Raw genomic sequence first — 72089 nt, 5'->3', positions numbered from 1 at the left:
TTATGCAATGTTCAAACATGAGGAAGGAAATCAAAACATTACAAACTTGTCCTATTTCATATGAAAACTAATGGCAAGATATGTGCTTAAATCGTTAAGCGATTTAAAATAAAGTCCTACAGTGTTAGAAAATGAGAGCGAAAACCAAGATTTTACAAACTTCATCTTATTTAATATGACAAACTAATCGCAAGATATGTGCTCATATCCTTAAGCGTTTTAAAATAGTGTCGTGTAATGTTGGAATATGAGAGCGGTAACCAAGATTTTAAGAACTCCCTCTTATTTCATGTGACAAATTCATCCCAAGATGTGTGCTAACATCCTTAAGCGATTAAAACATTAAGGGGTGAGAATGAAGAACAGAGAATTTTTATAACGAGGTGAAACAAACACGACAGGCCTTCTCCTGCAGAGCGAACATCGGCGAATATCGAACTTTCCCATACTCGACAAACTTGAACAGAATATAACGCCTGTAATGCACGAGCTAGTTTAAAGTATGAAGGGACGGGAGAATAAGACAGCAAATATGTTCATAATATTGGTGAACAAACTTGATAGGCCTCCTCCTGCAAAGCGAACATCGGCAAATATCGAACTTCGCCATACTCGACAAAGTGAACCGAACATAGTGTCTGTCGTACATAACGATAATGTATAGTATGACAATGAAATTATTTATTTAATAGGTTGGGTAGTATGTTATAATTATGTATAATATTATGAAAATGAAAATATTTATTTAATGTGTTGCATATTATTATTTTATTAACAGAGTGGATAGTATGAGTTGTAATTATGTATAGTATGAAAATGTAATTTTTTTCTTTTATTAACAAGTAGGGTACTGTAAGTTTATTATGTGTACATAAAAATGGAATAATCTTATTTATTCTCAGGTTGGATATTGCAAGCTAGAACAAATTATCTGTACTACGAAAATGAAATCAAATATTTTATTAATTAACAGGTTGAATGTTATAAGTTATAATGATATGTAGTATGAAAATTAAATCACTTGTTTTTATGAACTTACACAATTTAGTTCATATTAAGTGTTCATGTTATAATACTTTAATCATCCGTATAGCCACACATTTATTGTTACTGAGCAACTTTGATTTATTTGATATTGTGTCAAGAACGTAATTAGAGCTACTTTGTGTAGGTATATAATTGGTATAATACAAAATGTCATAATATTCTTAAAACAAAATGTGATTTACCTATACCTATGTACTTATATTTCTGTCGATGTTTGATGATAATTTTGTACTAAAAATTACCTGTCCTTACATCTTTATAAACTACACAATATTTGTTCTAAAATACTTACGTAGCTAAAAGCATGAATGGATGGGAGGGGAGGCTAGGAGAGGCCAGATAGCTTGAAAGGGCAGATTCGAGCGAGCTGGATAGATCTGCTGCTTCAAAGCAGACTTCGTTTCTTCTCACGCTCGACAAACTTGAACCGAACATAGCGCTTGAAATGCACGACGCTAGCTAGTACCTATATCAGTTGAGATGGAAGATGAAACTTTGTACACAGACTGTCATAAGTGTGAGAATTATGTGAAAAATGAAATGATATTCGTGGAAGCTACCAGGCATTGATTTTTTAACAGCTAAAAATGCCATTTCACGACTTTTTTTAATTTTTGCCTACTTCTGAGCATGTTATTTCCATGTCTGGTTAGCTGTATTAGGTCAATTTTTTTATCCTGTAATACATGTGTGTGTGTGTATGTATATATATATATATATTTTTTTTTTTTTCATTGCACTGAAAATAAAAAATAGACTTTATATTCGTACACGGAAAATAAATTTCTAAAAATTCAATATTTTTACAACATTTTGAAAAAGTTTCTTCCCATATGTCTAATAGGAAGTTTTAGAAAAAAGTTTTTTTTTCAGTAATGAATTACAACACTTAGCGATAAAATATATAAAGAAATGCAATTTTTGATGACTCAATTGTCGTTAAAATATATTATATATTAGTAAAAAAATGTGGGTTTTAGAAGTTTGGACAGCCTTAGTACCTAAACGATTTCCAGTGAATGCTTTTCCTGCGAGATTTACAAGTTCTTTAATGTGAATTAAATTTCTGAGAAAAAAATGGGCCAATTTGGTGGTGTTGCTACAACACCCTTCGGTTGAGTTGATATGAAATGACCGTCATACCTTCCAATGTGAATTATAGTTGTAATATTTTTGATAGAAATGTTGGTTATGGGTCTCATCTGGTAACTTTCCAGCTGTAACGACGTTTTCGGGAACAAGTACACAATATCGAAGCGGCGAATTTACTCGGCAATAAAAACGAAATTTCTCTCCTCTCCTCTCCTCTCCTCTCCTCTCCTCTCCTCTCCTCTCCTCTCCTCTCCTCTCCTCTCCTCTCCTCTCCTCTCCTCTCCTCTCCTCTCTATTTTATAGATTATATCCTCTATCATTCACAATGTCATTTATTTCATACATTACTTATATTTAACCTACAATACATATTGTATTTTTTAAATTACTTACCTTTCCTAAGGGCTAAGGGTATTCGATCCTCAAACCTCCAACTTGACACACTAGTCATAGCAGTACTAGTAGCTGTAGTAGCTTCAATAGCTTAACCACTATGCTACAAAGTCAAGTTGAAAGAACAATCTCTAAGGGTGCTATTCATAGACATTTCGCAGCACGCGTCACGAGCGTACTAAGCTAGCCCCTGCTATCCACTGGTTACTTGTACAGAATTCAAATCATATCCTATCGCTAACACTGATTTATGAATACGAAAAACGCTGATCATCCACCGGAAACCCACGCTAAAAATGTCTATGAATACGGCCCTTAATCTCCAACATAAATACACCTTCATTAATAGAAACCCCACGCTAGATGGCATCAACAACGATGTTAATTCAGAGTATTGACAACACGGTTTAAGCAGACGTTCCCTTAACACGACACAGTTAACCAGCATTGAGTGAAATCAACAGTAAACAGTGAGCAGTGAACGTACTTCAATTTTACGAACGATATCCGTATAGGTTAATGTTAATAGTTTTTTATTACTTCGAAACATCACATTGACAATTCAAAAGTACGAATGAAGACGCGAATTAGATACAAGGTGAGCACTAAAATGACATATTATCTAGCATTAAAATTACAATATATAGTATATATTTGTGTGTCAATGCTTTCTCTACCCGCAAAGACGATATTCATTGCATTTATGATACAGCCGGGAACTTAGAGCGGGGGCAAGCCTCCGCTACCCTCAAGATACCTTCGCCATAACCCTTCTATATTATTCCTGAACCGTCAAAAACCAACATAATGCATAACAAACCTAGATAAAAGTATCAGAGTTAACAGTAATGCCTACGAGATGTAAGAGTAGTTCAAAAGTGGCATATGTGAACAGCTGGCGTCTTCTACGCAATTACCACACGCCCGCTCCGGTATTGTATGTGCACTTAAGCCCGTTTTCGTGAAACGGATTGAATTTTGTACGGTGGGGTCACAAAGTGCGAATTTTATTTTATTTTATGTTTTCGAGTGTCGCGTGGCTACAAAACTTTGAGAAACACTAAGTTAAGTAAATGACAAATACTAGAATAAACTATTGTGTTATATTTTATAGTCCGTATTATTTATAATTTGTTGTGCAATTTTGTCTAGTACACACATTTCTGAAAAATAGTAGTAGTAATCATTTACGTAGATTATATTCCATTAGTATTGATGTATGATTATTAATATAGGCTATTCATAAATTTATCTCCAAAGTTCAAGATGAATTTTCAGATAAAGAAGTTATAGATTCCATTCAATTGCTAATTAAAGCAATCAGAGAAGTATTTTCGGACATTTCAAAACACTTTTCTCTTAAGTCAACAAAGAACACATACAAAGTGGGGCAAAAGTCGTTTGATCGAAATTTGAAAATAAGTGTTTCATCAGACTATGTTATGTATGAGATTTAATGTTTGTAGTAGGCCATGATTTTGCGTGAGCCATGGATATTGTTGTACAAATTGTAAGTTGTGTAATTTTGAAGTTGGAAAATAACTTAACAGACTAGTTTGTGTTCTCTTTGTGTGCTTATTAGTTCTCAAAACATGTTATGATGCACCACTTCACTACGATCTACAAGTAAAAAATTTCCTGAATACTTATTTTCGAGAATAAATTAGTCGGCGTGGAACGATAGAATGGCCACTTAGGCCATGTGACCTAATACCATGTGGTTTTTTCTTGTGGAGAATAGTAGATGACAAGGTGTACGCACAGAGACCACAATATTTTATGTCGTTTTATTTAAATCGCAAATTTTGGTCAAGCGACTTTTGCCTTAATTCAGGCCTGCAGAACTCGTAAGTAGGGGAAATATGACGTCAGCCTCACTCCACTTCTATTGGGGATGATCGACTTCCGCGTAGAGTTATTTACCTTCTCTTGTCGTCAAAGGTCCATCAGTGACGGCATGTAATTTTGAAAAAGGATTGTAATAAATTCATTGTTTTTATAATGCGTTATCTCGTTTCAAGTTTTACAATTATCCTAGATTTCCTGTCGGTAGTTTCTTTGAGATTTCTTTGCACCTGTTTTAGATTTTCGAAAATTTTCCTCCTATCATCACCTACGGAAACATAAATTTGTAGCATTTAAGTAATGAACCTTGAAAGTCACTATTAATTTCAATTCAAAATGAACACAACGAGTGACGTCCTTAATTTTACAGTATATAAGTAAATAATCAATATACAGTTCGTAATAATGAACTTACCCGAAAGTTTGTGGATTCCATAATTCTTAATATGGACTTTGTTGAAATGTGGTTTAATATTGAAATGACGAGTAGAAATAAAGTGGATGGGACACAGTAAACAAGCAATTCTTTCGTCTTCAGCAACCAAATAATAATATTCCCATTTCCTTTGGAAGTAGTATTCCTTCACGGGTTTAGATTTTGCCATGTTCCATTTCTCTTTAAACTGCAGTACGCGTATTATTTGTTTGTTTGTTTACTTATTTACTTATTTATTTACTTACTTATTTACTTACTTTCTTACTTATTTATTTACTCATGTATTTATTTATTTATTTGGCTGGAGTGCGTTACAATGTTAAATAACAGCACTGACATCCGGTCATATAGCTATCACTCACTTATCAACGTACAATTTATTTATCGTCCTATTACTAGTAAAACCAGTTAATGCCAGTAATACAAGTTTTGTAAAAACAGGAATTAAACCTTTATTAATGTACGAAAAATCCTAATAAATTCTTCAAATAAAGTAATTGGTTTGTTGCCTGCAAGCAACATTTCGGACTTATTTCATTTTAGTAGAATACAGAGCACGGACAGACATGTCGGGGACTGTACTTAACTTATTTTACACAAAAAGTGGATTTAATCGGCTTTACTAGTAATAGGACGATATATACATAGGTAGACCTTCTTACATTATATGCATACATACATTTTAAAATTTATTTTACATGTCTTTTAATTTATTTATTTCCCTCATTCATTTTTCTCTTACTTTCTAAAGGTATGTTCCTAAGGATTTTCTTATCTGTTCATTTGTAATTCTTGATAGCGTATTGTATACCTGCCGCCGCGAATGAATGTTAATGCAGCCAAGCGTAACTAGAACGTCATGACCGCACTGGTAGAAAAGGTGGGTGGGGTAAGAAAGGGGAGTATAGCAGTCGCTCTCAGGAGCTACAGTTCTGCAGGCCTGCCTTAAACTGTATTTTTAACACAAAATATCTGTAATTTTATTATATTACTCTTCTCACTTGTCATTGGAAACGCATTTCGTTTATTTTGAGAACTGATATTTTTAGATACTCGATAGTTGTTACAGTAAAAGTGTTAGTCAAATATATGTCAATGTTCTTAATCATTAGAATATAAGCTACTCACAAAATATTCATATTCTGTTTTTATAGAAACCATTTGGATAAATGTTAATATGCAGAGTGTAATCATTGTGATTTAAAACTAAGTGATCGCGATCAATTCATTTGACACAGCTTCACTTAAAGTAATGTTTTTTTTTAATTGCAAGAAAGTACGTATCATTAACGTAACTCTGTTTATTGAGTAATTATACTATTAAATTCGTCATAGGAAGCTAAGATGTTTTATGTAAGAAATATTATTTCATGTGAGGTCGTGATGCGAGTTTTGATATATTTTGGGCCAAGCAATATTTTTCTTGTTTATATCCTTGGAAATTATAAGAACGTAGATTTAACGCCAACCGCATAGTTGCGTCAGAAAGAACCAGTCCCTGTCCAGACTTCATCGTGGAACCTTCAGGAGTACCTTGAAATTACTTTCTTGATATACGAGTTTATTCACACTGGTGGAAATCACGTGGACGCGAAGAGCAAATACGAGCTCGCATAGGCGTAGGAGTAGGAAGGCTGGGTCTCGGTATATGGAAGATTGCATTGATAATTTGTAGGAACCGAATCGAGGTGAAATATCTCCTCAGGATGTGCTACATTTTATCGGCTTAATAGCCTTGTTCTCGAAATGACTCTTTCTCAGATTGGCTACTCAGTGCTTCATGTACAATGCTAATGGTATCGTTGCAAGTGATACATTGACGGTAGCTTTTCACTGTCATCGATTCTAATTTTGCGTAGTAATTTGCCTAGTAACAAGTCTAGTTCTGAGTAAACCTCATAGGCCAGATTTTTACGTAGCATGACGCTGCAGGAAATTGGTTTCGAGATTTGTGCATAAATACTTTATTTTCAGCATCACTCATACCGAAACTTTCCATGTATTTTACACTAGCCGTACCCGTGCGCTCCGCTGCACCCGTTAGAAATAAATATAAAGTAATTACATAATTAAAATAGGACATTTGATCCAGGGAACATTCGTGTTTGATATAAGGATAAATCGTTTATTAGGTTACTTAATTTAAATTGTATTTGCATAATTAAAATGCGATAATTCTGATCCAGAGACCACTCATTTGGTCATAAAAATTATTTTAGGAAATACAGGAAACGAATGTACAGAATAGCCTATCAAGTTTTCTGTGCATAAGAAGCTATTTTAATCTTACCTGTCCTCGATTCACTCAGAAGTTACTGTAATAACATTACAGAATTATGTCCATCTAGAGAAACTATACTTTCCAATGGTAAATTAATAATTAATTATACAAATCGGTTAATTTAGCTTCCGATAACACTTCATATAAACACAGAAACATTATCTGTAGGCTATCTTTCATAGCTTTCGATTGTTGCTGTCCAAGGCCCCTTACAAATGAAGTCATTTGTTTTTTAATTCGTTACACGGCCTTAGATGGCAGTTATTTTAATTTTAAAACTCATTTATCTCATTAAATATCAGTCCTATCAAAATTTTTCAAGGAATAAAACTTATCGGAAATTATTTTTAAAGAAACTTTTGTTATGTAAAATTTTTCACAAAAATCAATAATAAGCGAGATATTTCGATTTATTTAATTCAGGCCCCCTTATAACCTCCTTTTTAAATAATGTATTTTGAATGCCACATAGCCTAAAATCTAAGTTACAACGAACTTAATTTATATTCCACTTTTCATCGAAATCCGTTCAGCCATTATCGCGTGAAAAGGTAACAAACATACAGACAGACAAACAAAAATTAAAAAAAAAAGCGATTTTCGGTTTCAGGGTGATTAATTATATATGTTAGGACCAATTATTTTTGGAAAATCGAAAATTACCAGAAAAATTTCGGCTACAGATTTATTATTAGCAGGGAACGGATTTATATGGACTAAAAATATATGAAATATGTAAATATATATGTAGTTATTTTTACCAAAATATGGAATTAAATATGGATTTTTACCAAAATATGGAATTAAATATGGACTTAAAATTATAAAAAAATGACTATGTACGTTAAATATTGGTACATTTTAATCAAACTAAACAAAAAATATAATGGACGTACCTTATCTTCCAATGTAGTTTCAACAAAACACAATTTTTATTGTCTGTTACCATAACAATAGGTTACAAACATTTCTTTCAAGTGCTGAAAAGTGAATCTTCTTCTATTGTCTCTGAGGATAGATTTATACTGACTAAAAGAGCGTTCGACGTCACAAGAAGTAACTGGTACATAATTCAATTTCACAATGTCTGCTGGGGATAAGTCCAAGTTAATCTTCACTGTTGATTCACCACTCATCACAGCAACAACCTTTTGTAGTTCTTCATATCCAGGGTTTTTTGAAAGTACAGTGTCCACCTTAGCTCTTACTGCATCTGCAACTTTACCTCTACCACGATTCAGTTGTTCCACAGTACTATTTATAATTTCAAAACTTTCAGATAGTGAAAGGTGCCTATTTTGGAGACTTTTGAGCGTTTTTATGATGCATGAAAATGTATGCTGAATGTGAGCTAAGTCATTCTTCACACTTATGTCACAGGTAACTGTTTTCGCAGTATCAATTGAGACTGCATCTTCAGAGTCCAATGCAAGGAGAACATTGTTAATAGAGTCTATATGTTCGGCATAATATTCAACTGCTTCTAGCCATGTACCCCATCTAGTTAAAATTGGCTTTGGTGGCAATGGAATTTCAGGGTACATTTCTTTCAACACGTTAACTCTACTGGGAGCTTTGAGAAATACTTTTTTCACTGATGAAATCAACAAATCTACTTTAGGGAAATTGTCTCTGACCACTTCTGCCACACGATGAAATGCATGCGCCACACAAGTAAAATGAGTCAATTTAGGATATACAACAGATAATGCTTGTCCAGCTTTGACCATATAAGGGGCAGCATCGCTAATAAAGAATAACACATTATCGTACATAATACCCTTTGGCCACAGGATACCCATAGCTTCGTTGAACAGTTTAACTATAGTTTTGTTATTGCACTTTTCTAGAACATCACAATGTAAAAGAATTCGTTCAGAATATTGTTCACTTAACAAACCGATAACTACATTACCAACAAGTCTACCTTCTTTGTCGGGAGTCTCATCAATGGAAACCCAAATTGAACTATCTTTAATTTCATCTCTTATCTTCTGTATTGTCTCATCGTAGATGGATGGAGCATACGTCTTCCTAAGTGTTGACTCATCCGGGATTGTATGTTGAGTATATTTTTCAAGGAATTCCCTGAAGACCTTATTCTTTAGTTTGTAGAGAGGAATATCAGCAGAGATGAGAGAACGGCACAGGTCGATGTTAAACTCAGATCTTACATTCGATGTTGTTGGTTGTGTTAAAAACAATTGTCTCTGCTTGGAATTTAGTTGTTTGTTGGCCTGATGTTTACTAGTTGTAATGTGTTGTTGCACCAGGAACTTTTGTGTAGATGATACTGCACACTGACACAAATTACAAAATAATATTTTATTGTCAGTTGATAAACCATCTTCTTTAAATTCTGAAATGTAACTTGTTAGTTTTGATTTTAAATTGACTGAATGACGTACTTTTGGCATATTTACCGTCTTTATAGTATGATTTACAAAACTGAACCTATGTGTACTCTGACTGGCATTTAACTGTTGAGCTGCACAACTGAAGTCTGTTAAAAATTTTAAATTAAATTAATACAGTTTTGTAACTTACTTTCCCATTGTTGATAGGACTGCTAATTTTCAAATAACTCTGATGTTAAAGGGATTACTGAACATGTGTTTAAATCTCTATTGTTGAAATGTATTTTTAAAAGTTAATGGAATTTTGTTTTGTTTTATTGTTAAACCTAATATAATATGGACTGTTTTATATGAAATATGGAAAATATATGGAAATTAACGAAAATATGTACTAAACTCTAAAATATGGAAAAATATGGAAAATAAAAGTAGGATTTTTCAATCCTACACATTGTGAAACATAAAGATAATGCAAAATATAAATTATATTAGCTTTATAAGTAAATATGTATTTACATATAAATCCTTTCCCTGATTATTAGTATAGATTCCATATGTCTGCGTAACTGTTACAGCCATTGTTGCTAAACTGCTAGCTCGATTCTCTTCATATTAAACATATACATGAAATACAATATTATGTATTCGAATAAGAATATGAGATTATACAGTGCATACAGTTTATCTTTCCACGCTTGCATATGTGTGCATCTGCGCTGTGCACTGCCGCGTCCGCTCTACATAAGCGAGCGTGGAAAGATGAAATGTATGCACTTTGTTATGCAATCCTTATGATAAAGTTTCACAAAACGGTGATTTATTCAAATTTGGTTCTAATGATTTTATCTTGAATTTCTGTTACAATGGAGATAGTCCCAACAAGTTTTAGTTTTAAATAATTTTATGTTAAAGCACCATGTTGGGTTTCCCAATATTCTCTATTTTATCTTTATTTCTTCAACAAGTATCTGACGAAAAGTTGCAGTGATTGAAAGGTCTTTTACCTCACAAAGGAAATTGTTTCACCCATATCATAAAATGTCCAGGATTTGTTAGATTGACAGGTATTTGAATGATAACATCCAATTGTCAATGAGTGTCATGTGTCTATGAAGTTTCGTAGAAATTGAACATTTATTCTATATGTCCATCATTTATAACTGTCATCATCAGATAAGTAACAGCAATTTTTAGACTCAATATTATCCCTATTCCGACAGAATTGTTACGAACATAGGATGTCATATTAGCGGCGCGTACGTAGGCATATAGCCTATAGCTCATTTTGGTGCATATAAATGTGTTTATCTTACAATAGACATAGGCTACCGGTATGCCACCAGAGATAGCTGGAATCAAAATAAAGATTTGCTGCTCAGCACCATTCAATTTTCCTATGTTAATCATAAATGAAGACAATACAACTGAGTTCACTTTTATTGCCATCAATTCCATTCATAAAGTCGTCAGTCATTATACAGGACTTTATGAGTTCTATGGTAGTGAATTGCTAGGTAGTCAATGGAGTAGGTATATTTTCTTTTCTTACTGGCTCTTTGTTAATGGTGATAAATTTCATTCATTAAATAGTAGTTGTAGTTTATGACTATTGGACTCTTCTACAGCGATGCATTGAAATTAGTTCTTTCAAATTAAATTAAAATCCGACGGATTTATATTCCAAGTTCTCTGTGTAAATCGACTATTGTACAAATATATTGACTACTGGCGTGTTGTTTGCTTACCGTTCCCTTTTTATTACTAAGTTTTTCGCCTTTTCCTTTTCTATCACACAAACAAAACCGCAAACACTGTTGGAAATTTGAATACTGTCTGAGAGGACACACGACAGCAACAGAGAGGCAGATGAATAAAATAACACCACACCATGAAAGTCTCCATAACGATTCAGACGCTTCTGCCACCGGAAGGGGAAACTTAAAAAAAAATGTATGTATGCACAGTGTTCTGCCCAAGAGCAGGTCTTTAACTGCAAACCCAGCATTTCCCTTTCTTTCTTTCCTCTTAATCTCCCCATATAATACTTTAATGCTGTCTATCAACTGATATCTTTTACCCCGAACTCTTGTCCCGTTCACCATTCCTTAAGCATCGCAAATTAACAAATTAGGCCTACACCAAAATAATTAAAACAAAAAAAGTAAAAATTAAAATAAAATAAATAAAAAGCCAATCACCGCACTCACACACCTACTGGCACTTATGCCAGAAATAGTGTCATATACAGTATGTAAATATATTTTTATTATTATTTATGTACAATGGCTGGAGAGGGCATCCTGCGCGTATAAGACCCTAAAACGGCCTCTGGCTCAACGCGAGTAAAGTCAATAAACATCAACAACATCCTTTTCTATTTCACTTATTCTATACTTTCTAGGATATTATTTTCTGGTAGGGTGATTGTTCATATAGTTCTGTTTATTCACTCTAATATGATCTTTTCAACTCTTTCTTTGGTCACTTTCGGTTTCTAATTGTGGATATATCTTCAGTATTAAGTTCGATTTTATCCTTCTTCTCTCTCTCTATTTTGTGTTGACAGTCTTAAAAATTTCTTGCCTCCGGCATGAATGTAACTTTTTTTTTTTAATTAAGGATTCAGGATTTATTTTCTAGATTTACTGTTGATCAAATTAAAGTGTGTTGGTTTTCCACGCCGGAGTCACAGGCAAAAGCCATGGCGAACCCTAAGCGGAATTTGTTGTGGACGATGTTTAAAGCAGGATGTAAGGGTATACTAACGTTTCATATCCACATTATTCACCATTCTGGCACAATATAGATCCACTTCCACGTAGATCTTTGAGAAGACAGCAAAATGATATACTTACAGGTTCGGTGCTTTGCTCCTGGTGGAAAACATTTGGTTCAATTTGATGAGTCAAGCGTCCGATATTGAATATAAATATGACTCCCTTTCGTACAGAAGTAGCGGTATAGACGTAAAGTTGTACCATTTATTTTAATGCCTTTCTTGAGAACTATTTGTGAATGTTAACAGGCTTGTTATTACAAAGCACATTGTCATTATGCTTTATAATCTCAAACTACCTATAAATATACGACGGGTGTTAAATTTTTTCTGGCCATTTCTCTTGTTTCGAATCTCTCTCTTCGTTTTCCCTTCTGATGCCGTGCTTTCGAACCATGACGCGCATCTACCCCAAAATGTTACGAGGTTTTGATAGTGTCAGTTCCTGTTGCGGCAAAATAGAACTTTTGTTGGCTAGATTTATTTGCTCGTATTTGTTTCGTCTCAATTAGTTATTATGTTGATTTTACGTTGTTCATATTCAACAGGCCTATATATTTGTGAGAACGGAGAGGTGTAGATTTAACTTTTTCCGTTACTGATAATTAAATAGTTAACAACAACGTACTCAAAAATTGGCTCTGTCTTCGTCTTCAGGTGAACAAAAAAATGTGGTGGGAAGGGATTACTACCCGTAGGGTCGTTGTAAACAGCTAAATCTCTTTGGATGTTTCTATCTGCAGACGAAAATAGAACCAGTCTTAGAAATTTTGTAATTTCATATTTCATTACCGGCAATGGAAAAAGTTCAGTCTACACCGCTTTTAAACATTTAACTGTTGTTTTCTCCTTTCTTTACGTCAGTATTTTATAGTTACTGATTTCTTGATGAAATATCGGAAAGACTGACACAATGATTAATACGTACAGTACATTAAATTTCACCTCGATATCGAATGAAGTAATTAATACAATTAATAATTCAACTATTTGTGCAACACTAAATAACAGATATAATATTAATTTAGAGATTCACTGTTTGGAGACATGAAATGCAAGGTGGGTCAAAAGTCGCTTTCCCCAAACACTTCCTAACATTTAATTACATTCAATTTACATTTGACTACACATTCCTTTACAGATTTTGTTCAACATGGAGACATGACATCGAAAAAACAGTTGACGCACAGACATGGTTGTCAACCCATACTTCGGCTATTACACCAGCTATTCGTTTATTCAAGTTATGACAACTGTAAGTTATATGTGTACAAATATGAAATCTAAGAATGAATGTTGGGAAAAGCGACTTTTGATCCACCTTGTATATTAATATATTATAAATATTAATATATTAGTAATCTCCCACGCCATAGCGTCGTGGCCTAAAGCATCATGCCTAGGACTCGCATTATGGAATGCGCGCTGGTTCTGTTCCTCATCGGAAAGGAATTTTCTCACGTAAGTTTGGCCAGTGTATGGGATCGGTGCTCACCCAGCATCGTGTTGAATTTGGAGAGCTACGATGGGTAGCGAAATTCGATTCCACGAACCGTCTGTAACGACTGGGGAGGTGAGAGTCATCGTGATATTCAAACGATACCTCCGTTCTGGTTGTATGATCGTTTACCTCTACTGAGGCATATGGACTAGTGGCCAGCAGCCGGCTGGTCACCCATGGTGCTTTTTATGCATTGGTAATATTAACAGTAAAATATGTACCGATTCTCATTTATGAAGTGTGTACTGTTACCCATAACAACTCTAAATAAATAAACGACGTAGTAACAAATTGAGCATCTGTTTATACAGTATATATATATATATATATATATATATATATATATATATATGTATTTATATATACATGTTACGCCGTCGTTAATTGCAATGGTAATATTTGTTAGTATTTTTGCTTTATTTAAAACATATCTGAATTAGTACGACGTTTCAAATGATGGATATAGCTTCTTGAATCCTATCTGATCGAGATAGACAGTTATAACAAACACCCTGAATTGCGCTTTTTTTTAAACTTGATAATGAAGATAGATAAAGAAATTCAGACGTTTTGCTATTTGATATATTATTCTCTATTAAGCACTTTGGAATCCTTTGTAACAATGTCTTTAGAAGAAAATACATTAATTGCAATAAAAAATAATAATCCACATATTTTAATAAAATGTCAGAAAATCTATTCGAACTTTTAATACAATGGTCTTATTAGGCTAAGGCTCAATTCTATCCATATTGCCTTATTTTAGAAACATATAAACTATACAAGAAATTGTATTTCAACTAAATGACCATTTAACTTGAAACGGACAGTACAGTTGTACCCGGAATCAGTTAATATACGTAACCGTAGTGTTAAAATCGTGGAACGATAAGGCTATCCGAAATGGGATCCGCCCTGTCATATGGATCGAGTGTATAAAACACATTATTACTGCCCATTATGAGAGTAAAGTAATTAAACGAAGGTAGATTAAATTCTTCTTACCCACAGTTAAATGAGGTTTCACATATAACTTCCGCATCTGGTATCATGAAAGTTGTTAGAAATTGTATGGTTCAAGTAAGTTCGTTTAGTAATTTACGGTATAATTTAGAGTAAATTCACAAAATCTAAAAAGAAAAGGTATTAACCATTTGCAAAGTAATAATATTGGTACCTAGGTATTATTCAATACTATATTATACAGAGTATTTCTAAGTCATCGGTACCAGAATGATATAAAAAGGACATGATATAAAAAGGATTCTAGTTAGAGTATTTTTTAAGTTATTCGAGACAGAGAAAATAGCCTACGTGTTGAATTTTTTATAAGATCTTATAACATCGAAGTGAAGTGTATCTTAATAAGTGCAAGGAGTATTTTCGTAAGCTGTTTCATCATTTAAGAACTTTACGGAATAGTATAGATACGAAATATAGATATTTCGTACGCAATATTAATTGTCTGCCTCAGTTAACAATTCTTAGTCATAGCAACTTGTGAAGGTAGATAATTCTTCAGTGATCTCAGCAGCCAGTCCTTCCTTAATCTGCATTGGATTTTCCTAAAAAACGATGTCATGTACTGATTTCTCCTGATGTTTGGGATTCAAGAATGTTTTAAATGTCAAATCAGATAATGGGTATCCTATATCAAAATATTCATCTCAGGGCTATCTGTCAGCTGTATAAATTTTACCTGACGCAAACTTTGTGGTTGCTGTTCCTTTTATTGAAACATACAAACACGTGAGGAAATTTTGTCCATCCCTTTTTTACATCTTAATCTTAACTGAATTTTCACTTTTAATTTTTCATTCACGAAAATTCTCCTAGATTAGAGCGTAAATTATTTCTAATAAAATATAGAATAGTTAAGGAAAAGTTAAGAAAAACTTACTCGTCTAATGTAATGCAATAACATAAAAGTGATACAAATTCTTTATAAATTGATTCTACTTCAAAACGGAAAGCTTGTTTACTTTCATCATATTAGCAGTATTCTCATACTAACCTGAAAATATTTTAATTATTTTCATACAATTAGATAGACCTATAATACTAATATCAATGCAATTGGCTAGTACGGCCTATTTACACGACAGTTATAGATGAACGCAAAGATGAGAATTTATTTACATAGGCCTTTTTTCAGCCCTTATGAGGAAGCGTCACTGATAATGATGGATAATTGTTGGACTAACACAGAGAACTGAAGTATCCGGAAAAAGCCCCTGTAGGCCTATTGCCTGGCACATGGGTTTGCCGAACACAAGTTATCAATCCAGGGTGGATCGACCGAGATTTGAACCCGGGCTCCTTGGGTTATAGAAACAAAAATAAAAAAGGAAGGGAAGAATAAAACCTAATTTACAAAATCGAAAATTTAATGAACAGTGACTACGAAATAAAGGAATACCGGTACTGTTGCGCTTACAGATTTTCGTAAAAAACGAAGGTGAAAGTGTTTTCGGTGAATGTTACTTATGTCCCGCCCACTATAGGAGACATAGGCCAGTTTTACACTAATCCTAAACATTTAGTATAACTTGTTGCTTGTGTAGGCAGTCTTTTACATTAGATTTGCGAAAATTGGTTTATAGCGCAACATTGCAGTGATAAAAGTGTGAAATATTCGGGTGAAACGAGCGTTGAGCGACTTCCGCCGATTTTGGAATAGACACCGACGCACTTGAACTGCCAACATAGAAAACAAAAATTCACACTCAATCACTTTCACCTTCATCTTGACGGGATAATAAAAGCCTAAACTAACCTAATCTAACCTAAGTGTTTCGATGTCTATTCCAAAATCGGCGGAAGTCGCTCAACGCTCGTTTAACCAATATTCGTTCAGTGGCGGGTGGATACTCTACATTGACCGTGTTTTCTTAGTTGATAATAGAAATCTCATTATTTTGTTAGAAGTGAAATATAAAAGTAACTAATTTATAACAGTGGCCTCTCTTTTTAGGTTCTTTGAACAATCTTTCTCACAAGTCAGCCCATTTTCCTCTACTTTGATTCCTACTTTTTCTTTTACAAGATGTTCTACAAAACGAGTACAGTATCAATTGAGACGTTGATCCATAGAAATATCCGTCCGCAAAACATAACAGCCGACAATTTTGTCTTGATTCAGGGTTCTTTCAGACGCCACAAATTTACAGCACTGGTCATATGATTTTCCTTTCGTTCAAAAGCAAGCCTTGCTAAAGATTTTTAACGTCTCTTAAAATGTCCGTCATCCATGGGCGAGATTGAACTCGCAAATTTCGTACAGCGTACACTTTGGGAACATGCTTGTGACATACAGGGTGTAAACGATATAAACTGCCAAAATTATATTCACAGTAGGCTTACATATCGGTCTATTGAGCAAAATGTCTAGTGAAATTTAATTATTTCTTATAATTTTGATTTTAATTTGTAAAATGCCATGTTTTAAGATAGATAGTAGTCTAATAGATCTTGCGCTCAACACATACCACTGCAGAACGGAGTAACAATGACTGCTTTAGCGTACGTATCGGGAAAAGTAAATAATATCTGTCTATTCTCATTTTCAAAAAAGTTAGACTCACAAAACACATATTTCTGGGGAAACCTAGAAAATTACAGAAAAACTTCATTTGACTTTTTTCTTCACTTATTTATGCTCTACCACCAGTATTTTTTGGCAGTTTATATCGTTTACACCCTATATTTCCTGTGAAATTACACAGGTCTATACAGAGTGTTTGAGGTTTAATGTTTGATATTTCAGAGACTATGCCTAATATAATTTAGTATTTAGTTAAACCAATACACCTGTACCAAAAATTGAAAACGAAAATGATTAGAATTTCCTACGGTTCCTAGTATTATACCTCCAACTACCGTACTACCACGATTTAAGTTCTAGAATCCACAATAATCTACAGATAGAGACATTATCAAAATACTGTGCTCTGCTTGGCTGTGTTTTGGAGAGAGTATAGTATTTGGAATCCTTAAGAATGCACAATTGATCTTATTTTTTGGTATTACGATGCTGCAGGAAAACGATTTATAGATTTAGCAACCGAAAAAATTATTTTAGCCATGCCTCCGTATGTTTGTGTCTGTTTATAAACAGCGGTTCCCCCAAAACTATTGAAGGAGTAGGCTATAGTTCATACTCAGTATCTACAAGTCAGTTTGTGTGGATATGTTACACTTGAAATAATGCAAAAATTTTACACAAATATTAATGGACCTGTCACACATATGCAATACTGGACCTTATATTTTTACGTAGGGGAGAGTCGGGTAGTATCAGACATCGGGTAGTATCGGACAGTGCGTTTCTTTCATCTACCACCATATGGTAGTACCTGAATCACATGGTTACGTTTCTCTATGCGACATCACAGAAACGTAACCATGTCAATCAGGTACTATCATCGTGTGGTAGATGAAAGAAACTCACTGTCCGATATTACCCGATGTCCGATACTACCCGACTCTCCCCTATACGGTGCCACTATTAACGATCATTACAAATAACAATTCTTTGCAGTGCACTTTATCAAACTACCCTACCCTATTATAACAATCGCACTTGTCATCTGATAAAACTTTTGCAATTTTGCATAATGAATTGAACCATCGTTTTTTTTATTACTGTGTGATGTAGAAATGTAATTGATAATATGAAATATTTTACATATGCGGCCTTCGTTTCAGCCGATGTTGAACGCAGTTTTCCGCATACAAGGTTATACTATCCGACACTCTGCGGTCATTTTCATTTGAAACTCTGAAAATGAATGTTGTTTATTGCGGCAGGAACCGAAACTAAGCGAACAACATGCAAGAAAAGTAAGATACGGAATTGATGTGATAAATAAATTGTTACATTTAAATATACAAAAAGCAAAATTGTACACCATTTACGTTTTCGGCATCCCAAAACTGTAATGCAAAACTCTAAATATATATAAAAAAAAAAACATCTTTTCAGACTTATGTTTTACAACATTTGTGACAATTTAAGTATGCTTTCCAACAATTATTCTCAACCTCACCAGCATTTTAGACCTTTCCGATATTAATCCTTATTATACAATAATTTTGTCTTGATTTTATAATGCGCAATAATCATATATAAAACACGGAACGTGCTTGCTTAGGGCGTGTGTCAAATTCTTTTCCGCTGCCTGTACTTGAAACACGTCGATTACATTCTGTCCGGGGCGTCGTATGTTCACCTCAAACTAATACAGTACAAATATATCGATGTCACGGCCCTAGTGATTACTGCTCAAAATTGCTTTAGCAATTAATGGTTTCATAGTTTACCGTCTTACAAATAATAGACCTATGGTAAATAAAATAGTATTGATAGTATGTATTTAAAAAAATATTTCGCCATAGTTAAATGTTAATTCGAAAATTGCATATGGAAGTTTTATAGCTTTTTAATTTTAACGAATTTCTTAGAAAAATGTATGTAACCCTGCCCATTACAGAATGAAATAAAAAGGAAAGTACGAGTAGGTCTATAGGCCTATTTATATAAGTTATAAAACTAATAATTATCTTAAAATTAAGTGTTTTCTGTTTAGCCCTGAGATTACACCTGTATGATAGATAGCCACACATCAGGGACGTTTAGACTGGGTTAGCTGATAGGATCAATGTGCGATTTCTAATATGGAGACAACATTTTTCTCTCGGTTTTATTTAGACTCTGAATTTATGATTGTGGTATTTTTTCAAGTATGCAAATATTATGCAACAGTAACAAATATAAATGATACTTGGAAGGAAATTAAACATAAAATAAATATGGGAAATGCCTGTTCGGTTAAGAGGCTTATATCATCCAGTCTGCTGTCAAAAAATCTGAAAGTTAGAATTTATAAAACAGTTATATTACCGGTTCTTCTGTATGGTTGTGAAACTTGGACTCACACTTTGAGAGAGGAACAGAGATTATAAGGGTGTATGAGAATAAGGTTCTTAGGACAATATTTGGGGCTAAGAGGGATGAAGTTACAGGAGAATGGAGAAAGTTACACAACGCAGAACTGCACGCATTGTATTCTTCACCTGACATAATTAGGAACATTAAATCCAGACGTTTGAGATAGGCAGGGCATGTAGCACGTATGGGCGAATCCAGAAATGCATATAGATATTAGTTGGGAGGTCGGAGAGAAAAAGACCTTTGGGGAGGCCGAGACGTAGATGGGAGGATAATATTAAGTGTTTGAGGAAGGTGGGATATGATGATAGAGACTGGATTAATCTTGCTCAAGATAGGGACCAATGGCGGTCTTATGTGAGGGCGGCAGTGAACCTCCGGGTTCCTTAAAAGCCAGTAAGTAAGTAAGTAAGTATGCAAATATTATGACTGAAGGGACTATGTCAAGTGTTTCGGATCTTCTATTTCATTTTATATGTTACTAAAATGAATCATGTATAAAAAAGTCGTATTTTAGTTGCTATGAGGAAGGATGTTGTAGTCAGTTGTTTCCGTTATCCCAAACGCCTCACAACTGGAACAGCGTGGAAGCATATCTTGTGTTTATTCCAGTGAACAATTGTGATATTGAAGCGACTGTACTCTTTCTCCTTAGTAATAAAGTGAAAACTAGCATCACGCATGTTGGTAATGCTGTTTAATGCGGTTCACAACAAATAATATCCTGTGGATCGTCGTGGAGGAAATCTGAGAGAACGGAGTTGACGTGTTTGAATCTGATGCTTAGTGCTATATGTTCAGTTTTGCTTGGTTGATTTCATCTGCAATTCTATACTGTGTTTAGATGGGTATTAATGCAGGAATTTGCGTCCATAAAACGAGTATTGCCCTTCCATGTTGTGCTGGAACCTCGGTAGGCAGAGTCTGGCTCCTTTGACCATTGCTTATTTGCCTCTCAGCTTCAGTTCGGGATTCGTATAGTCAATAAATACTTTGCTTTTCTCTTTATGTGTTTCTTCTAGCTTTGATCGCCGGTTATTGCCACTCACTCTTCAAGTTGTGCATGCTCAGGGACAAATTGGATATATTAACGTAATGTTTTACTTCTTTTTTGCGGCACGAAAGCATTGTAGCTTTCTGTGTTGGCGTCTTGTATAGTGTATGCCCTCCAGCTTAACAGCTCTCCCCTGCGGTGTAGTCCTCGGGGTCTTTTAACAATTTGCACAGTGGGATTAACATTCATGTTGAGAATTACTTAGAACTAATAAATGGATCCTCGCTTTTCACGAGCTTCTGTGTTAGGTACAAAAGATTTACGGTCTTTACACGAAGGTAAAGGAAAGTCTTGCTTATTCATATATGATTTCTGAAGTTGCATAAAGCCCCTTTAGCTCACATGCATAGTGTGTTCTGTATTTTAATACCTTTATTCATACAAGCTTCTTAGTTTTAGAATAGTCGTATGTATTAACGTTTCAACACACAGTATTAAACAGAATGCTGTGTTATCAGTCCGTTCGCCTGTGCACAGTCCTTTTTATAATATTGTTATACCACTTTTGTTTATGTCATCCATTATTTGGCCACCGGCGTAGCTCAGTCGGTTAAAGCGCTTGCCTGCCGGTCTGAAGTTGCGCTCGGGCTGATTACCTGGTTGGGTTTTTTTCGAGGTTTTCCCCAACCGTAAGGTGAATGCCAGGTAATCTATGGCGAATCCTCGGCCTCATCTCGACAAATACCATCTCGCTATCACCAATCTCATCGACGCTAAATAACCCCGTAGTTGATACAGCGTCGTTAAATGACCAACTAAAAAAATCCACTATTTGATTGCCACGGACCGGAGTGACGCTAGCTTGTGTTAATATACACTGCACGGATATTGTGGGAGCTAAAGGCGTGAGATTCGATTATCAAGTACAGTTATTTTTCGTCCTATGACATGAAAGCCTTTGTTTGTTTTTATAACTGCTGTGGAATGAAATGGAATTTTCGGGAGTGGGGCACTATGACCCAGTACTGCGACCTTTTATGATCTATTGCGCTAACCCTCAAGCTAGGCGCATTCCAAACCCACACCGGCTGACTACACTAAGGTTCGCTGAGTACCCAGGTTTCGAGCAGACAAGCCCCTCGTCCTTAGGCCAGCCCCTTTCGTGCGTCGGCGTTCGGGGAATCCTATGGAATGATGAAGGAAGGGAGAAATGTTGACGGAATGACGTAGATGTCTAATATGGGGAAACGGGAGAACCCCGAAAAAACTCCATCTGTGACCTTGTCCGCCACAAGTGGCACTCCTTCAGTGTAGCATTTATAGCTATAAATTAACCGGAGCCGGTTTCTATTTCTGCTTCGACAAATGAAGTTTATTTTCTTGTCGGAAGGACTGGATGTGTGTACTTTGTTGTATGTATAGTATGTCTTGTGCTATCTTCAGTTGAGGTCTTAAGCCAGGCTACAGCACATCCGGGAAATTTTGCTACTTCTGCTTGTCTTATTCAATAGTTTCCAAATTCTGTCGACTCGTGAATTCTTTCACAAAGATCTGAAATGAGCAAACACCACATAAATATCCATGAAAATAATTTTATCCATAACCGTTATCTAAACTGGCCTTTATTTCATCGTCGTTAGCAACCTAAACAATGGCTTTATTCACAGCACTGAATTAAAAGTTTTTAATTCACTGTTGTGAATAATTAAAAACTTTTCCATGATAACCAACACATTAGCAACCATAATAATAATTTATGTGACAAAAGACTTAAGTAATACTTTATTCATGAGTGAATAAAATCTATTAAGTCTCGTGCTACATATTTTTTAACTACTAATATTTCTGTGAAAATAATTTTTAATTGAAATTAAATATTAGGCTAATTTATTATTGTTTGATTCAAAGCCAACTGTTGTCCATGGTTAGTTCAACTAAATATTATGTACATTTGGCTACAATTTAAAGAATAGTAATGAAGACAAGAATGTCAGTCGCATTGGATATAGAATAAATGAATTAAAAATTTTTTGTTCTTCGGAAGCAAAATGTCGTTTAAAGAAGTTTTTTTGCCGGATGAAGTCCTTAATGTCTCCAAAGCGGCTGTGTCCACGTTAGTTCCGCAGAAATCTGCATCTATTTATCAGAAAGAATATAAGTTATTTTGTGAGTGGCGAGAAAGTGGGAATGTGAAAGACGTTAACGAAGAAATCACATTGGCGTTCCTTTCATAAATACTGAAAAAAATATAAAGGCTCTTGCTTGTGATCTAGTTAGTTTATTGTGTGTTTAGTCTTGTAATTGTTTTACATTTTAAATGGATTTCTAGGAGTAAATAAAATATCAGCAGTGAATAAAGCAAATTGTATTCACTCTTGCATTGAAGTCATTGTTTAGGTTGCTAGGAGCGACTAAAGAAAACTCTCTTTACATATAAATAGTGGAAAAAAATATATAAATTCATTCATTTGTAACTTTTTCACAAACAGCACATTACAAAGAAAAGGCATACAATTTAAAATTAAATTTAGATACCAGTGTTGTATAGCATACGATTTTATGCATTCGTGGAAATTATCATCCTCGGCTTCACCTCGGGCGCTAAACTTTCTACTCGCGCATAAAATCTAATTTTACTCTCTTATACTATAAATTACTATTATACTCAATTTTTTTTAATGAAATTTAGTTAATAATTGCAATCAAAAGATTTAGTTCTCTTCAAATTTCAAATGACATAAGTTACAATAGGTAGGCCTGCTATAGATACTTTGGGATAACTCACCAAAAATAATATAAGAACACTTAAAATATTTAAATTACGTAAGCATAAGTTCAAATGATATACATATTTCTAATTAAAACTGAAATTAAAAAAACAGAATGCGAGTAAAATTTTCTTATTTTTGTTGTCATAGTAGTAATGTTTTAAATTTAGAGTAGTACCGTAAAGTGGGGATATTTCGGACGCAGGGGTAACATCAGACGGTAATTCAATTTATCATATTTTATGTTGGTAACACCAGTTCTTAGCATCTTTTCCGCGCTTTTTGCTATGTTCGTATCGCTTGTATGTTTCTTCACATTTTTAAAGAATCATTGGTGAACTGGTGTTACCAACATAAAATATGATAAATTGAATTACCGTCTGATGTTACCCCTGCGTCCGAAATATACCCACTTTACGGTACTGGAAATTATGAGTACTTTGATATTGGTGAAATACTTTCTGTAGCCACAAAATTTCATATGGGTTTATGTTACTGTAACTTCAGTGAGAAGGATGAGCGTACTTTGGATGTTACAGAGCTTTAATTTCAGGAACCACAAAAGATAATGTCTCAAATTACTTTCGGCACAAAGTCTTTCTCTGTATTTGTTTTTTAAATATGCGTATGGAAAAAAATAATTCTCGCACAAACACGTGTGAAGGAAATGGTGACAAAACCGTAATGGTTTTATTCGCTGACACTGGAAGTTCTTTAAATTTAACTATAAATCAATTAACGACACATTTATATTTATTCTGTGATTCAAAATCAATGGAAATTTTAAGGAGTTACTCTTCTGCATTCACGTTTAAGTGGAGGATCCCAAAATTGTCTCTTCCCAGGGATTGCGAATTCAATTGTTATTATTTGACGTAACACGGAAGTATTGTGTGAAAGTTTTTCCAGGTCCCATGAAATGTTTTACCATGTCCTCAACATTTTCGTCCGAGAAGAAAAATACTAGTACAAACGTATCTTTTCAGAGATAAAATATTAATGTTTATATGATATAAGACCTATCGGATGGTTTAATACAATACAGTGGCAGCTCCTGCATATTTCTTAAGAGGAGGAAAGAAATTAACAGCACTAAATGACACCTTCTTGAATGAAACGTGCTACAAATTAGCCTACATGCATACATGTAAGACCAGGTAGTGTTGGGGTTGGCCTTCCCTTCTGTATAGCAATAATCTGTTCTTGTAAACTGAGTTTCCTAAATTGTCCAAAATATAAATGATTTCACTTCCATTCATTATTGAATAATTGCACAAATTAACAATTACAAGGAAATTCACAACCTCGTAGCATTTTTCGAGCACACTACAGCATCACATGTGTTGGAAGAGACTAGCTACTAACTCGTAACCGGAACTGTTTTACGGAAATGGGAATGGGAAATAATCTGAGGAAAGCGAGAACAATGCATCTAGCCACGTGGTCTGTGTTGCCACATGTACAGCTGTCAAAAGAAAAAGTGGCCGCTCTCCTGAAACAAAGTTCCCTTCGGGTATCTTCGCTATAATTCGGAGACAGGCGATGTTACATGTTGTTGGACCACGTTGCCTGATATCTACAGTTATAATTGAAGTATTCTCTCTGTGATTCGATAGCGTAATGGTAGCGTTCAGGCCTCTTATTCATGAGGTCCTGCGTTCGACTACAACCTCGTGCTTTTTATGTTCTTTTTTGTTATGTTTTTGAGAGAGACAAACTATACATAATGGCTCCTTTCTCTTTTACGATTATTTTAGTAATTAACATCAGGTTCATTAATATATTATGCCATGACTTTATCATTATGATATTGTGGCTGCAAATGGAAAGAAAAAAGATTTTATTCTCAATAAAAATATCTTTCGTGGCATAAACAAAACAAATTTACTGGCGTCGGCATTAAAACATTCAAACAATTAAGCGTTCAAAAAACAAAACAAAAAGCCACAATTCAATATTTAGTCTATCTTCCTCTTATCTCGATCATCTTGCAGTCGAGTGGGCATGGAATCGACTAGTCTTTGCAACTAGCGACTGTTCTTAGACACGATATTCCAGGCATTCTGAACATACCCACATACATAAGTGTTCTGTCCATGGGCAGGTCTTTCATTGCAAACCCAGCAATCTCCAACCTTTCCTATTTTCTGCCTTCCTCTTAGTCTCCGCATATGATCCACATTTCCTAATGTCGTCTATTATTCTTTTCAACCAGAGACCCAACAAATTCCTTTTTCTCTTTCTAATCAGTTTCAGCATCATTCTTTCTTCACTCACTTTTTCAAACACAATTTTATTTCTTATTCTGTCTGTCCACTTCACACGCACCGTTCTTCACCACATCCACATTTCAAATGCTTAAATTCGTTTCTCTTCATTTCGTCGTAATGTCCATGTTCCTTCCCCATACAATGCCACACTCCACACAAAGCACTTCACTAGTCTCTTCCTTAGTTCTTTTTCCAGAGGTCCGCAGAAGATCCTTCTTCTATTAAAAGCTTCCTTTGTTCATGTTTGCAGTTTTTCTTGGGAAGGATAGGCCTAAATGCGGTAACATCCCGTTGCTTTCCGCACACCACTATCTCTTTCGCATCTTATTAAATTCCAGGGGACCCAAGCGTGGAGATGAGGAGAGTGGATTTGACTAATTGGGCCCTCCGGACTTCACCGAAAGTCACGGCAAGGGCTAAATATTAATTCTATCAGGATGTTTGACCCGATCAGAGACCGGGAAATCTCAATTAGCCTTTGCCCCCCGCATCCTGGACTAGCTTCTACGTATCATCAGAAAATCTTAGAGTGTGATTGGGCCAATTTTTCCAAAAATGTTTCCACACTTTTGCCCTCGTAGCACAGCGGACGAACGTCGGAATTTAGATGTCAACGTCTCAGGTTCAATTCCTCGTTACTCCTTTTCATTTTATTGTGGTTCGAGATAGTGTAATGTAATAATACAAAAAGAAAAACTAATAGGAATATTATGCAACTGGATTTTTCCAAACCTAATATTAAATTTAAGTTATTTATATCGCTAAAGAACGATTACAATATAAATAACTTGAATATTATTTATACAGTATCACTAAAGAACGATAACAGAATATAAATGATAAATATCGGTTTGTTTAATTAATATAAGATATTATATAATACTTATTTAATTATCTAAATAAAATAACCTATTTTACAAAGAAAGATGTTTATTTGTGTTATAATAATTACTTACATAAAATACAGATTATTTATATTGCGAAAGAACAATAACAATATAAATAACTTGAATATTATTTTATAATGCTAATGAAGGAAAACAGAATATAAATGATAACTTGAATATTATCTATATCGCTAAAGAACGCTAGCAATATAAAAAACGAGAATATTATTCATATCGGAATTTCACAGATTTATTACAGATGTATTTAAGAAATTGTAGAAGAATAGTAATTAGTAACAGTGTCCTATTTATTCTTCTTGGAGCCAAATTTGTAACTTTTAAAAGTGTGGTTACTATGTTGAAGTGTATGTGTTGTAACGGATGCTTGATTTGTTATGTATGTGAGTCAGTTATGTGATGCTTGATGTCGTCGCAATGTCGTAATTATAGTTTGATTGTGTTTGTGTGACTATTGTGTATTAATTTATGATGTATGGTACGGAAAGCTGGATATTTGTGTTATAGAAGTGTTACGTATGTGTGTTGTTAATGTTTTTGTATGTTTCAAATTGATACCTGATATTTATTTTGCAATCGCAATGCCTAATTTACGGTTTGTTTATGTTTTGTTTACATCGCGTAAGCTAATTTAATTTTCTTTTCTATTTCTCTTTATGCTTATCTTTTTTGTGTATGAAACTATAGCCCTAACATACATATGTAAAATAGGGCTAACCACCATTGGAGATACAATAATAATAATTGTTATTCATATCGTTATAAAACGATAACAGAATACAAATGATGACTTGAATTTTATTCATATCTCTAAAGAACGATAACTAATTTTAAATAACGTGATATCCATAAAGAACGATAACTGAATATAAATGATAATTTGAATATCATTTACATTGCTAAAGAACGATTAAAAAATAAAATGAAAACTTGAAGTAGGCCCGAACCCACAACCTTTGAATCATTAAACAAGCACTCTACCTCTAGCCTACGAGGCGCAAACATGGAACACTTTCATAGTTCGGGAACTGCTTGTACAAGCACATGCATCGTGTAACATCGCCGCGACCCGAAGTGGACTTTGAAAATATTCGCTGTTCACGAGTGCGGCCACTTTTTGTTTTTTGACAGCTGTACGTTTTACAAGTTCAGTATCACATACTTTTGAAGAATGTCAGTGCTTGTAAAGTCATACTATCATTATTGTTCAAAACTGCCGGTGGCCGATTAATTTTTTATGTTAAAAATGATGTAGTTTGAAGTACCTACTTTCAGTTCAAATATATTTGTACAAAACTGACAACTTGACTGTGCCCTGTCTAGTAAACAATGAATAGAAGTGAATTTGAGGGGCCATTACGTAAAACTACTTCCTCTTTGTTTTACATAAACCCGACTTTAACTTTCAAATATCCACGAAAGTTTCAAACCATGAATAGTAGCCTATATAAAGTGCAATGAATAATATTTTTGATTTATAATTAAAAAAAGTTTACATGGTGTCTTTCATAGCGCTGCGTTAAAACTGTTTTTGTTGTGTCTCCTCCTAGAGGTGTTATAGTCTGGTTGAATACAGCATCGTTAGATGGCAGCGGTAGCGAGCTTGCTGCATAATCAGTCGGTTTCTATTTCCCGCTCGTAACTGATTCAGAGGAGGATCTCCTCCCTCACCGTTCATTTACTTGCTTTAAAACTCTGCTTCTTTCTCTGGCCGCTAGTGCGCTGTTGTCTATGTGTGTTAACTGCAGTAGAGGAGGAATGGAGTGCCTTTCCTCTACACAGACAATCTCGCATGTTTCTCACAGTTTTCTACAGCACATGAGCGCGCGTTGTTTAAAACTCTATCAACCGAGCTTTTCTTATAGCTGTGAACTTAAAAATTATCGAATCTTCCTCATATTTCAAGGCACGTATTTTATTTGGTATTTACTTTCAAAAGAAGAAAAATGTAAGGAGGACGTTCCTCCCTTCCCTCCCCCGAGGAACCGCCACTGATACAATATTAACTTTTGAGAAACATGTATAATTTATTAGCACTGAGAGTTTTGATACCCTTTCACCGTTGTCGAACTTGACAATTTTATTTAATAACATTAATATTATTGAAATTGAATTCTCTTGTTCTGAAGATCTTTTCCGCTTTGATATAAGAAATGGCAGCGTAGATAATCGAATACCTATATTTCCTGTTCTGGTATATTATCCATTTCTCGTACACACTAATTTTTCATGGATTGGTACTCCAAAGACATTTATTGTTTTAGATATCTTCATATTGGAACTTTTTATAAATAAAAGTAAAATATATTGTTCAGAAAAATATTCCTATTTGCAAGATATTTTGTGGTTTACACAAGATTACCTTATAATTATCTTACAGTATTATATTTTAACTTTTATGTCGTTGTGGAGATTTCATTTAGAGAAACGAGGAGAAATGAAAATAATATATGCATGATATGTATTTTCCCTTCATAACTATCACAGCCAACCAACATTTTCTCTTTCGTCGGTCTCGGTAGCGTACTTTGTATAGCGCTGGCCTTCTATGCTCGAGGTAGCGGGTTCGATCTCGGCCCAGGTCGATGGCATTTAAGTGTGTTTAAATGCGACACGCTCATGTTAGTAGATTTACTAGCATATGAAAGAACTTCTGCAGGACAAAATTCCGGCACACCGGCGACGCTGATATAACCTCTGCAGTTGCGAGCGTCGTTAAATAAACCATAATTTTTTCTCTTTCTTTTATCTGTGTTTCCATAGAAAACTATTTGGTTTTTCCAATATATTCACTTTGCTGCTTTATTTCCTTTTAGTGTGATATCGGTGTAATTGAAACTTTATCTTTGTTGTTTCATATGTCAATTTAAGGAGTTCAAGCCCAAGAATGATTGCAGTCTACATTTTTTACTGTTTTCAGTATTGTAAAAATTATATACATTATTCATCTTATGTATGTTGATGTGGATTATATTATTATTATTATTATTATTATTATTATTATTATTATTATTATTATTATTATTATTGCTGTTGCTTGTATTTGTGTTTGCATATTCGACGCATAAAATTACTATTTATACAAGATAGTTTAATGTTGCAAGCAAACTCTCAGACCTCTGTTGAAGATGAAAAAATTCCCGTCATAAATATATTATTTGGCAACGTTGACGTCTACAAACAGGGATCAATTCCTGTTGGTCCCACTGTAGCCCATTCGTCTTCGAAAACTTTTAAGTTATAAGATATCCTTTCTCTGATGAAATAAAAGAAGTTTAAAGCCTTGGAATGAAGTTTTTCATCTCTTGTATTATTGCGTTTTACAAACATCGCATCGATTAGTAGGGAAAATGCAAATTGCCTTGGTTTCGGAAACTCTGAAATCGAGATTGATATCTTTCCTGCTTGAGGTAAAAATGCTATCGGCTGAAGAACCTTCACAAAGGAAGTATCCTCTTTATTAATGGTTATTTATTTAAACATGTGGGACGTGCGCCAATGGAAGAGAGGCGAATGCTTCGACAGTAAATTTGAACAATAATTGGAATTTAGTATTTGTTTTCTCTGGGGCTATGGCCAAGCCGAGAACTGGCGTGTATTTAGTTGCGTGTTTTTCCGAATACGTAGAAGCAGTTGTAATCTGGTATCATCTATACAACCACACTTGGGACCCCAGTTCATATTCTTGTTACAAGTAGGCAGTTTGCGATACAAAAAACCTTGATAAGTACATTTCCACTGTATTCAAGTCGGACTCGTTTCTAATTTCAGAAGTTACAATACATATTTATTTGTGGATCTGGAAATGTATTTCTGTCGTCGATAAATGTGCAGTTAGCTATAGTTTTCATAATAACTAAATCTTGATTTTTATTACAGAAATAATGTTCGTTTACGGGAAGCCTTCTTGTGTGATGTGCTGGACACTGGAAGGTGGTTTGTTTAGATTTAATTGAAAACTATTGTTTGCGAAAAAAAAAAAATATATATATATATATATATTGTGCGAGATCGTGCGTATTTGCTTGTTTTCCGCACAGAACCAATACGCGGTAAGTGTGAAATACCACATTCAGTATTCCCAACGTAACACACATAACAATTTCCCTCTTCTTACCGCTTAAGCGCAACATTCATTTTACTGCTTTAGGCTTTTAACATATTATGTTTAGAGACGTTTAACATAGTAATAATTATAAATTGGAAACTTACCACTGCAATTTCTCCTAAATTGCACTGTTAATTATTGTTTTTAAATATTTGCAAAAATTAAGTAAAGTCTACTACTCCACGAAACTTATTGCATTCCTGATGCAAGTAACATTAAGGAAGCCGTGAAAAAATCAACAAGATTCCAGATGCCGATGTTATTACTGCAATATGTTATATAAATAATATTGTTAAAATATTAAAATGAAAAATAAATAATCTTACCGTTTGTTTTAAGTTCGCATTTATAGACTGGGGAAAAAAAGGCAGACGTATATCACGGCCTGCTGGAGTATAGTAAACACAGAAAACATTTTATAGCAACAATGTTGAAGAAAGATATTTTGGTTTTCCGAAGTTGCCTCATTAAACAGAAACCAACATGGAGATTTCATTGCAACTAATTAGAAATTCGTCTTTCAGGTATGTAATAAACGACCTTCGCACAAAATAATGTACGATACACGAGCGGTATGTTTTCTTTCAATTCTCGGAAATTAAAAAAGCTCAACTACGTTTCGCTTTTTCAGTCTTTTACTCGAACATGAAAACTTCAACATACCGCTCTTGTAACGTATATTACTATTACATGTTGTAGCCGTCACAAGCAACTAAATACAAGTGGATCTAGTCGTTTCCTTCCGCTTCACTATTAAAGTACTTCTTTTGCCTTTCTCTTTACAACGAAGAAATTGGCAGGTTCAGACTTAGAAACTTCACCCTCAATGGGAAGATTCAAATCTAAGGCCGGCAGCAGACTCATGACAAGTACCAATGTGTGTAAACACCGTCACATCGAACGGTCCGTGACAAAACCGTCCTGTCCGAGACAATGTCCGAAGCAGTACGCTGCCGGCCTGAATGAACGTCTTTGGATAACCACTATTGCTTCTTCATTCATATAAAACGGTAGACCTAAAAAAATGCTGTATGAAATGGTGAAATGGATGAATAATTATTTTAATAGTAGCTACATTATGCAACGAGCCTATAATGGTAGTTATTAAGACGCGAGTATGTTTGTTTATGAAACGAGCGCAAGCGAGCGTCTTAATTACCATTATAGGCAAGTTTCATACGACTTTTTATGCTCGACCATATTTCTAACTTGAAGTTATTCATAAGTATTCATGTTAGGGTTATCTAAGTGAGGAGCGGAACTGACCTTCTAAATTGTGAAATGTGCGCAGACGCGAAAGTATTGATTTTTTCCGAGGAACGAATGTCAATGAACTTGATATAATCTAGAGAATAACATGAACATTAATCTTGATATAACCTGGAAATTTATTTAGAATTGAAAAACGAGATGGCGAATTGAATTTATTTGAATATTATTTACAATTAACGCTAATTATTATAGTAACAGAACATAACCTTCTGCGACAGTATTGGATTTCCAGCCTCCGTGACGTTTCGCTAGTAGTCTTTCGATTGCATATCCGAGAATAATCGATACTTACGCTTTTATAATGCTACAATTGTGATTTCTCATTCGCTGAACAACTGAACTATAATGAATAGGTGTACTTTAATGAGGTGTATTAAAGGGCTACTACCAGGTGTATAATTACTACATTTCGGCATGGTCGAGCATAAGATACAATAATTACACTCTATAATTTCTATTGTCACTTGAAACCATATAAAGTAATAAGATACGGTTGAAAACCGTACCATGAAGCAAATGTGTATTAATCGCCTATTTAATTTACAGTGTAGCTTACATGAAAGGTGTCATCGCATTTATTCCATTCAATCTGACGGGAGTTTATACTGTAGCCAATGTCTTCGTATGTGAATTATTGATTACAGGCTGAGGATAAGACATCTCCGTACACATATTTCATTTATAATATAGATGCATTGCATTACCGGTATCCACAAATTTAACCGCCATGGGGGCTCAGTGCTAGCATGCTAGGCTTATAAGCCAGGGGGCCCGAGTTCAAAATCGCTTTACCCTGAATTTAACTTGCGTTGGACAAGCCCGTGGTCCAGGCAACACTGGGGTTTTCTTCTGGTACTCTGGTTCCCCTGTGACATCCCAACAATCCATCATCGTCATTCATTACGAATGTAATGTGGACCCTCCACCTCTGATGCACTCTGGACAATCTCTGACGAACTAAGTGATACAAGTTTCTCGACACTAGCGACATCTATAAGTCAGCTCGTAGAGTCGGGCGACTATGACAAGTTAAGAGCTCTGTCATTGGACAAAGAAAAAAATCTTCGAATTTTGACTTCGGAAGAAAACATTATTTGGAAATTTTGCTTGGAGCTCTGTCATTTAGTGACAAAGTTCTTATACGTGCTATAAATCTACTACACAGGCCCCCAATTTTATTTCCTTTTCGAAGGAAGCAATGTTGAGGATTTGTATCGCCCTTAAAAATTCATCCGCTAGGCGGATCTTGAACTCGCGAACCTCGGACTCAGTGATAGGCCTAAGCATAATAATAGATCACTAAGACTTGCCTTATAGCAATGTATGAGTAAAGATGACAACGTTTCTGTTCATTTTGATATAGACTAATGCAAATAAATATTAGAATACCAATAAATGAAATTCTAGAGCCAATGGATGATACGATATTCGTAATTTTTCTTTTCAGCTACCTTTAACTTGTACAGTTGTCAAAAGAAAAAGTGGCCGCTCTCCTGAAACAAAGTTCCCTTCGGGTATCTTCGTTACAATTCGGAGACAGGCGATGTTACATGTTGTTGGACCACGTTGTCTGATATCTACAGTTATAATTGAAGTATTCTGTGTGTTATTCGATAGCGTAATGGTAGCGTTCAGGCCTCTTATTCGTGAGGCCCGCGTTCGACTACAACCTCGTGCTTTTTATGTTCTTTTTTGTTGTTTTTGAGAGAGACAAACTAGACATAATGGCTCCTTTCTCTTTTACGATTATTTTAGTAATTAACATCAGGTTCATTAATATATTATGCCATGACTTTATCATTATGATATTGTGGCTGCAAATGGAAAGAAAAAAGATTTTATTCTCAATAAAAATATCTTTCGTAGCATAAACAAAACAAATTTACTAGCGTCGGCCTTAAAACATTCAAACAATTAAGCGTTCAAAAAACAAAACAAAAAGCCACAATTCAATATTTAGTCTATCTTCCTCTTATCTCGATCATCTTGCAGTCGAGTGGGCACGGAATCGACTAGTCTTTGCAAATAGCGACTGTTCTTAGACACGATATTCCAGGAATTCTGAACATACATACATAAGTGTTCTGTCTATGGGCAGGTCTTTCATTGCAAACCCAGCAATCTCCAATATTTCCAATTTTCTGCCTTCCTCTTAGTCTCCGCATATGATCCACATTTCCTAATGTTGTCTATTATTCTTTTCAACCAGAGACCCAACCAATTCCTTTTTCTCTTTCTAATCAGTTTCAGCATCATTCTTTCTTCACTCACTTTTTGAAACACAATTTTATTCCTTATTCTATCTGTCCACTTCACACGCACCGTTCTTTTCCACATCCACATTTCAAATGCTTAAATTCGTTTCTCTTCATTTCGTCGTAATGTCCATGTTCCTTCCCCATACAATGCCACACTCCACACAAAGCACTTCACTAGTCTCTTCCTTAGTTCTTTTTCCAGAGGTCCGCAGAAGATCCTTCTTCTATTAAAAGCTTCCTTTGTTCATGTTTGCAGTTTTTCTTGGGAAGGATAGGCCTAAATGCGGTAACATCCCGTTGCTTTCCGCACACCACTATCTCTTTCGCATCTTATTAAATTCCAGGGGGCCCAAGCTTGGAGATGAGGAGAGTGGATTTGACTAATTGGGCCCTCCGGACTTCACCGAAAGTCACGGCAAGGGTTAAATATTAATTCTATCAGGATGTTTGACCCGATCAGAGACCGGGAAATCTCAATTAGCCTATGCCCCCCGCATCCTGGACTAGCTTCTACGAATCATCAGAAAATCTTAGTGTGATTGCGCCAATTTTTCCGAAAATGTTTCCACACTTTTGCCCTCGTACCTCAGCGGACGAACGTCGGAATTTAGATGTCAACGTCTCAGGTTCAATTCCTCGTTACTCCTTTTCATTTTATTGTGGTTCACCATAGTATAATGTAATAATAAAAAAAGAAAAACTAATAGCAGTATTATGCAACTGGATTTTTCCAAACCTAATATTAAATTTATGTTATTTATATCGCTAAAGAACGATTACAATATAAATAACTTGAATATTATTTATACAGTATCACTAAAGAACGATAACAGAATATAAATGATAAATATCGGTTTGTTTAATTAATGTAAGGTATTTTATAATACATATTTAATTATCTAAATAAAATAACCTATTTTACAAAGAAAGATGTTTATTTGTGTTATAATAATTACTTACATAAAATATAGATTATTTATATTGCGAAAGAATAATAACAGTATAAATAACTTGAATATTATTTTATAATGCTAATGAAGGAAAACAGAATATAAATGATAACTTGAATATTATTTATATCGCTAAAGAACGATAACATAATATAAAAAACGAGAATATTATTCATATCGGAATTTCACAGATTTATTACAGATGTATTTAAGAAATTGTAGAAGAATAGTAATTAGTAACAGTGTCCTATTTATTCTTCTTGAAGCCAAATTTGTAACTTATAAAATTTTGGATACTATGTTGAAGTGTATGTGTTGTAACGGATGCTTGATTTGTTACGTATGTGAGTCAGTTATGGGATGCTTGATGTCGTCGCAATGTCGTAATTATAGTTTGATTGTGTTTGTGTGACTATTGTGTATTAATTTATGATGTATGGTACGGAAAGCTGGATATTTGTGTTATAGAAGTGTTACGTATGTGTGTTGTTAATGTTTTTGTATGTTTCAAATTGATACCTGATATTTGTTTTTCAATCGCAATGCCTAATTTATGGATTGTTTATGTTTTGTTTACATCGCGTAAGCTAATTTAATTTTCTTTTCCATTTCTCTTTATGCTTATCTTTTTTGTGTATGAAATTATAGCCCTAACATACATAGCCTATGTAAAATAGGGCTAACCCCCATTGGAGATACAATAATAATTATTATTATTCATATCATTATAAAACGATAACAGAATACAAATGATGACTTGAATTTTATTCATATCTCTAAAGAACGATAACAAATTTTAAATAACGTGATATCCATAAAGAACGATAACTGAATATAAATGATAATTTGAATATCATTTACATTGCTAAAGAACGATTAAAAAATAAAATGAAAACTTGAAGTAGGCCCGAACCCACAACCTTTGAATCATTAAACAAGCACTCTACTGCTGGTCTACGAGGCGCAGATATGGAACACTTTCATAGTTCGGGAACTGCTTGTACAAGCACATGCATCGTGTAGGCCTAACATCGCCGCGACCCGAAGTGGACTTTGAAAATATTCGCTGTTCATGAGTACGGCCACTTTTTTTTTTGACAGCTGTACTTATTTATTTATTTATTTCTAATGTAGGCCTATGTATGTAGGATCATTACGACCCAGCACTGCGACCTATCACGATCTATTGCGCTAACCCTCAAACCAGGCGCATTTCCAAACCCATACCGGCTGAATTCACTAAGGTTCCCTGCGTACGCTGGTTTCGAGCAGGCAACACCACTCGTCCCTAGATCAGCCCCAACCGTCCGTGCCAGGCGGTGTTCAGGGAATGCTGGGAATGATAGTAGAATGGATATCGGACTGAATGATATTGATGCTTAATATCGTGAAACGGGTGAATGCCAAAAGGAACCCTAACTGCAACCTTGTCCGCCACAAGTGTCATTGTGAATTTGCCAATTGAAATTCCCAGGTCTAACCGGGACTCGAGCCCGGACCGTCAACGTGAGAGGCCGAAGATCCGACCTTTCAACCATTTCAGGAGATACGTATGTAGCTACAGTAACATTCAATGTTACAAATGCGAATCCCTATTAGACTTAATTATTACGAAGAATGCAGACAAAGTACAAAAACATGGACAATGTGCGGCTTCGGGAATTTCGTACCACGATATTATTTATCTAGTATATTCTTTGAAGTGTCCCAAGCCCACACCTAAACTCATAAAGTATCGTGACTTGAAACGTATTGATGAAACCCAACTACTTGAAGACGCAATAAAGATTCCCTGGGACTCAATATGGACCTTACATACTGTTGACGAGAAACTTGTTAAACTAAATGAGTATATTATAAATTTATATGACAAGCATGCTCCTATCAAATCTAAACGCGTAAAAAGAACACCAGCACCATGGATGACTGTTGACATACGTAGTATGATTACGGACAGAAACACTGCATACAAAACGTTTAAACATGACAAGACAGAAATATCTTATAATTATTATAAACTCTTACGTAACAGAACTACTCAAGCCATTAGAAACGCAAAACTGAGACATTTTCATAACATCTTGAAGGGGGGAGCTGACCCTTCCAAACTGTGGAGAAACTTACGGACAATTGGCGTAGGAAATCCCAGGACTCAGGTAGACAGTGTGCCAGTTTCTCTTGACGAACTAAATGACCATTTTGCAACTGTACAGTCAATAACCTTGGATACGGTCGACAAACAGCAGACAGTTAACGAATTACAAATGACTCCAATTCCGGATAGAGAAATATTTTTCTTCACTTATGTCACAGAAACTGAAGTGAGAGCGGCAATAAAACGTATTACTTCTAAAGCTGAAGGTGTGGATAATATTAGTATAATATTATTGAAGAAAATATTGGACATAATACTGCCGACATTAACACATATATTCAACGCCTCACTCATAACTTCTACCTACCCGAACCTCTGGAAGAAAGCCTTTATCCGTCCGATCCCTAAAATTAAAACCCCATTATGTGCAAATGATTTCCGTCCAATTAGTATCCTACCTGCCCTATCAAAAGCTCTGGAACGTATTGTTCACAAACAACTAATGAACTATCTAACCGAACATGCCTTACTGGACGAATACCAATCCGGGTTCAGAAATGGGCATAGTACGACTACAGCACTACTAAAAGTGAATGAGGATATACGTGAAGCCACAGATGAACGTAAATTAACATTGCTGACATTACTTGACTTCAGTAAGGCATTTGATACAGTTGACACGGACCTTCTATTATGTAAATTAAGACTTCTGCATCTTTCTGAAAGTTCTGTTACTTGGTTTGAATCCTACCTTCGCGAACGTCAACAATGTGTCATTGCATGCTATTATTCTTCAAGATGGTGTGTCGTGAAATCTGGAATTCAACAAGGATCAGTTCTCGGACCTTTACTCTTCATGATTTATATTAACGACGTGACTAAAATGATAAAACACTGCAAATACCATATGTATGCTGACGACTTGCAAATTTATTTGCATTTCCACCCTGATGAGACTAGTGACGCAGTAAATAAAATAAACGAAGACTTAAATTCGATTTCACTGTGGTCACACAAATTTGGATTAAGGTTAAATCCAGAGAAATCGCAAGCAATCGTAATGGGACATAATCGTCTACGAAGTACTCTTGATAGTGGTACTATACCACATATAACATTGAATGGGATTATTGTTAAATACAGTGAAACAGTTAAAAATCTTGGCATTTTTATGGATAGCGATCTAAATTGGAACACCCAAGTAACACACACTTGCAAAAAAATATTTTCTCAACTTCACTCTTTGTTTCATATGAAAGAATTTCTACCACTTAGTCTAAAAAAGAATCTTATTCAGACGCTTGTAATGCCCCATTTTGATTATTGCGATTCCTTACTAACTAATGTAAGTTCACTCTTAGCTGAGAGACTACAACGTGTTCATAATGTGTGCATACGATTCATCTGCAATACTCGTAAATTTGACCATATAACATCTTCCCTCCAGTTACTTTCATGGGTGCGTCTGAAGGAACGAAGAACAATACATTCACTGTCTCTTCTATTTAGAATCATGCATACTTCTACTCCGAATTATCTCTTATCGCGCTTTCAATTTCTTACAACTCTTCGAAACCGACATCAAGCACTTCTTTCTATCCCTCATCATAGAACGTCTCTATACTCATCCTCGTACACTGTAGAAATACCTCGTCTCTGGAATTCGCTACCTAATGATGTCAGGGACTGCCGGACTTTATCACAATTCAAAATTAAATTGGAAAATTTTGTCTTGTTTAATGCTTTTTAGATATTGCTAGAAGTGTCGATTTGTGTTTCTTTTTTACTCCAGATTAAAATCGCAAGTTTCTTGTTTATGTTAGTTAATTAGGATACAATTAATTATACTTAATCACTCATTTAAAGTTTGTGTGACTGCAACCTGTGTATATTTTTGTGTGACTTTACTTCGTTTATAGTGTTTTTTTTTTTCCTTTTTATTTCTGTTATTGTATTTGTATTCCTGGTGTTGTGGAAGAGAAGGCCTGATGGCCTTAACTACACCAGAATAAATAAATAAATAAATAAATAAATAAATAAATAAACGAATCCGAATAGAAGGATCATATTTTAAGGACAGTACTTAAGATTATCAAGTAAAGTCTGCTGTTTAAATATATTTTTAGTTGGTTATTTTACGACGCTTTATCAACTGCTCTGGTTATCTATTTTTTAATTTTAGTAGTAGGTTATTTTACGACGCTTTATGGACATCTTAGGTTATTTAGCGTCTGATTGAGATGAAGGTGATAATCCCAGTGATTTTTAGTAGGTTATTTTACGACGCTTTATCAACATCTTAGGTTATTTAGCGTCTGAATTTGATGAAGGTGATAATGCTGGTGAAATGAGTCCGGGGTCCAGTACCGAAAGTTACCCAGCTTTTGTTCATATTGGGTTGAGGGAAAACCTCGGAAAAAACCTCAACCAAGTACCTAGTCCCGACCGGGAATCGAACCCGGGCCACCTGGTTTCGCGGCCAGACACGCTAATCGTTATTCCACAGGTGTGAACTGGTTATCTTCCGTGTGAATGAAATAAAGGTGATAATCCCAGCGAGTTGAGTCCAGGGTCCAGCGCCGAAAGTTACCCAGCATTTTCTCTGGATGGGCTGAGGAAAAAAACCGGAATAACTTCAACCAGGGAACTTGTCCCAACCAGGATTTGAACCCGGGCCCGCTAACTTCACGGTCAGACGTGTTAACCGTTACTTCACAGCGGTGGAATGCTGCTTAAATATGATTGAATAAGCATTGGACGATCGGAACGGACATGATCAGATCAATTTAAACTTTCTTTTCCGAAAAGGGTGTTTATGATGATGGTGTTGACGATAGTGATGATGAGGACGACGACAACAAAATTATATAGACCTATGAGAATTTAGCCACATTTTGTCATAGGTTCTGTTGCAATATAAAGTAGTCTAATTTAAAGCAGAATATTATTTTCGATAAGAGCTTATTGCGTTTAAAAAGGGACGACGTTACACGAGTATTTTATACATTTCGAAGGTAGAAATTATATTGTAAGCTTTGCGGGTCTCCACCTACTTAAACGTAAAAGGAAGAAGATGGTGGTTGAATTAATTGACAACTCAGGAGAGAGAATTCCAACCCTCCAATTTGAAGGCGGAAACAGCGGGTGAATGGCGCAGACATAAAGAAGGGGTTGTTTCATTGCGGATGAGTTGGTTTGTTTGTTTCTCATCGGAAAGAATGGCTTGTTGCTTTATGTGGGACTCTGAAATTCATGTGTGGTGTTTCTATCAAAAGGATGATTCACTAGCTTTGTACTGCAGAAGAGGTTGCACCCATTTCTCTTCAGATTTGAAGTTGCTGCAACGTTTTTAAAGGTGTTAATAGTCAGGTGATTATTGCAAATATCTCGTGATTGTATTTATCCTTTTAAATATCTTGAGTGTTAACATTTAGTCCACTTCGAAACTCTTTTTTTATATATTGAATAAAACTTAATCTTTTCAAGACATAAGCCTGCCGAATCGACAAATTTGAACCATTATCCGAATTAGTACCACTTAACAAAATATTTATTTACACTGGCATCATAAAGTATTGACACGCTCAATATTTTCCCTATAAGATCTGTATAAAGGGAAAGTTTAAGAAAATAAATGTGTTTATTCCTTAATATAATGTAAAACCGAAAATCTTTCACGAAAATTACAACAGTAACACAAAATAATGATTTACAAAAGAAAATCTATATTCTGATTTCAAAAAAAGTATTGGCACATTATACCAATATGTATAATAGTCTCTGTAATGTATTTTCAGTATCCTGTATGCAATCAATTAACACGGATGAAGTGTTCTGGGGCCTTATATTGTAGTCATTCTCTTGTTTTTATAGCGGTGTGTTTGGGATCGTTATCTTGTTGGAAGTGGAAGACCCCATCCAGGCTGTGCACACTGTTGGACAGAATATGTCGCAACACACTAATGAATTTGTACTGATCCATTTCTCCATTAATAAAGGCCAGATTTGTAACTCCCGAAGATGCCATGCACCTCCAAACCATAATGACCATAATGCCCGCCTCCATCTTTTACTGTTGAAACTGTGTATTGTTGTTGTAATTCTGTGTTAGGTTTTCGCCACACTTTCTTCCATTCTTCAGAACCGAACAAGTTGAACTTCGACTCGTCTGAGAATATGACATTGTCCCAGAATTCCAATAGTTTTCCACAATCGTCCTTGGAAAACTCAAGGCGTTTCTTCCTGTTTACCTAGGAAATACTATATGGTTTTTGCTGGAAGACCTGTTATGAATATCAGAACTAGCCAAAACATTCCGTACTGTCTGAGCACTTACCGTCTTGTTAAATGTTGTTGCGATATCAGCAGCTAAAAAGGCAGCACCTTTTGTAAGTTTCTTTTGGGCTAAACGTATAATGATTATTTTCTCTCGATATGTGAGTTTTCATGAGCGACTAGATCTCTGCTTGTTTCGTGAAGATCCTTGTTCTCTATGTTTATGTGTTATAGATCTTACAGTAAAGAAGCTTCTAGAACATGCCTGCACAAACAGCGCTCAACGAGCGCGCACGCTCCTTCGGAGCGGGAGAGCTGTGTTTACCTCTCGCCGAATCGGAGAGGAAGATACGTCAGAATGACATAGTCTTGCTATAGGTACAGGAGAAGGAAACGACCACTCAGCTAACTAGTGAAGTGCAGTGCGTATTCTCAGTAACTGTTTCACGTTGCTTACCTACTGCTACAGTACAGTATGAAGGAATCTAAAAGACGGAAAAGTTGTGATCAGGCAAATTCTTTCAATGTTGCATGGGAAAATGCTTATTTTTTCATAGCTGCTGGAGTAAATACTCAGTGCTTTATCTGCCACAACATTTTGAAAGGTAGAAAGAAACATAACATAATGCATCATTACGGGTCCAGACATAAAGATACTAAAGATATTAATCTTCAACAATTTAAATATCCTCTTCAGGGAAAAGGCCAGCTCAGTGTTGATATGTTGAATAAATTACGGGATTTCAGTCGTAAACTTACACTTTTCGTAAGTCAGTTTCGGGAAGGTAATATGGCTTACTTTCGAACGATAGAAACTGCTCGTGATGAAGCCATGTTAAACGATTATGTGCAAATAGTAATTGAAATTCAAAATGAATTTAATTCTAGGTTCCAAGATCTTGTTTTAAAGTCCACACCTGTGGAGTAATGGTTAGCGCGTCTAGCCGCGAAACCAGGTGGCCAGGGTTCGATTCCCGGTCGTGACAAGTCACCTGGTTGAGGTTTTTCCGGGGTTTTCCCTCAACCCAGTATGAGCAAACGCTGAGTAAATTTCGGTGTTGGACCCCGGATTCATTTCACCGGCATTATCACCTTCTTCTCATTCAGCCGCTAAATAACATAAGCTGTTGATAAAGCGTCGTAAAATAACGTACTAAACGTTTTGTCTTAATTGGAAAGAAGTTTAAAGCTATCATAATAAATTCCTTCAACACCAGTTGAAACAATGTCCTATAAGTTACAGGTGAGCCTGGTTGGCGCAGTTGGTATAGCGCTGGCCTTCTATGCCCGAGGTTGCGGGTTCGATTCCGGGCCAGGTCGCTTGCATTTAAGTGTGCTCATATAACCTCGGCAGTTGCGAGCGTCGTTAAATAAAACATAACATTTAACGATTTATTGATCTTCATTGTGGCCTAAAGGTACGTTTTCCTCGGTGCGACTATTGAGATGATCGTTCAACGATGATCGTGCAACGATAATCGTTGAGCACTATTTCTTTGTACGTTGAACGATCATCGCAATAGTCGCACCGAGGAAAACGTACCTTTAGGGCTAAAGATCGTTTGAATAATACTACTAGCCTGGTTGATTTTACAAGACTAAACATTAGCAATGATATTCACGACTACACAGGCTGGCTGTGAAAATGATTGCTATGTTTGGCTCAACATTTATATTTGTGAGCAACTGTTTTCTATAATCAACATTAATAAAGGCAGGCTCGAACATCTGTAACTGATGTTTCATTACGATCAGTAGGCTACTGTTCCTTTCAGCTGCCAACAGCATAAAACCTCGTTTTCATGTACTGATAAATAAAAATATAACAAAATGATATTGAACATTTAAGTAGGTATAAAATTTCTATTATTTCTGTAAAATAAATATTTCTGTATTAATTAATAAGTCCAAGATAGTTTTGCAAACACTGAACGGGAATTCATTTCATGAACCTCGTAATAGTACTTGCTTTTGTGTACATTTTGTACGAGATCACTACTTCTTCCAGTCCATCCTATACAGAGCGCACCTAATACCTGCATTCCGCTCATGAGCTGTGAGCCGGCTCTGAGAGCGCAAACCTTGTGCAGGCCTGTTCTAGAAAGTATTTTACCTAACTCTCTGTAACTTTTTCCATGTGAATGGAGTAACACAACTTTATCTCGAACAGAGGGTGAATGCTCACCTTTCTTCGAATCCATGTTGACAGTAACCGTACCAGACTTACGACTGACTGGTAAACAACCCTTAGTGAAGGTACAGAAATATAATCTTGTATTTAATGCAGTTTAAATGACAGAAACGTACGATGGTGCCACTGTGCCAATATATATATATTTTTTGGTGATTCTAATACTATTTTTTTAATTTATAGAAAGGTTGTTTATTGTGTCATTGAATAATTTCGTAATTGAAATCGTTTAACTACCTCATCTTTGCCCATATATAAACTTCATTTTCACTTGTCTTAAATTGAACACAGTACTACGACAAAATGGGGTGTGTTAATATTTTTTTGGAGCCAGTGCACTGTAGCTATTCTGTCATTTGTTTTTTTTTTTTTTTTTTTTTATGTTTCTCCGACTTATAAAATTACCTCTTCAGCTTTTTACATCGCGATGAATCGATAGAATTCCATCGTAATTGCGGAGATTGTAAGGAAAGTAATGTGTGCTTACCAAGGAGGTCTAATTCTGTGTGCAGAATTATTTCCCAGCAAGTTCTACAAATCCAAATCAGCTTCGAAAAAATCTTGACCTACATACATAGCTTAATGTGTTGTATCATCCAGTAATTATGATAGTAGTAGTAGTACTACTACTACTACTACTACTGCCACTGCCACTGCTACTGCTACTGCTACTGATGATTATTATAACAATCATTATTTTATTTCTTTTCAAGTTAATTCCTTTGCTATCCCATCTCCCGCTTCCATGATCATAGTAAATGAACATTACTTAGTGAAACATTTATAACTTCGGGAAAATGGTCGGCACGACGTAATGCCACCGCATAAGAAAACCCAGGACAAACAGAATACATATTATTCTCTATTCCTCTTTCAGAGAAGGAAGTAAACCCCTACATTCCTGAGAGGAAACAAATGCAGATCCTGTAGGTTTCTATCCAGATAAACTACCATAACAGAGGACCAGTTTGAGAAATGTTTAGATTTATTATAAGAAACTATAGAATTAATTTTAAGTCAGCCTGGAATTATGCTGACAAATTTGGAGTTAGTGAAAATATCATGTATTTTCTGTTAATAATATGGGGCATAACATTAATTACAATAATGTTTTCGAATTTCATTTTCGTAAAGGTTTACGAAGTTACTTCCATCATAACAAGGGTACAATCTTCTTCAATTGAACTTCTTGGATCTGCAGTAATGCTTAAATTGATAATAAAATTGTCAGTTATAGAAATGTCGTGTAGTACGTAACAGTGTAGTTCACTAACATAATCATAAGAATAACACGCAACTTAACGTCAACACAACCACTTCTAAAGAGAGACAAAACGGGATTCAGGACCGTGCGGGAGACGGTTTGCTGTGTGTTGAATGGTCTTCGTGCCGGTCGCGCCCCTCCCGGCAGATCCACATTACGTAAGCGAACGTTCTGTATGTTTCTGGACATGGAGAGTTTAAATAAAACTTGGTTCATAATTTCTATTGTTCTTTTATAATTTTGAATGTTTGCTGATACACTTCCTATTCCTTCTTACATCTAATGTAATAACATAAATACACTCAGGGACAAAAAAAACCGGACACTTCTATATTTGCTTGTATTTTGTTGCCAATTATTTCAAAATGAAACAAAACCCATTTAAACAAAATAATGTTCCATTTAGCACCTTATACGATAACATTTGAAAAAAAATAAAAATCTCTGATGAGAAAATTTACAAAAAATTAAAAAGGGTGTATAACTATGGCATCGTTTGGTCTAACTGTTTTTTAATTTTATGGTGCCTTAAACATTAAAAACTCTTTTTAGTAACGGATATTACTCCCTCTGGCTTGAATAACTGCATCCATACGTCTTGGCATGCTCTCAATGTGGTTAGCAATGTCTTCTTGAGGAATAAGTTCCCATTCTTCGCCAAGTGCTCGCCTCAACTCTTGTAACGATTCTGGTCTCGGTGTCTATTCTTAACACACCGTCCCAGCATGTCCCACACGTGTTCAATTGGGTTCATGTCTGGACTCCTTGCTGGCCATGGAAGAACATGATTCCCACTTCTTGGAGATAATCTCTGACCGCATGGGCAATATGCGGCCGTGCATTATCATGCATTAAAACAAAATTATCGCCTACAAATTGGCCAAATGGCACAACATGATCAGCCAAACATTCATTTATATACCTATCAGCTGTTAGTCTTCCATTTTCAACAAAAACCAACTCTGTACGAGCATCCGTACACACTCCTGCCCAAACCATCACTCCACCACCTCCATACGGCACATTTTCGGAAATGCAAAACTGTGAAAATCGTTCTCCCCTACTTCTCCAAACTCTTTCACGTCCATAAGGTGAGCACAGATTGAAACGGGACTCATCGGTGAACAAAACACAGCTCCACTGTCCATTTCTCCAATCCCTGTGATCATTTGCAAAACGCAGTCGTTCAACTTGATGCATCCTGAGAAGTCTGGGACCAGTTGCAGGTCTACTTGATATAAGTCCACTTGCTTTCAACCTCCTTCTAACTGTTTTGGCCTAAATTGGGCGTCCATGCATGTTAACAAATTGCTGGGCTACAATAGTAGCTGGCAGGTTGCGCTCCCTAAGAACTCTCAACACCATATACCTGTCTTCATTTGGATTTGTAGCTCTTGGACGACCCGAACCTGGTCTTCTGGTATATTCTAGGGTCTCTCTATACCGTTTATGGCATCATGGGTTGTGCTTGTAGCCATATTCATAACATTTGCAATGTAACGTACACTGCGTCCATCATCGTAAAGGGCTACAGCTCGAGCCACATCTTCAGGTCGCATCTTGTTTCAAGACAAATGTTACAACCCCACTTAAACTCAGAAAATGTAAAAATAAAGAAATAACGAATGATAACGATAATGAAGCACAAAATGGTTGAGACAAAATTGTTATAGCTGAGACTCCGAAAGCAAAATTGGAATATTTGGTTGTAATGGCTTGTTTATAAAACAAAAAACAATCAACAATATATACACGTCTCCATAACAACAGATGGCTACCATAATATTGTATGAGAAGATAATATTTTGCAAAATACCAGCAAATATTAAAGTGTCCGGTTTTTTTTGTCCCTGAGTGTATTTAGGGGAGAGTCGGGTAGTATCGGACAGTGAGTTTCTTTCATCTATCACACGATTATAGTACCTGATTGACATGGTTACGTTTCTGAGATGTCGAACAGAGAAACGTAACCATGTCATTCAGGTATTACCATATGCTGGTAGATGAAAGAAACGCACTGTCCGATACTACCCGACTCTCCCGTAAATGTAAACGCATGTAAAATTATTTTATCATGTACAGGTATTTCACCATTAATATAGGCTATTAATTTAAAAAAAAATATCATGGCTTTTCAACTTGATATTTAAATTATGTTTGCCAAAAGTTGAATGTCATATACAGAACGTTGTTAACAGTTTTAGAGTATGCAGGGAATAGTCTACGTTGATGTCTTTGCTCCCCTCTTATTTTTAAGGCAAGTATATAAATCTTGAATTACAAGAAAGATGGAAAAAAATCTTATTATATTCCTTGCTTTAATTTTATTTATGTTCATGATGACTCTTTATCATTATTGCAATGTACTTTTCTTTACACTTGTTATATATTGCTTCTTTAAATAAGTCGACTAAGGCCTACATATCATAAAATTATGCCTATAATTGAAATAGCTGTAAAATTTTCACAACACATTTCCTGATTAAGCTTTCAGAACAGGATTAATATATACAAGGTTGTAATTAAAAGAAAAAAGTAGCTGTCCTGTTTTAGAGGAAACGGAATCACGTTTTGTGCTAACAGGAGAGACGTCGGATGAAATTGGACATTTCTGTTCCGATGTCATGTACCTGTAGAGAAAATTGCGGAACAAAATACATAAGTTCAAATTCTACTTTAGAAAAGCTGAGAGGCAATATTAGAAGAGAAATTTCTCTCACAAATGTTCAAAATACCTCCGTGTGTATTCGAACATAACTTTCAGTTATGTCTAGATGCAGGCAAACAACATTATTTTCAGCAACTGCTATGATATGGATGAGTACTGTTGTTAATGTATTTATCAGAATTCAGCCTTAGTTCTTTTTCTATCGTAGCACGATATTTTGTGAAAGTAGCGATGTTGATGCCAATACTCTGTCTACTTGCAAGTTATTGCGAAGCTAAAAATGAGACTATGTAATTAGAAACGATTATAATGTATGAGTGAGTATTTTATGAACATTTCTGCACAATAAATTACATAAATCTACTTAAATTGTGCAATGTATTAATGTATTACTTTTCAGGGTTAGGGCCTACGATAAATAATGTATTGTACGTAATGATGAATACGAATATGTACTTATCTTTTTATTTTAATGCTCAATGAGTATTTTGACTCGCTATGTATGTTGAATGGTATTTTATTTAAAAAAAATTAAATTATAAACTGATATTTCAGAAATTTGTTTGGTAACATGATAAACTGAATTGTTGCGGAACATGTGTAGGCTCAATAACACAACCTATATTAAAATGCCCATTGGTATTGCATTTCATGACGTAGCCTAGACGTATTTTCAGAACTAGTTATTGATTGTAATTAACTCTGATTTTTATTTTTACTAGGTTATTTTACGACGCTTTATGAACAGCTTAGGTTATTTAGCGTCTGAATGAGATGAAGGTGATAATGCCGGTGAAATGAGTCCGGGGTCCAGCACCGAAAGTTACCCAGCATTTGCTCATATTGGGCTGAGGGAAAACCCCGGAAGAAACCTCAACCAGGTAACTTGCCCCGACCGGGAATCGAACCCGGGCCACCTGGTTTCGCGGCCAGACGTGCTAGCCATTACTCCACAGGTGTGGACAACTCTGATTTTATAACGGAATGACTATAGATGTATGTTTTATTAATATGCATATATCGTCGGCTTACTTCTGAAACTCCGTTCAGTCCAATTTTTTCCGACTGTCGAAATATGGGTATATTTTCAAAATGCATAAGCTAATAACACCTCGTAAGTGTGTAAATGTTTCTATATTTTATAAAGAACAGATACATAACAGTTGTTGACTAAGGTATAAAAAGAATAAGTTATTTTGTTCTCTTGTACAATTTCCTCAAATGTAGTAACGAGTTTAAAAGTAAGTCAACGATTTATTGTTATGGAAATTTCTCATGTTTTCACGTTATTCCGAAGGTGTACGATGTACTGATTGCAGAACATTGCAGTGCTTATGGGTCTGGCAGCGTATAGACAAATATCTTTCTCGGAATCCCCGTATCTGGCACATCGTATTCGCCAAATGCACTTACATATTTCTCGCCAGTGTTGACTCGACTTATTAGATAGAGACATGGTGTTATGCTGGTTGTTTAATTAAACTTTTTGTTTCACTACTTACTTACGAGGTGATGTGTGGTGTGATACGTTCTGTGTGAGAATGCTTGTTCTGAAAAAGTTTTCTAGGGCCATTACTCCAACTTCCGTGATATTATTTGTCATGATCCAATGAAGTTTAAACCTGTTTTACGTGTAGTTTGTATAATGCCAATTGATAAAATCTTGTTATTCCAAGAATAATTAAAGTAACTGAAGTGTTTCACATTATGATAAGTTTACTCCCACCCAGAACTGTTCCTTTAAAATATTAGTTCATCACATTCTACTTCTTACTTACTGCGGAATCCGTTATAATTTAACACATTTTGAACACACTATCTCGACTAAAACGTGTCGAACTGCATATATTCTAAGGGTCGTGACTATTTCGTAAATGGTTATTGTTACTTGTTGCTTCATTAGCTTCGGTATCTGACACAGATCTTCAGTCTGAAGCCGCGAGGTGTTCAATTTTTACTGGATCTGACTGTCTTGTGTGTTCTACATGTGAACTTGTGAAGTCCTACTGCACATCCGATAAGCCAGCTTAAACCATCGCAGGACCCGAGGCGGGATCGAAACTTAAATACAAGCAAAATTGCCGCGCAGTCTTTCATACTGACAAGATAATAGTAGGCTATGTGATGTTGAACATGGACGGACAGACGAATAGGAGGGAAGACTGTACTCAAGACCGAACTAAGCAAACTACTACTTAAAAATTGGACCTCTCCTTCCTCCCCCCGCTCCTACCTACCATTGCCTCCTCTACTCATCATAGCCGTCGTGACTCCTTTTCGGCATTCTTTTATTAGAGTTCTTCAACCCTTGACCATGGCCTATCCTTTAACATTGTATTGGATACACACAGATTTCTGAAAGTGGTCTTAAATTTGTTTATGTATATTGGTAAGTTGTACAAATATGTTCTCGAAGAGGTGGAACAAGCCGTGGTCCTATTTGCAAAAGAAATAAGCATGTGACTGTTTTTTTCTGAACCTCTGGCATGAGATGATGTGAATGTTTGGAATAGGTCTGTATATTACAGGCAAAAGTTAGGACGAAAAATATTCATCCCCTGTACTTACTGTGTACTAAAGTACGAGACACGTCCAGAAGGAAACTTTCCCTGAGGCCATTTAGAGAACGAAAAGATAATTTCATGAAAAGATTTATTGGAACAGTTACACCAATTGTTGAGCTACTTTTCAACATAATCCCCACACGATTTGAAACATTTGTCATACCGTGGGATAAACTTTTGTATCCCTGTGTCGTAGAAGTCTGCAGCCTGGAATCGGCATCGGGAGCCTATGTGACATGCGTCTGCACATGTCACTGTGAAAATGCTGACCGGACAGGAATTTCTTCAGGTTTAAGAAAAGATGGTTATCACTGGGAGTGAGATCCGGGATGTGGGGTGGATGTTGAAACACTCCCAGCGGAATTCCTGCAGAAGATACGTTGTGACCGAGCGTACTTGTGAACCAAGACAACACTGGCAGTGATAGAGAAGTGCAGATGGTTATCCCACACTGGTTTCGATCCCAGGCGGCAGACTTCTTCGACACAGGGATACAAAAGTTGATCCCACGGTATGACAAATATCTCTATTGCGGTGGAGATTATGTTGAAAAATAACATAACAATTGCTGTATCTGTTTCAAAAATATTTCCATGCAATTGTGTTTTTTTTTCTAAACGGCACCAGGGAAACTTAAATTCGCCTCGTATAATGTTCTTACTTCATATGCCAATAGATCTCCGAACTATTGTTAATTAGAAATCCATGTGTGCAATAGTTGTGATTAATAGGACTCTTGTTAAGGTTTTTATTTTCCTATGTAAATATATAAAGAGAATGTATTGTGATGCAGCAAAAATTAAATCAGAATTTTCACGAAAATAGGATCCTTTTTACCATAAAAGTATTTTTTTCAGCAGCCGTCTGTCTCTGTCTGTCTGTGCGTCTGTCTACTGTCTGACTTGACTGACTATATGCTACATGTCTGTGTACACATACAACGATTAACCCAGGCATGCCAAAACCCTGTCTCTGTGCGATGTGCAGTTCCTATTCCCCTACCTGGAGGGAGTGAATCAGGTTGGAGAGGAGCGCGTTAGGGCTATACAATTCAATTCAATTTATTTGGCCATTAGACATACAGTTTTAGGCTTCGTCAGAATACATTGAAAAAACATATAATTACATAAAAAACCACTAATAACAGAAACAGTAAAATTTAAGTAATACAATGAAAACGTGAAATAATTTGAAACTTTTAAATTGAAGAAAACTAACTAAATTGCAATTAAACTTATTTATTAAAATACAATTTCATACAAATTTGTGTTGAAAAACTCAGCAACAGAATAAAAAGGATTATTTAATAACCAATTGTAAAATCTAGTTTTGAAACTATTGATTGGTAATTTATAATATTGACTTGAGAGCTTATTATATAATTTCATCCCCATAATTAAAAAGTTTGTGTTGCTCTTGTGTAATCTACAATATGGAATATTAATTTGTTCACTATTTCTAATTTCATGATCATGTATATTTGCCACTAATGAGTAATTGTCGATATTTTGTCGAATGTAAAGTACTAGATCATATATGTGAAACTATTGAGTGGTAATTTATAATATTGACTTGAGAGCTTATTATATAATTTCATCCCCATAATTAAAAAGTTTGTGTTGCTCTTGTGTAATCTACAATATGGAATATTAATTTGTTCACTATTTATAATTTCATGATCATGTATATTTGCCACTAATGAGTAATTGTCGATATTTTGTCGAGTGTAAAGTACTAGATCATATATGTGAACAAATTTATTATTGTTAAAATCCGTGATTGTCTGAAAAGTGGCCGACAATGTTCCAGATAGTTTGATTTACATAAAATTCTAATGACCTTCCTTTGTGAAATCAAGACGCTTCCAATTTTGCTTCCATTTCCCCAGAAAATTAGGGCATATCGAATTATCGACTGAAAGAAAGAAAAGTAGGCACATCTTAAATAATTTTGAGAAACGCAAGTAGTTAATTTCTTTAGCAAATATAAAACTCTTGATAGCTTTGTGCATATGTATTCGATGTGCTTATCCCATGTTAAACTGGAGTCTATAAAAAGTCCCAGAAATTTTGTGTAGTTGAGTCTGTTGTCCTTATTTATTAGATAGTTTAGGCTGAAAGTTAAGTTGATAGCTTTATCTTGATTAAACAAGAAACCATTAGATTCAAACCATAAAGCCATCTGTGTCGTTGTTGAGAGCATGTAATTGATTTAGAGCAGAGAAAGAACAGTACACAGTACCTGCAGTAGCAGATCAGCTTTGTTTCATTAACACAGATGAGTAGGGGTGCTGATTGAGCTATGACTGTGAATGCGTTATGAAAAATATAGTGAGGAGTCCACAGATATAACGAAGAAGAGGAATCAGGAATCGTATAACATAATTGTTATAAAGTTTTCCTCAGCCAACAATAATTATTTTAAAATGAAAGGCTTTCATCAGCCCATGTCGAGGTAATAATCTTGTGACAGTTTATATCTTATTAGTAAAGTTCTCAAAATATTATATTCGCCAGCGCTTATTTCTTAATCAATACTCTCACGGCAAAACAAACTTGACAATTGCGTCTGTACTAACATAGCCATCAAAGGTTAGACGACTTACGACTTTCATTTCATAAGCTGATAAGTAGACTTCGTGGAATTGCCACGAGAATCATAAGGTTTACTGCGCACGCAGTATAGACTGTATGAGAAGGGGGCGTGCAAAGGATGGAGTATGCCTCTAATGTAAACACTGAGCAGTATACTGCAGTTACAATAAAACCTGTATCCTGCATTCAAGAAATATAGTGAATGATCATTGAAATAGGAAATGTCTAAACATGTAAATACACAATTATTTTATAGTGAGATATATTAACCCTTAAATGTAATGTAAGATACTCGCATCATCCTTGAATATGTGCATTGCAGTGAAGAGTTACGTACATTTTGAGCGACTGCAAAGTAACCTTCTCCGATGGCCACTTAAACAGTTTTTATTTTGGGAAAATATACGTTCAACATCACACGAATTAATACGTACATATTTGAAGAACGGAAAGTCACTACTTTTTATTACACCGACTTCAGATGTCTTGTCGTGACCTGATGGTACATAATTTATAATACGAAGTTGTGAATAGGCAGAATTTTTAGCAATAATGTTTCTCAACTTACATTTCACTTTTTCTGAAATTAATGAAATGTTATTTTGGATAACGGTTTGTGATACTTCATCCACTATATTAAGGGCTTCTGATAGTTGTAGTTTAGACGATTCTAACAGGATGATGCTTTTGGACATGATTTTAAAATTAGAATCAATGACCAGAATATCTTCCAATAGCTGTTCAGAAGGCAATGATTTTACAGCTGCAACAGCGGAACTGTCTGTGCTATCCAATGCATCAATTATGTCCATTATTTTGCCGTAATGTTCTGCATAATAATTAACAGCATCCAACCACGTTCCCCACCGTGTTAAGACTGGCTGCGGGGGTAAGGATATTCCAGGGGCAATTATGTGGAACAGCAACACTCTCATTGTAGTATTTTTGATTGAATTCTTGTCTGCACTGAACAGATGTTAAGCTTTGACTATTCCAACCACAGTAATGCAAAAACAAGTGATTACATAGGTATACATTAGCTGTAGCTGCTGTATCTATTTGGACCGGTCACAACTCTTAACATGAACTGCTTATACTACGAGACCGGGCGGTCTCTCATCTCCTCTATACTACCGTACGTCGGCAACCTGATTGCATGCTGCGTGTGGCAATTCAACGAAGTCTACTGATAATGATAAGAATATAGTGAGGAATACATGCGAGGCTCCTGAGATTGTAAGGAGCGAAGAAAGCAACTATTTGCAAGGCGGAAAAATTTTCTGGAAAAATATGTAATGGCAAATTTTCCATCTCACGTCACTATATTATGTTAATATACTTACATTAATAAATCTTTAAACCTGACATAAAGAGAATGTCGTCGCTTCGCAGCTTGTCAACTACACTTTTAATTTCTTTCAGTAACGCTCCCACCTTGTCGATACTTACTCTCAAAGTTTTCAAAATAAACTATATGTGAATTTAAATTCCAAACTTAATTTATATTATTTATTAATATTAATGTTAATTAATATTGACATTCAGCAAGGAAATTATTTCAGTGTAAAACTTCACAATATCCTACTGCATGTAATTAATTGGGAGTGTAATATTTTCTTCAGTGGTCCCAATAAATAATAATCCTCGACGAACAATGAAAGAGTAGGGCCTATTACTTTAAAATAATTAGTACCTACTACGTAAAATGAAATACTGTGTTCTTTTTTGTTGTTTCGAAATTACTGCAATATTTTTTTCTTCAAATACTATATAAAATCATGTTAATAAATTACGTTTTACAAACCACTACTTTTTAAAGTATAACTGAGTAAGCCTAATGTTTCTTTTATTGCAATTATCAAATATAGACACTGATAATAACTGTATTTTTTCTTTCTGCTAAGTGTGTTTATAACGTCCAAATGCCTATTTAATCCAACACTAGAAGCTCAGAATAGATTATTGTACACCCCTTCAGCTAAGAACTGGTAAGAGCAACGCTTGAATGATGCAGTCCGCACAGACGGCGATCCGCGCACATAACTGCACATTCAGGGTCTAATTTCTGGCATGCCTGATTTAATCTAAACTATTGGACGGATTTTACTCATATTCAATATATACTACTCAATTCAGCCAGGGATAACGCCAGCAATGGGAATAGAGGACAGAGAATATTTTTATAACAAGGCTGAACAAACATGATAGGCCGCCTTCTATAGAGCGAACATCGGTAAATATCGAACTTCGCCATACTCGACAAACTTGAACCGAACATAGCTCTTGTAATGCTCGACGCTGGTGTGTGTGTGCAGGTTTTTGTAGTGAAGGTGCAGTGAGCTGTAGATGCAGTTCAGTAAGTTTTAGTGACCGAGTAATGAGTGCAGTTAATGTGTAGTGATTATAGAATGTCCAGAAGATGTTGAAAATGTTAGTACTGAAGAGTGTATATAGTGACATAACACATCTCTTTATAGGCATTTGATTGTATATTCTCTTGTTCGTTCTCTTATGTGCTGTCGTTGATTAGTTTTGTTTATATTCCTACTGTGTATTCCTTTAGTTTTTCTGCCTTGTCTTTATTTATCATTATTTTTCCTGTAACTACCACCGGTTGAAAACTCATTTGTAGTTAATAAATATTCATATATTAAAAAAAAAATGAAAAATGCATATGGTCCATTTCATTCAATTTATGAATGACTGTTGTATAGGGACATCATTTTATTTTTACTTCAATTTTTATTGTACTTGAGTTTTTGAATGTACAGTACTTCACTCCCACCCCTCTACTAGTAAACTTCCAACATTCTCCACACAGAACCAAGGCCGCGTATGCAGTCAAAATCGTCTTACGGCCATAGTAAACACTAAACAGTATTGAGTTAGTGAGTATAGTACGTTCCAAAATATGTTCGCGTTTTCCAGTGACGAAAGAGCTTTCAATATTGAATCATATTTTCGCACAGGTACTGTCGTCCGTTTGCCTACGTCGCATCCCGGTTTCTCCCACCCGCTTCTGCTCGCCCCTCGCTGTCTTAGCTCTTTTCTGAAAACATTAATTTCTGTTAGGAATTGGACGTCTACGTAATATTATACAACTGTTTACAATAACTTAAGTGAAAGGTCCTCGTTAAGTAATTAACTGTCACTTGATTTCCCCCCTTTCTACGACCCTGTGACAAAACCACTTAGACGGACAGTCGATAGCATGTCTGAGTAATTTTATCTTTTCGGATCGGGCAGAAGTGAAGATTGAATTTACAGTACGTAAGGTAATATTTTATAAAGTAGGTACAGAATTATTTCAACATGAGTTACTAGTACGAAGGACGAAACTGGCAATTGGAATTAGGTACAATAGTCTATAGTGCGATAATATGCGCAAAAGAACTGAAGTTTGTATCGAAATGCACTGCCACCATTTTCAGAAATGTGTTAGAAGTCCATATTATGATTATTTTTCAATTTAACTTCATTCTCTATATTGTACGCTAATATGCTGTAGACAGTATAATATGCACTGCATAATGAATACGTCCGAATGGATAGTTCAGTTCGTGAGTAAAAACACTTATTGTTAATATAGTACTGTATTTTTATTAAGCAAAAACCTAATGAAAGTTATTAAAATCAAAATTGTGATATTTCCTAGTTTACGTAAATGGATGAACTACTTTTCTTCCCTCCTGTACCTAGTAAAGAGATTTGTTTGTATTTTACGCCAGTATTATCGAACTCCAGTCGTGGAAGGGGGTAGCAAACGGTGTTTCCGGTTCTTAACCGTTAATCCAAAAGTATAGCAAGGTTAATGTTAGAAATGTTAGTAAAAATAAAATGATGTCCCTGTACAAGGGTTTACTTTAACGATTTCGTCGCTTTCCAAGCTAATGTCTTAGTTACACCTGCCTGTTGATTTCATGAGAGTTTTCTGGCCCAGTGGTATTCAATGTTTTTTGCTAGCGTACTCACAAAATATATATTTTTTTGCCTTCATACCCATAAACTGCATTGCAATTGTATGAGAAATATCAAAAGACTATGATTGATGTTATGTGCAAAATAAATTATTATAATTATTACGCATACAATAGTTATTTATGCAGTAATAGTAGTAATGAATTATGTAAGAAAGCAAGGAAAATAATAGTTGATATTGTAAAAGAAAGTAATGTAAGTTGCAATAATTATCAACAAATATAATAAAATAAATGTCACCATTTTATATATCTATTCAGTGGGATTAGTGCATTTATTTCTTTGAAGCTACAAGCTCTATGCGTGGACGAATGCTGGTGAGTGAAAGGATGAAGTCAGGTTCTGGATTCATGCGATTCTTGTGTTTGGTTTTACTGATGTCAGCGCTGAGAAGCCTTGTTCGCACAAATATGCTGATGGAAATAGAAGAAATTTTGAAATCGCAACGCATTTCAGTCTTCCGTACCCCTTGAGACAACCCCGAGGTGTGCGTACCATGGATTGAATGCCACTTTCTAGCTAGAGGTAAGAAGTTCGTACCAAAACATAGATTCCAGTTTGTGTGCAGTCACACATATAGCTAATCTCACTAGTTGTCTGCTGTGTATAGACTAATATATGTACTTTGTTCACGTAAACAACTTACAGTAGGCCTATATCCGCAATTGCGGATGGACTACTTTCGTAACTGTATTACAGCAATATCCACAGTAGAGAAGCTGTTTCATTACGTGCTAACATTTGCAGCGGAGTTGTACAGTTTAGTTAACGGTTTTTAACATGGCAGAATATAAATTCTCTAATCACACGAAGTTGATTGCAAAACTTCAAGATGTACTGGTAATCATATAAACCTATCAACAAATGGAGATACATATTACGTGAAAATTATATGTGTATACGTAATGTAAAGAACGAACACTATTTCAGGGACACTGTGAACGAAATATTTATTTAGAATACTTTTCGTTTTGTGGGGGATAAAACAATCAAGAGAAATATTATACTTCAAACTTTGATTCAAAATAGACATATTTTTTTGCTTTCTCGTCCTATGCATGATGATATGTTTCAATAGCCCTTCAAACAGTTGCTTGCAGCAGTCACTCTGCTGCAGTCCAGAATATATAAATGACGACTGACGTCGCGAGATGTGGGAGAATAATTAAATTATTGTTCAACTATATATGCCAATCCGCAGGAATCTCAGTAGTTATTAAAGCAAGAAATGAAAAATCATATACAAGGACAGATTGAAGTATTTGGACTGTTGTTCGTAGCAAGGGAAACAATTCCAAAATTCTCAGTTGAATGTTTTAAGTCTTTTGGAATTCCTTTAAACATTTTGAAAATTATTGCTATAGACGTTAATGAAATATTCAGTTCAGATTTTACGTAATCACCTGTACACCTAAATTTCTTTATATTCTATCTGATTACTAGTAATTATCCCAAGGATAGCTTCCATTTGAAAATAATAATCATAACAAGTATGTTTATATTTATTTTTATTTATTTAGTATGCTATATCTTTTGGCAACCCTTACTGAAGGCAGCTACCCTTGTGGAATATATATATTCTATGAATTAAGGGTTTAATGTGATGTACCATAACGAAATGCACTATTATATTAACAAAGCTGTTGTTCATTTGATGATACAGTAAGAAATACTGTATCATACTTCAGATTTGCTCCAGTTACGTCTTATGACGTAGAACGAACAGTTTCAGGGTATAAATATTATTTTTCTGAACATAGAATGGTATATTTTTGATGAACTAAAAATGTAAATCATTAGTCTATTAATTACGGTATAACAAGACAAGATACATATTATTACGAATTTTGTTATTCTTATATATATGGTTAAATTATTTTTTTATATTGAAAAGTACGAAGAACGTAATTGCCAATTATTGTTTTTTACACAATGTTAATTGTTCATTTTGTTTCTGATGCTACGGCCATGGATCGTAAGATAAGTTTGGTTACCATCCGACTGTACATGTTGGTTTTACTGATTTGTTGACGTTGACAGCTGCGTCACTACAGTTCACTAGATATATGGTCCAAGCTCACACAACTTAATAGTTTTGATACGAACTTCTTACCCCTGGTTCTAGCCTGTCGGCGAGTTTTTCTTAAGTTATAGTGCGATTTGTGCGTCTTCTTGTTTATTTATTATAATGCGATTTATGCGTCTTCGTTTCCATTTAAGAATGAACGACTTTTCTCACTTTTTTCATTAAATTCTGGATTTGGAATCAGATGCTTGTTGAACACTAGGATATTTCCGTAGATATATAGCATGACACTTTTTGTGCGATATCTTCGTAATATACTGTACGTATCGTAAATGAAGATGCTCTGTTCTAATATGTATGCATTGCCACGTAGCAGAGTTTCACTCGGGATACTCCCGTTTCCCTTTACCATTCCACTAATACTCTCCATCTTCTTCACACTTCGTCATCTGCAATAGTTAAAAATAGGTTGGGGTGAAGTCTTGTTAGGCATAGTACGAATTTTCGATACTGAAGTAGGATGGGCTTGGAGCTCCGGTCCCTGGAGTTTATCAGACTACTCGTCCGAGGGTGGGACCTGCTGGCTCTGTCAGAACTGAGGCAGGATGGCCCACCTGTCAGCATCGGATTGACTATTTTCACTCAGCCCATCTGTAAGACTTGAACAATCTTCGCATATAGGCTATATAATTTGGCGCAAAATGGGCGAAAGCAATCTTAAGTACAAGGACTCGTTTCGGGTTCCGCCCTCGAAAAGGCAAACCAAGCAATATCTGAAGACGAAGGTACAGTGAATCTTCGAAACGTTGTGAATTTCTAATTCATTACAGCAATGGAAGAAGTGCAATCTATACCTGTTTTTAGTCATGGCTTGTTAGTCGGTCATATCTTTTCATTACGCTTCTGGGTCAATACTGATTCGTGATAACGGTATTATAATACCAAGTCGTCACAAATTTTACAAAACCGATAATCCTTTAAACAAGACAAGTATGGTAACGGAATTGAAGCAGTGTTTTATATAAAAATAGACACATTTGAATGTAGCGCACAAAAAAAAAGGGCGGATTTAAGTGTCCCAAATAGTTAATTTAAGATAATTTTGTGCATTTCTATTCTTTGGTTTGTTCTTATCACTACAGCTACTCAGTGTCAATGGAATGTTTTTTATTTTATTTTATTGGGTTATTTTACAACGCTCTATCAACATCTAGGTTATTTAGCGTCTGAATGAAATGAAGGTGATAATGCCGATGATATGAGTCCGGGGTCCAGCACCGAAAGTTACCCAGCATTTGCTCGTAATGGGTTGAGGGAAAACCCCGGAAAAAACCTCAACCAGGTAACTTGCCCCGACCGGGATTCGAACCCGGGCCACCTGGTTTCGCGGCCAGACGCGCTGACAGTTACTCCACAGGTGTGGACAATGGAATGTTCAGGTAGCTATTGTTTGTTAATGAAATAGGATGGTTTTAAAGTTTCGTTATACTGTAATTTAAGCCGAAATAAAATAATCGTATAACCGAGAGAAATTACTCAACAGTTTCTCCTGTAAGACATTGGAGACCGATCTTCGGAAAATCTATAAAATGCGTTTGGGTTTGGTTTCCTTCGCATACGTCGCTGAATGGTCTGTGTCTCTATTCTGTAATTATCCTATAATTATTCGTTCTATGTTATCCAACATCGCCACTTATTATTGTTCAACACAAAATTATGTACAGATATTTCAGCCAGTCATGTAACATATAGGTATACAGGCGACTTCTATACCTATTTGTATACACTGAGAAAATCTTAAGTAAGACAACGTTTTGGTCGATTTTTTTTCTTCTGTACATTCTAGTAGATCGCATTTCAAAACATTAGTATCGAAATCTTCTTGCCACATACTCTTGAGATTTGTAGTGTAGCTATGTGATCGGCACGTGTTGTGTTGTCAACTGCCTAAGGCTGGTTTGCATGTTAAGTTCCCATTATATGTAGTGATTTATATTTGAAAAACGTGATGATGCGGCGTATTTCCTTGTAACTTTGTACTTCGGTAATCAATGACATTTGTATCCTGCTGAAAAGCAGAGCTACATTATATGTATTTTACTGACATTTACTGAGTACGTGAGTGCGTGGTGCTGGTGAATTCTTCTTGATGTTGCAATGCCCGTCATAAGTATAATGCATGGAATGTGAAGAAAAATAAAATGTAGGACAGAATTACACAGTGTTCACAGTACCCGATAAAATAGACAAGACTGGTACTAGCGTGATAGTTTATTTATTTTATTATGCGAGATCCAGGCTGCATTTTTTTTTTTTTTGCATCTCTCTTTCACATTCACGAGTAATATCATAAGTAAACCACGTTATTTTCCTTTCATATCCTTTCATACCAATTCACATTAAAATTCTCACCTAATTATTGAATGGCCGTATTAATCGCAAATATCGTCAAATTAAATAATAAAATAGAGCAATCGGCGTTTTCTATGGGTAGCGAAAAGGGACTCCTACTTCGGAACTGCGCTCGGACTTATTACCCAATTGGTTTTTTCCCCGAGATTTTCTTAAACTGTAAGGCGAATATCAAGCAATCTCATAACGAATCTCTGTTCATCACGCTAAATAGTAATATTACAAATTTCATCGACATTAGATAAGCACACAGTTGATAAAAATTTAAATAATGAAGTAGCAGCAGCAAGAGATGTGGCAACAGGATGAAATTCATGTCATTTATCTCCAAAACAACATTATAAAATATCATAAGATTATGCGTGGAAACTTCTGTACTCTCATGAATATCGAAGGCAATAATAGTGGCTGCAGAATAATGAGACATATGAAATGGGTTTTTTTGTCTTCATAGCAGCCTTGGGAAAACATGTAAATATGATAAACATGAACAATACATATTGTACAAGTCCTGTGTCCACCAGTCAGCGTCGGCTGTTCAGGAAGAGCTTGTGGCTCCAGTTCCTGGGGCTTATCAGGCGCGAAATGGGATTGTAATGTTAAAAAAAAGAAGATACGTATGATCCGAACGAATGGAGGCAATTCACAAAATTTGAATCCACTGGTTAGTACAAAAGAAAAAGCACGAGCGAAAACTTACAGTTTTAACAGTTGGAAATTTTCATCTCTTTTAAGAAGCAAAGCTGAAGTACGGATGCCACCGGTTGCGGCAGGTTTAGTAGCCGAGACATAAAACACCGCGTGAGCGGACAAGATTTATAAATAAAACTTGTATTTTGGGGTGTAGCGAACGACAGACAGGCATGGAAAAGACTGGAAGAAACCATTTCGAACACTATGTAAATTGTGTGTCATTGTGTATTTGTTTGTATAGTTTTTTAATATTTATTTATTTATTTATTTATTTATTTATTTATTTATTTATTTATATCTATAACAGGGCAAAGCCCCAATTACAATAGACAGTACAGAATTGTTTAAAAAAACATAGAATTGCATATAATATGAAAAAAAGAGATAAAACAGAAACAAATGCAAGATACAAGTGTAATTACAAATTAAAAAATGAAAAAAAAAACAAATAGATACTACCTAAATAAAAGACACAGATATAGATATAAATGAAAAATACCAAATAAAAGTAAATTAAAAAGAGTTACGTATAGATATCATAGCCAAAAATGTAAAACGTAGCTATAATTGGCAACTTAAGAGTAAATATAACACTATGTTAATAAATTCAGTAGTCGGTCTGGTTGGCGCAGTTGGTATAGTGCTGGCCTTCTATGCCCGAGGTTGCGGGTTCGATCCCGGGCCAGGTCGATGGCATTTAAGTGTGCTTAAATGCGACAGGCTCATGTCAGTAGATTTACTGGCATATAAAAGAACTCCTGCGGGAAAAAATTCCGGCACACCGGCGAAGCTGATATAACCTCTGCAGTTGCAAGCGTCGTTAAATAAAACATAACATTTAACATTTAAATTCAGTATACAGTATTATATGGCTCAGTTGGTAGAGCAGCTGGCTACGGACTGGAAGGTCCGGGGTTCGATCCCAGGTGGTAACAGGATTTTTTCTCGTTGCCAAACTTTCAGAAAGGCCCCGAGGTTCACTCAGCCTCCTACAAAATCGAGTACCGGGTCTTTCCCGGGGGTAAAAGGCGGTCAGAGCGTGGTGCCGACCACTCCACCTCATTCTAGTGCCGAGGTCATGAAAAGCATGGGGCTCTACCTCCATGCCCCCCCCCCAAGTGCTTTCATGGCATGTTACGGGAATACCATTACCTTTTATACAGTAGTAGGACTAATAGGCTTAATTTATTTATTTAATAAATTCATGGATATTTTGTTTGTGTGTTTAGTTGGTATCATTTAGATGTGTACGTGTATGATCAGAATGAAAAATAATGCAATTTTAAATGAGTTGGCTGTCCTTCGTGTGAACAGAAAACAGATAAGTATGTAGACAGAAATTGAAAAATGGATTAAAAAGAATTCAAGAGACCGAATGGTTACATTTAAATGAATGCTACAAAGCCAGTCAAAGGACAGGGAAAAGTATAGCTCGATTCAGGAAAAGATAGATTTGAGACACGTATAAGTCAAGGATTCTAAATTCTAAAAGAAAGAAGAAGACAATTGACACGCGATAAGAATTAATTGTTAGTACACTGTGTATAGCAGCCCAGTATCAAATAGGTCTATATTATGCTATTTATTTATTTAATTCAGGGCTGTAGAGTTTATCTTTAGCCGTGATAATGGCAACATGCAATAGTGTGAGACTAGTAAACAAATATACAAATAAATAAACAAACATTGAGAAGAGTACAAAAATAGCTCATCTCAGCAAGAATAATGGAAATATATATATATATATATATATATTGCTATTACTGCTAACAGAATTATCACTATGGTGATTATGGAATAAGAAAAAAAATTGTTTTGTTAAGTTTATTTATATACGCTTTAACATCTGTGGTCATATCGCATGTTTAGGATCTGTGTGTATACCAGTAGCCCGTTTTCACTATTAATAGATTCCTGTTTCTGTTGTGTGTTGTAGATGGCGTGTGTTCATGTAACTGATTATGGATTATTTATTAATCTTTTGCGATATTGGTGATTGAGGCGGTAGAAAATAAAATTGTTAATGATCATTATAAGATAACATCAAATGCTGAAACGATTGCACATTTTTGCAATAAAATGAAACTTTCACGTGTAATTTTGTTCTTTTTACAATAAAAGATGCAGAACATTTATTGAGATGTGGAAAAATATAGAGAATCATAATATCCTCATCTTCTTTGATGTGTTTAGTGCCTTCAAGGGAATAGTAGTTATGGTTTTCAGCAACGACCGAATCTTTACTATCCAATCATGTGAGACGAGATCATTATACGAGAAATAATTGGCTTGCAATTTGGAGGATTAGATGAAATGACATCCATCGTAGCAAATATGTCGATCCGTATCCCATGTGTACTAGAATTATTCGCCATCTCTTGTGCAATCAAAACAAATATTCCTTCTACGTTATGATATCTAAATTATAACTTAAGTAGAAGATATGCATAGCCATATGTTCATGTGAATTAATGTAATCTGTGGTATTAGCTCTCATTTATCTAACATAATGAAACTTAGATAAACGGCTTGCTATAATCAACACAAAGACTCTTGAGCAATACTTTGCACGATTCATTAATATTCCGCCCTTACCAGCACTTTGCTCTTGCGGCTATGAAATTCTACAAATATACTGCTTGCCAATGGGCACAAATTATTGTTGAGAAAACAAATTTAACATAGACACTGTAACTACACTTGGTATTGTAAGTCAAACGCTATTTAACAGGGTTTGACATGAAGTGAAAACATGCATAATCTCTTCATTTAGTACACTCACACTATAATAATAATAATAATAATAATAATAATAATAATAATTATAATTATAATAATAATGCATTTTGAAGGGTTAGATTTCTTGATCCGTTTCTCTAGTCTTTTTTTTAATTCGTTATTTTACGACGCTTTATGAACAGCTATGGTTATCTAATGTCTGAGTAAGATGAAAGAGTCGAGAGTCCGTCGCCGAAAGTTACCCAGCATTTACTCTCAATGGAATGAGGAAAATCCCGGGAAAAACTCAACCACATAACTTGTCTCAACCGGGATTTGAACCCAGGACCGCTAGTTATCTAGTGTTACGGGAATTTTTCAATGACTACAGTTAATTAATAATAGCAATTCAAAGCTTGTATAACATTTCAAAAGTCTAAATTAAATTAGCAAGCGGAGAAATAACGGTACTCAAATAGGCCTAGTTATTAATAAAAGTTTCCTGCAAGGAAATCCTATTCTACATCTATATATAAAACAGTTAGAGAAAGGAAATAGACCGTAGATAATGGAATTCATATAAAAACGAAAACATTCGAATATTTTTACATGCGGATGATCAAGTACTTTCACACCTACAAATTCCAGCATATAAAATAACCAATAGACCTATCTATAATATAGAAATTTCTGCTTCAAGATAGAAACAAAGGCAGTGTTTAGAAAAATAGATGAAAATTGACATATATAAAGATAAGAGAACAGGTTTCCAACTTCACATACTTGTGGAGTCTATTCGCAGAACATACAAACGACGTAGATATAAAGGCACAGTGATAATATATTAAAAAAAATGGAATTATGAAAACACACTTTGGTAAATGGATACAATATTAAGATTACGTAATATTACATGAAAAACAGCATTGAGCTATGGCAGATGAATTTGTATTTTAAATAGGAAATAGCTTGAACCAGTACAAAAGCACCTATTGCGACGGTTACTGGGTTACACTAGACTAGACCATCAAAGAACAACTTCTATTAGAGAGAAATGTGAGATACCTTGCATAACCTAGGACATTAAGAGATGTCGGCAAAAACTGAAAAGGTCACCTAAACCGTATGCATTGATGGACATTTAGTGGTTCGCGAACCAGAAGTTCTTCGAAACATACCTTCGACGCCAAGAGATGGCAGTGCCGGTCTCTTCGTATCAGTCGTTCTTTACCTTAGTAATCAAAACATTTAAAGGGGTTAGAAGCAAAGGGGTATAAGAGCACTTCAGTTAGTTTTGAGAAAATGTGATTGAAGATGTTTAAGCTTTCTTAAATTGCATGAAGTTTTAATTTTAATTTTAATGTGTGATCTGATTAAAATATATATCCCGTTGCCACTACGAAACGTGATTGCTATGATTTTATACGGTCGTTCAAACTTTAAGTATTCGCTCACGAAAACCTACAAGAAATTATACATTTTGCCTTGGAGAAATACAAATCTGAATTATTTTAATGTTATTTGAAGTCGTTAACGCGGAAAAGAGTAAAGTTAATAGATATGAAAAAAAAAAATCATTTGGAAGAAAGAACGTCTACAGAATCTGACAGAAAAGCAAAATACCGATAACATAGCCATTACAAGTTACCGTTACATTTTATCTTTTGAGATCACTCTGGCTCTCGTACGACATGCATACCATATTTAAAACATTTCATTGACGGGGAATTCATTGCAACTTCTGTGGTGAAAGTAGCTGAAAAAATGTTCGGAATACTTACATGATGTTAAAGGAATTAAACAGTCCAGACGTAGCATTGTCAGAAGTTTGTCTTTCAGACCGAGTTTATTTTAAAAACGTGGAAAGTGATTTGTTCTCAATTTTCACCTCAAAATAGTATCAGTGCAAAATAATACGTTTTTAAAATTAAATTAAAACTTCACGGAATTTACGAAAGCTTAAATACTGTATTTTCAATAATATTTTCTTAAAACTAACTAAAGTGCTCTTGTACCAACTTGCTTCTGACTCCTTCAATTGTTTCGATTTCTACGGTACAGGACGACTGATACAAAGAGGCCGGCACTGTAAATCGCAGCCCCATCTCTCGGCGTTGGAGAGAAGTTTCGAAGCATTTCGGGAACCACTAAATGCCCATTCATGGCGTACGGAAATGGATCCATTCTATCCATTGTGCTACAGCCCATGAAGGGCTAAGATCTACCAGCCGACTGATGGCTTCACGTTTAAATGCCTCAAAGAGGTAAACGATCATCTAACAGTACTGGGGTAACTTGTAACACTGTAATTCCTCCCAGCCGTTATAGCTGGCTTTCTTAGCTCCTCAAATCCATCACGACGCTTTGTGGGCACCTATCCCATACATTGGCAGAAATTACCTGAAAAAATGTCTTCCCTCATGAGGACGGGAACCAGTGTCCATTCCGTATCGCTAGTACAAGATAGGTCTATTACTATTTAGTCCACATGAATACTCATAGAAAGGGATAAATGACCAAAAATAACATTCTGGTATGCCTCAACAGGTCGCAGAGATCAGGGAAGACTAAGACGTCAGTGAATCAACCAAGGACATGTTCCTTAGATTCAACGTAACAGATCATAATATGGACTATAACAGAGCTATTCATATTGTTGATGCTGACAGTATTATGTATTCACAAGCAGCGAAACTTTCTGATCATAGTTATATGATGCAAGATACAAGAAAAAACAAGATACACACACCCTACTCCTATAAAAAAAAATTCACTTCCTTACCGGGAATCGAACTCGTATCGACTGGAACTCAAGAGTAGTGGAGATTACAGATTGGGGATTTTTTAAATCTATAATGAGAATTGCAAGGAGCACAGACTAGAATAGAAAATATTAGGAAGTTATTTTAAAACTCTAAGGGTGCTATGCATAGACATTTCGCTAGCCCGCGCTACGAGCGTGCTAAACTAGCCCCAGCTATCGACTGGTTACTTGTACAGGATTCATATCATATCACTGGTTTATGAATACGAAAAAGGTTAGTTCGCTGATCATCTACGGAAGCCCGCGCTAAGAATGTCTATGAATATGGCCCTTAGTTTTTATCATATAAGATATAAAACAAGAATGATTTAAGTCGACATTCGAAGTAGGTTCTTAAGGACTGTACGGAAAAGAAACCATGAGATGATCGGAAAGAGATGACTTGAAAAATTGGAGGATCAACATACTTGATTGATGTTTATGATAACGAAGACAATGGTGGTAAGTAAATGGACGAGCTAAACTGAAACCTGAAATCTAAAATGTTATGTCACTTTGTGATAAATAATTTAGAATTTTGTAACCAAGTGTTGAGATTTATTTCTCCATCATTTCGGAAGTACCTTCAGTTTCCATCGTACAGATAGTATAGCCTAATCTTTTTTTCCGTTATAATTAATGAATATATGGATTTTATTGTTGCTGTTGTGTTGGTTGTCTTGGAGAAAGTGATAAAAAATTTCACTGCAGTGAATAATGCCATTGTTTAGGTTGCTAAGATCGGTAAAATAAAGACCAGTTTAGACACCAGTCATAGATGAAAGTGATATATAGGTACTATTAATAAGACCGGAATTAAAAGAAAAACGAAAGAATCAAAATTGTAACTTCCCAATTAAATATCATAGTAATGTCTTCTCTGGAGTTATTTTTGATGACGCAAATATGCAGGACTTTCATATTTTTAAATTGATTTAACATTTCCTTAAACATTCTCAACAATTGATTACGAAAAACAAAACAATATAGGCCTACATAAATATACGTATTTTGGACGCATTTAATTTTTAAAGCTATTATGGAAGATTAGGCCTACTACTCTCTAATAATGGTGTATATTGGTATCCTGTATCGTATCGAATTTAAAGTGATGTGTTGCTTGAGCTACCTTTTCTGTTCTGATTATGGATGAAACTGACGTTTAACCTCTTTAATCCTTGAGTAAATCTAAAGAATGTTGCCGTAACACCTGGATGGATTGATTGACTCGCAGCCAAATGTGAACCGACGATTCTTATAGGAACAGCGCACCAGCCAAGTGTTCGTGCTGCAAGTTTTCACGCCTAGATCACGTTACAGAAATGAGAGGTAGTTTCCACATGCTCCCTATGGAGAAGTTGTTTCTTAGCAGGCAATGTATTAATTTCATAATTGGGTATAAAATGAAGGTAACATGTAGGCTACAAAACATTTCTTTCAAGTAATTCGAATCTGAATGTGGCATCTAGCCAAGAATCGTCAGAGATTTTGAGTTAACTCTTTACATTCTGAGTCTTGAGACTGGTTTTATTCTTATTATCCGTTACGAAGATGATTTCTTACTCATATTATACAGAGAATTCCTTGGTTGAGAAAATCTGCTTTCTATAGCTAACTTAGCAACCAACGCATCGGAATCTTTTTGTTCTGTATATTCTAAATTTGTAGACACAGTTTCTTAAAAGTTTAAACTACTCTTCCTTAAAGAAGTATTTGTGTGCACTCATAGTTGAGTTTTGGCGTCTTGTCAGCTCATTTGAGTCGTGTGAATACAAAGAAAAAATTGTGACGGTGTCGTGTATAGTTTCTGGGGTATCTCAGTCGGAAGAGCGTTCGCGCGCTAAGCGAAGGGTCCCGGGATCGATACCCGGTCCCGGAACAATTTTTCCTTGAAATTATTCATTGTTACCTTATGTTCTGTTTAATTGTGTACTTTTCTTTACAGAACATGTTCAAAAAGTCCACCGTCGACTTCAATGCACTTTGCAGTTCTTGTAAACAGCTGCTGTGTTGCTGATCTGAACTGATTCTGATATTCCTTTACTTGAGCACAAGCATGTAAAATACGAGCGAGAAGTTTCCACTTAGCGCTTGTAGACTTCGCTCTTAAGCCAACTGCACGCACAGTAATCCAATTTAGAAATGTCAGGTGACCTCGGTGGCCAAGAAATGACTCCACCGCAACCGATCCAACATCCAGGATACATTCCATTGATCCTACTACAACCTAATGTCTTTTGTGTTCGCATATGAGTGCTGATGAAGGACATGAGACTGACGCCGGTGATTTTTAAACGGCTTTATGTCAGATTCTGCTAAGAACGATATATGTTCATATAAACTTGTTTGTTCAGAATCACCAATATTATCACTCCTCACACTATCAACTTTTCCTCTTGACTCACTCTGTATTTTAATTTTTGATTTGAGCAATTACGTTATAAGATAATCAAGCAGTGATGTCCATTGTTGCAATTACTCATGATTAAGGAGCGGATTTCTATGTAATTAAATATTATTTTTGCGTGTGATAAAACACAATTAACAAAGTTAAAAATTCAGAACATGAAGTTTCAAGTTTAAAACCCGAATTTTTCACATAAAAACACGTATTTTCACAAAAAAATTATGTAAATACATATTTCAGGAAATCTATTATAAACACATAAATCTTGGAGTGTTTTTACTTAAATAATTTTTTTACAAGAACTTTTAAACATTTTAAAATTAAATCAATTATGTAACTCAGAAGTATGTTATCTTTTTAAGAATTCTTGGTTGTTTCGAATTTCTATGCGCTGTGTGGTGTATCTGTGATCCATTTTTGTAATAGTTTCGCCTCAAGTTCTGAGAACTGCTAGGCAGCATATCGGTGTTATTATTAGAGAATAAATTAATGTGGACATGGAGGAGATATCTTGCAACACATAATTAGGAATGTTTATTGTTGCTGAAGATGATATTTCATTCCACGATTTGTTTGTGAAACACAACAGATAAGAGCTCTGGTATGAACATTATTTAATTTAAACAAATCTCTCGCCTCTCGCTGATGTCCATCAAGTAAGGCAATACGTCTTGTTGTGAATCCCTGTTATCGGGCTTCGTCAATCGATATCCTTCAAGATATACTGAAATATGGTTGTTTAAAAACGATTTGGCTTTCCTATTAGCAAATCTAAGCTTTTTGTGTGACTCCATAAAAAAACTCGAAACATCCAAAAACCTGTTCTCTGAAACAGGGAGGTGCGTGCCGTGGAAATTAAACTAGACTCGCTACCAGGTTCAGAAGTACAAGTACTAAGGGACAAATTCCAGAATGTGTTTGGGAAAAACAGTGGATATAAAAAAATGCGTAAAATCGCTCAAGTATTGGAGGGTGTGCCTGTAGGTGAAATTGACGGTGTTTGTGTTTGTGACATTCCTCTCTTTAAATATCCACGTCTGACGTCCTGTGATGTGGAAAAATCGTTTTCATAGTACAAGTCGTCGTTCAGAGATAATCGGCATGCATTTGTGATGAGAATTCGGAGATGACCTTTGTTGTTCACTGCAATTCTCGGCCAACTACTAGCACTCAGGTGTGGTTGGTGAGTACCTAGTAACATTTTTTTTTTCCAAGCTGATTAAGGTGTTTTTGTCATATTAAAAAAAATATATTTTTTTTATTTTTAACATATTTTCGTACTTTTTAGCACATAAAAAATAAATGTATTTAAATTTTTTAGCACATAAAAATCCGCTCCCAACTTATGATGGTAGCCTTCATTGTGTTCTCTTAGCCATTGCAGTTTTTGAAGGCTCTTTGCTTTTCATTATATTACATTATTCTTTTGCTTTGTTCGCCAGAGGTATGTGCGGTCTCATGACATATTGTTCTGCAGAGACAACTACAGTTTATGTTGAGATAGTAACCCCCAGGAAATACAGGGGCGAAGCTGAAGGGTAATCTGTGAGCCTTAGATTACCCATTGGATTTTGAAGAAATAAGCGCATTTATATTTTCCTGTTTTCATTGGTATAGGTAAATGAAATCTCTAGTTTTCGGTCTAGTTACGGAAGGATTGACGCCAGCTCCTCGGCGCGGAACCAGCACGTAACTACAGTGTGGCTACTCGCTGATACTGCTTCAAACCAGGCTCACGGCAGCAGCTAGAGAAAGCATATGCGCATGCGCCAAGCGGAGTGCTTGCATACGTCACTAATGCTAGACAGCTCTGTGAAGAGTCTAGACTCAGCAGCACCAATCTCAGAGTCTGCTTCTGCTACAAACGTCCCGAAATTCGGCTACAAATACCAAAATGAAGCCACACACATTCAGAGAGTAATAAACAGAATCCACGACCAATGCTATAGTTACAATGTTGGAAGGCGGATGTGTTGGAAATGTCATTCATTAATTTAGGGCCAGTTCATTTTTGTTGCATAGGCGACTCCCAATAAAGACACTGTCAGGTGTCGGCGAATTCATGAATCCAAGAATGGATGGTTAAACAATGGGCGCTATTCACATAACAGGAAAAGAAAACTGAAAATACCAAAGCTTTCCTTGCCATAAATAATGTTCGCTGTGTCCGGAATTCAGTCCTACCTTAAATTTTCTGT

This window comes from Periplaneta americana, chromosome 9 (genome assembly GCF_040183065.1).
Source record: "Periplaneta americana isolate PAMFEO1 chromosome 9, P.americana_PAMFEO1_priV1, whole genome shotgun sequence".
NCBI lineage: Eukaryota > Metazoa > Arthropoda > Insecta > Blattodea > Blattidae > Periplaneta > Periplaneta americana.
This window is presented reverse-complemented; position numbering follows the sequence as displayed.